The sequence below is a fragment of the Lycium barbarum genome, chromosome 4 (genome assembly GCF_019175385.1).
Source record: "Lycium barbarum isolate Lr01 chromosome 4, ASM1917538v2, whole genome shotgun sequence".
NCBI lineage: Eukaryota > Viridiplantae > Streptophyta > Magnoliopsida > Solanales > Solanaceae > Lycium > Lycium barbarum.
The window spans coordinates 148,705,972-148,766,919 of NC_083340.1; the positions used below are offsets into that span (position 1 = coordinate 148,705,972).

Here is a 60,948-nt window from a genome sequence, read left to right on the forward strand (position 1 = left end):
AGGATCACTCGGATCTCATCTTCAAGGGACGAAGCGCAATCTACATCACTTCTCGAGAGCTTACCCTGAATCACATCCCAAAGAGTAGAGATAAACTTCTTTCGATGGTTTAGGACAACCTTCTTTCCATCGAACACGGACACCGAAAGTGCTGGACGCTTGTGTATATCAGAACTCAATCTTTCTCTAACTTCATCACGAGGAAGGGAGGTTGAATCTTTTCCTACTCTGGCTGTAAAAGGTGGTTGCATCAAGTCCGGACCAGATACAGACTCAGTACTATCTTGTGACCCTTCTCTTTGCAATACTCTGAGACCACTTGGCTGCGCAAGAAAGACGAGAAATTAGTAAAGGTCACTGAGGTATACCTGGTAAACTAAAAGTTTATCTTATCATACCTCTTTAATGGGAGTTGTTATAGTCTTCGAAGGGCTACCAATGTTGTCAGAGATTTCAACCACAGGAGTTTTAGTATCTTCCAAGCTGCTTGGACGTGCTTTCACTCTCTTAAAGTTACGATCTCCATTGCTACTCTCGCTCCTTTCTTGGGATAGTCTTTTGGAAGAATAGACGACTTGAACAGGACACTCTTCTCCTAAAACATTTGAAGGCAATTGAGCTTCCTTTCCTTGGTGCTGCTCAGACAACTTAGCATTTGAAGCACAAGGGATGTCAGTATTGGGGACTTCATTTGCACATACTTCATCTGATTCTTCCAAGAGTGCAGCAGCAATTGGCCCAACAACATTCATTAAAGTCTGCAGGTGTTTGTCAAGGAAATCCCCATGCGTCTTCTTCCACCAGGTCTGGTAGTCAGTTGAAGAGAGTTTCTTTACATTGGAAGTGATTGAAGGAAAAACTGCTCGTGACATAGATCGATCCATCGTGAAAATCCTCCAAAACATGAGCCCTTCATCTAAAGATACATAGCGGACATCATTCCCCAAAATACCAGGCTTGTTTTGATAAAACCCAAATTGACAACTGAAGCGATGTGGACTATATGGCTCAACGATGAATGAATTATCGCACTGCAGAGGGAGATAGTTAAAACGGATATTCATAAAATAACTTGACTCCAGCTCTGGCGCTCTACCACCATCTACATAATAGTAAGGGTGAGAATTATTTAGCATGGTTGGTGTCCAAATCGCGCTTTCCCCAATATGAATGCGTCTTCTCGCGTCACTTTTGTCAAAATACTTGGCACCACCTTCCCCTGAGTAGGCCACCATCTTGGGAATAGATGCTCCACGGGTAAGTGGATAATGAGTTTTAAAATAATGGGCAAGCCAGCCATAAACATAATGAATAGGAAAGCAAACTTTAATTTGATCAAGTTGTGAGGAAGATGAAATCTTATTCAAGCCATTGTAGATACTTGCCAAAACTGGAATAGCAAGGCCGACCTTCCGTCCACTCGCCATCATGCTTGCCATCTTGAAAGTCCCTGGACGAATGAAATCACCTTTCTTATTTGGGAAGACGAAAGCGCATAACCAACAGGACAAGAAAGCTGCCAAATATGTATCGTCTCTTTTGTCATAAGTCACCCCAAGCTTGGAAAATACCGCGTCTTCTGTGTTTGACTATGTTGTCGTATCGGGTAAAGTCCCAGAAGGATTATGTGTCGATTTGAGACGAGCAGATTTCTTTTCCTTCCTTGGTGGAGCAGGTTCATACCTTAAAGGTTTCTTGCACCAAAATTTTATCCACTTGCTCAATGAGACTTCTTGGTCGACACCCCGGAGATGATGGAAGGCTACGAATAGATATTCACAAGCTCGAGAAACATATCTTGTTCTTCTCTGGTCTAATCCTGTAAGTTCCTTGGCCTCAGGAACCACTTCTTCATAAAGAGAACCCCCGATAGGTAAGCCTCCAAGAACATGTAAGTCCCAAAGGGAAATGGATAATTCGCCAACAGATGTAAGGAGTGTATTCGTCTTGGGGCACCAAGCTTCACAAAATTCTTGCAGAATATCTGAATTACGATCGTAAGTGAAAAGTGAAGCGTAAACCGCGTCATAAATCTGAGCCATGCCCAAGATTTCTTGACTCCTCCCAAGTTTATCTTCAGCCCATTCCCAATACCCTGGAATGTGACGATACTCTCCCTCAATCGTTACGGTGCCTCCCCAGCATACCTCTCCTTGAATTATACGACGAGCTAAGCATGGTAGTGCAGACGCAATGTTGGCATGATGATGGTTTGGTGCTTGGAGTGACCACATCTTGGATGATCGATTAGAATTTTGGGTTTTCTCCGACGTCCAATTTGCCATATGAAGCGGATTCCTCAAAGAAGCGGATTCCTCAAAGAAGGCCATGGACTAGCATATCGCCCAGCTAGTATGGTATGAGTCAAGAATCTAGTTTGGTTTGTGCCATCTTCCGTCTCAACTACGAGATACCTTAGTTTGGTGGATGGGGAAGTGTAGTGTCTGAAGTAAACCATATCTTCAAGCTGCAAAGGACAAGAGAAGTTATTAGTAGCAGACTTGGACGTATATCCATAGGTACAAAGACCTTGACAAATGAACTCCCTAAATTCTTAAGGCGGGGACGAGTGTCCATCCCTTTGCGCCGTAAGATTACCTTACCGTTCTTAGGGCGGGGACGAGTAACCATCCCTTTGCGCCGTAAGATTACCTTACCGTTCTTAGGGCGGGGACGAGAAACCATCCCTTTGCGCCGTAAGATTACCTTACCGTTCTTAGGGCGGAGACGAGTGTCCATCCCTTTGCGCCGTAAGATTACCTTACCGTTCTTAGGGCGGGGACGAGTAACCATCCCTTTGCGCCGTAAGATTACCCTACCGTTCTTAGGGCGGGGACGAGAAACCATCCCTTTGCGCCGTAAGATTACCTTACCGTTCTTAGGGCGGGGACGAGTAACCATCCCTTTGCGCCGTAAGATTACCTTACCGTTCTTAGGGCGGGGACGAGTAACCATCCCTTTGCGCCGTAAGATTACCTTACCGTTCTTAAGGCGGGGACGAGAATCCATCCCTTTGCGCCTCAAAATTATCTTCTTCATGCATGGGTCATTCTCTTGAACAAGAACTCATCATTGTTGTTTGGACAAAAAAAAAGGGAGGGAAGAAAAAAAAAAGATGACAAAAGGAAAATGCAAAACGAACGAAGAAAAAAAATTACCTCGATTTGATGCCTTGCAAGTCCGGCTCCAAGCGTGTTCTGGAAGAGCTTACAAGCTGGTGCTATAGGAATGAAAATTACGCAGATATTTATAGATGCTACAAGGCGGCGGTGGGTGTTCCGTCTCCTAGGCGGAGTACAATTGTTTTTCCTGTTATGACTCTTAAGTGGAATAAGGCTTCAACCTTTTCTCTAATTTAATTGGCCACTCCTAGCGGAAGTTTTGGCATACTAAAGGCCCCACGTGAATCTTTTAAGATGGATAAATTGAAAGCTTTACTTAGCAGAATCATGTTACTCCATGAAGTAGTACATCAATATATCCATGGTGCACTTTAAGATATATACTGGACAATCATTATTTTGTTATACTTCAAGCCTAGTCTCTAAAATTGACAAGCAAACCTGACAAGTCTCGAAGTAGGGGGCATTTGTAGACAACGAAATTTTATTGAATTTAAACTCGTAAGAAATTCGGATTATATTAAATTCAAGATATATTAGTCCGAATAAATAAATTGTGGGCTAATATAATTGGGTTAATTATTTAAGTCAATAAATATGGATTTAAGTAATGATCCAATTTCATTGGGCTAGTCCATTTAATTGGGCTACATATGATGAACCCACTTTGTCAAGCCCAAGATGTCATCTTATTCAAGAGGCCCAAAGTGGTGTCACATGTCAAATGACGTGGCATGCCAAGTCAAACAAAGAGAGGCAATAGGATCATTCCACGTGTCAAAATGATGCAGCATGCCTAGTTAAATCAAAGGCTAATGAAGATACGCCACGTGTACAAATGACATGTTCCGGCCAATCGAATATCGGCTTGTCAGCTTAATTCTGATTGGTCGAAAGAAGTCTGCCCTTATCACAACTCCTCCATCCTACAACTATAAATAGGGGTCTCATAATTCAGAAAAGGGGACAGAAATTCTAACAAGAAGCAAGAGAGAGCTCGCGGATCAAACGCTGTAGATTTCTCTACAAGCTAAAAGCATTCAAGCATTCAAGTATTTCTCTAGAAGTTCTAGAGATCCAGACGAAGATTCAAGATCAAGCTTCAAGCCCTTGAATCCAAGTACAAGCTCAAGATCAAGACCACCAGATTCAAGATCAAGCTCAAAAGCCCTTGAATTCAAGTACAAGTCAAGATCAAATCCATCAAGTTCAAGAATAAGCTCAAAAGCCCTTGAAATTATTGTTGAAAAGACGAATCAGAGGAATAATAGAGATTGTAACACTCATATTCTGAAATCAAATACAAAGATTGTTGCGATATTTTCCTGTCTTGATTATTATTTTCTCGACGCGAATTTTATTGTCTGCACTTGTAATTCTGAATCATCTCGTTAATGTTGAAATTAAGAAATTTAAATTAAATTATTTATAAAGATAGAAAAGTGACAATTTTTTTTTTTTGGACAAACAAAAAAAATAAAAGTGTGCCGCACAAATTGGTTCGGAGGGAGTAATTCTTGTTGGCATCATAATCTGACGGACTCCACTCTAGTTTATAGTTGACAGCTCTACCTTTTTTTAGCCACAACTTTATCATGGAACATAAGAAATGTGGTTTCTAGTTATGTAACTTGTATGTTTAAGATATATTTTAAAATTAATGAACAAATAGTAAAAAAAATTAGAGTGTCTGCATATGCATTAAGTCGAAAATATTTGTGGAATAAGTAGTTAATGATATGGGTAGTTGTTGACAGCTGCTATCTATAAAATTGCATTTCAAAAACTGCAAGTTATTTGTGTGCATATTTCGACAAATGTGGCCCATAAATCACGCTTGATATCTACTTTTTAAACTTGTGATCGAAAATATAATTTAAATACTTGAAATTATGAATCATCTCGTTAATGTTGAAAATAAGAAATTTAAATTAAATTATTTATAAATATAGAAAAGTGACAATTTTTTTAAAAAAAATATGTGTGCCGCACAAATTGGTTCAGAGGGAGTAATTCTTTTTAGCTTCATAATCAGACGGACTCCACAACAGCTTATAGTTGACAGCTCTCTCTTTTTTCAGCCACAGCTTTATCATGGAACATAAGAAATGTGGTTTCTGGTGATGTTAACTTGTATTTTTTTTAAATATTTAGAAATTAATGAGCAAATAATGACAAAATTTAGAGTGTCTGCATATGCATTAAACCAAAAATATTTGTGGAATGAGTAGTTAATGACATAGGTAGCAGTTGACAACTGCTATCTATAAAATTGCATTTCAAAAACTGCAAGTTATTTGTGTGCATCTTTCGACAAATGTGACCCATAAATTACACTTGATATCTACTTTTTAAACTTGTGATCGAAAATAAACTTTGTATACTTGTAAATGACATAGATAGCAGCGGGCAGTATTATACTAATTTTAAAAAATATATACATAAAAACCACTATACCTCTCTTTTCTCTCTCCCTAATTTTTTTTTTTTTTTTTTTTTTGAGTTTTTTCTTTTATTGTGATTTTTGGTTCAAATGTATTTATATCTTAAATACATGTGAGTTTTTCTCTCTAGGACTTGAGCAACAAATTATGTAGCTAAACAAAAAAATCCCTCGCTAATCCTATTTAGCGACAAAATATTCGAAAATTTTGTTACTACTAATAATTTAGCAACGGATTAGACCGAACATTATAAAATTCTGTTAGCTATGCATAATTTAGCGACTGATTAGACCGAATATTTGGAAAATTTTAATAATTTAGCAACTGATTAGACAGAATATTAGAAAATTGTGTTAACTACGAATAATTTAGAGACGGATTACACCGAAAATTGGAAGATTTTGTTACAACGATCAATTTAGCGACTGATTAGATGGAAAATTAGAAAGTTCTGTTACTACTAATCACTTAGCGATGAACTAGACCGAATATTCTGTTACTACTAATAATTTAGCGACTAGATCGAATATTAGAAGATTCTGTTACTACGAATAATTTAGAGACAGATTACACCGAAAATTAGAAAGTTCTGTTACTACGAATAATTTAGCGACAGATTAGACGAAACATTAGAAAATTCTATTACTACTAATAATTTAGAGACGGATTATACTGAAAATTAGAGAGCTCTGTTACTACGAATAATTTAGCGGATTATACCGAAAAAATTAGAAAGTTCTGTTACTACTAAAAATTTAGCGATGAACCAGACCGAATATTCTATTACTACTACTAATTTAGCGCCGTTACTCCTAATAATTTAGAGACAGATTAGGCCGAATGTTAGAAAATTCCGTTAGCTAATTCAGCGATGGATTAGCGATGAAGTTTGTAGTTAAGTTCAATTTTTTTTTGTAGTGTTTGATGATATTCTGTTGTTTCTTGTTAGGGATATCCTGATTGGCCCTCCGGCTTGCTACTGCAAAGCTGAACTGAGCAAAGAAGAGTATGAAGAAGAACGCAGAAAACTAATTGCATGGAAGACTCCAAGATGGTTCTGTTAACTAATGCAGTACCAGTACTACTCTTTGATTATTCCTAACTATCATCTATTAGGACTGATGTTAATCCTAGTTAAGAAGCTTTTGTTTATTACTATGTACGTAAAGTTCCTGTGGATGTTTTAAGTAACTTGGTATCTAATATGCTATGCTTATCTACCTTTTGTTTATGTACTTGTCGCGTTTTCTCTAACTTTATTTCAACACTTATTATCTCCTTTTGTTTATGTACTTGTCCCAATTGTTATATCTTCTACAGGAGATTTCACCTCAATTTTTATTTTATTTTCCTTTTGCTGTCTCAATTAACCATCTAAATATTATTTTGTCTTGGTGTTACTTCTGTAATCATCTCGCGCTAACACTAATTTTGTTTTCTATGTAAGTTTACGCAATTGGATAACGCAATTTTGGATCAAATTAATCAAGTCTATCAAGGCTTAGTTTCTACCGAACTTGTTATTATCACCCACTACAAGAAATAATATTTTCAGTGACAACTTCCTTCATCAAAGGTGAAGTAGCATTTGTGGCGACTATGCTCGTCACGAAAAGTATTGATTTAAGGTAGGTTGCTTCTCACACCTGCTATATAAACACTTAGTCTTTGGAAAGTAACCCCCAATGAGGATCGTTACTGTAAACCTTTTTTTTTTTTTTGCTTAACTACAACTGTAAGCCTTATTTTCTGTAGTGACCGTTATTATATGCACTCCCGATAAAAGGAGCAACATAATGGAACGGACATAATGATATTCTTTAAAATAAATTTTCAATTGAAATTATAACAAATGAAATTTGTATTATATTCTTTTATGTATTTTTCTTCCATTTATTTCTTCTTTTCAGTTTCTTCTCCTTTTCCCTATTCCTTCTTTGTTTCCTTCTCTTTTAGTTTTTGCTTAATTTTTATTTGAGAAAAATGAGAAACTGTCAACTTCATGTAACATGTGAGTGAACCATTAATAGTAAGAAATAAAATATTAGTAACAAAATGGCCTTTGAGAAAGAAAAGAAAGCAAGCCACACATACAGGGTACATTTCAAGATTTTTACATTGTCGTTTTTTTTCTTTTTCATTAATTTTTTTTTTCTTATTTTATATTTTACCAACTCAATTTCACATATATTGATCTAAATGAGTTGTTTCATATTAACCTGAATAATTCTTATAAATTATTTCCATCAAAAAGTTTTATATAGAATTTAATTAAAAAGAATCATAGAAAGATTTCATTATCAAAAAATTTATGTAATTAAGGTTTGAAATGAAACATGAAAATATGGCCGTATCATGTCAAAACATGTATGATTAGCAAATATATTTGTATTTAGAAATTATAACATAACTATTTCATTATTTTTTATTTTTTTTATAACCGCGTGAAGCACGGACAAATACACTAATTTATTAATAATTAAAGGACCGATATTGCTACTATTCCTTTAATTAATTAAATCAAAAAATAGTTACTAAGTAATATTAAAACGAGACATGTCACTGTTGTTGATGTGCTGGAGCCCTTATTTATTTTTGGGTCATCCTCGATTTCCGATCATATTATATTTACTGAGTTTAACTGACGACGTAAACTTATTTACACAGTTATTACAGTATTACTTGAAATATGATAAAATACTCTTTTATTAACTGTAGTTAAAAAAATCAAAAATTAAAAACTATATAAATGGAAACTACGTAAAAACTCTCACGTGTGAGATTACTATTATTGTTGTTGGAAACTACATAATATAATCATAATAATTAACAACTTAAAAATATTTTAAAAACATAGTATTAAAAAATGGGTATTAAGGGAGGAAAAGGTAAATGAAGATGAAATCCAACGGTTGAGGTTTATTTGGTAGGTATATATATAAAGGAAGCGATACATGCATTGACATGAAACATTATTTTAACCCTAATATCATCAACGAAAAAAGGGGTGCAATGGAGATGGAGAAGCAAAAGGAAGATGATCATCAGCACATTGATAAGAAGCAGAAAACAACTGACAATCAACAACAACAACAGGTTTCTTTACTTTCTCTATTTATTTATTTACATCTTTGTTTTTTTATTTATTACTATTATTTTTTCAACTGCTAATTAGGATGTGGAGGCTACCAAAGCTGTGAAAGTAGCTCACAAAAAGAAACTGAAGCTGAAAAAGGTAATAACACTCATTATTATTATTCTATAGTAATATATTTTTTTTGCTATAGTAATTCATTTGTGTTTAAATATTTCAGGACGACGCGTCGGGCTCCTTTTTCGGTTTAAAACCACTGTACCTCTCTTTTCTCTCTCATTTTTTTTTTTTAATTGTTATTTTCGGTTCTAATGTGAGTTTTTCTCTCTAGCGACCTATTAGACCGAATATTAGAAATTTTTAATAATTTAGTGATTGAATATTAGAAAATTATGTTAGCTACGAATAATTTAGGGACGGATTACACCGAAGATTCTGTAGTTTTAGCGACTGATTAGACGGAAAATCAGAAACTTCTGTTACTACGAATAATTTAGTGACAGATTAGATGGAACAGTAGAAAATTTTGTTAGCTACGAATAATTCAGCGATGAAGTTCGTAGTTAAGTTGAAACCTTTTTTTTTTTTGGTAGTGTTTTGATGATATTCTGTTGTTTCTTCTTAGGGATATCCTGATTGACCCTCCAGCTTGCTACTGCAAAGCTGGACTGAGCAAAGAAGAGTATGAAGAAGAACACAGAAGACTAATTGAACGGCAGAGATCAAAAAACTGGTTGTTTAATTAGTGCAGTACCAGTACTACTCTTTGATTATTCCTAACTATCATCTATTAGGACTGATGTTAATCCTAGTTAAGAAGCTTTTGTTTATTACGTAAAGTTCCTGTGGATGTTTTAAGTAACTTGGTATCTAATATGCTATGCTTATCTACCTTTTGTTTATGTACTTGTCGCCTTTTCTCTAACTTTAGTTAAACACTTATTATCTCCTTTCGTTCTGTTACAACTTCTTTTCTCCTGAGAGTGCGAGAAATGGTGCAATTCAAAGGACATATTGAGTTCCTTCGACTTTATTTTGGCTTATTCATTTGACCTGCTTGTTTTATCTTTGTTTTATGGATCAACTTGTGTTCTTCCTCCCATTTTTTATATCTTTGCTTGTCCATTCATTTGGGCCATTGGTTTTTGTAATTGGTTGTGTAAACTTTGTGTATGTTCCTACATCCTCTGTATTCGCAAGTTCAAGCCCCCTTCTGTCCCGGGAGTGCAAGAGATGGTAAAATTTAAAGGATTCCTTCAGCTTAATTTTGGCTTATTTGTTTAACATGGTTGTTATATCTTTGTTTCAGGGTCTTGGTTAACAAGTTTTATGGATAGACTTATTTTCTTCCGCCTAACTGTATATGTGTTTGTCGTGTTTTCTCTAACTTTACTTCAACATTACTTATCTCCTTTGTGTCCCAAGAATGCAAGAAATAGTAAAATTTGAAGGACTGATTGATTCATTCCACTTTACTCATGGCGTATTCGATTAACAAAGTTGTTATATGATTATATCCTTGTTTCATGGTCTTGGTTAAGGAGTTCGATGGAGGATTAACTTATATATTCCTCCCATTTGTTTATGTGCTTGTCGCGTTATCTCTAACTTTACTTCATCATTATTTACCTTCCTTTTTGTCGTTGATTTTGGTAATTGGTTATGTAAACTTTGTGTCTGTTCCTACATTTTGCTCTATAGTCGCAAGTTCAAGCAATTATGAACCAAGAATGCAAGAGATAGTAAAATTTAAAGGACATATCGGGCTCCTTCAACTTTATTTTGGCTTTTTCGTTTAACAAGGATGTTACATCTTTGTTTCAGAGTCTTGGTTAACAAGTTTTATGGATTAACCTATTTTCTTCCTCCCAAATGTATGTGTTTGTCGCGTTTTCTCTAACTTTACTTCAACATTGTGTATGTTCCTATATTTTTTTTTCTCTGTATCCACAAGGTCAAGCTAGCCCTTTGTCCTTAGGGTGCAAGAAATAGTAAAATTTAAAAGACATATTGGGCTTCTTCGACATTATTTTGACCTTCCGCTTAGCATGGTTGTGTTTTATCTTTGTTTCATGATCTTTGGTTAACAAGTTTTATGGATTAAACTTATTTTTTTCCTCTTAATTGTTTATGTGCTTGTCGCGTTTTCCTAAACTTTACTTCAGCATTAGTTATCTCCTTTCATGTTGTTATGTTCAGACCATTGATTTTGGTAATTGGTTGTGTAAATTATGTGTGCTCCTAGTCGATGAGTTCAACATGAGTGTTGTACATTTCAGAACAATTCGCATATATTCGGAGTTAGAGACAGTAATTAGCATTTCAAGTGTTTTCTACGATCGATAACAATGTTCCCGAATTTGAAAAAGAACAACGAAAAAGAAGGCATTGTAGGCATATTGTTAGACTCCTAAATGAGCAAATAAAACTTTGCCATGTCCCTAGATACTCTCTTCCTAACAGGCTAGTTACAAAACATCATAAACCTGAACCAGGAGAATAAGCATCAAATCCGAATTCTCCCCCTTGTAACAAGGCTCCATCTTGCTCCTGCATTTGTAAAATAAAATTATTTAGTACGTTAACACGCTAAAGAAATACCATCATGTCATGCAGTATTAGACGGCTATGTTGCTTGAACTTTTCGAAAATGTCGATAGACGCCTGTCGGATCCTCCAAAAGTAGTGTATTTTTGTAGAGTTTGAGCAACATAGTTAGACAGATAAAAACTGACGTTATAATGACCGGTGATATGGTATCTTTGTAAAGAAATAACCGAGAGCATCCTAAATCTGTGCTTGTAAAAGAAAAGGGGACTACAAAGCTGAACCTAACAACAATAACAACAACATACCCAGTGTATTCCCACAAGTGGGGTCTGGGGAGGGTAGAATGTACGCAGACCTTACCCCTACCTTTGTGGGGTAAGAAGGTTCTTTCCGGTAGACCCTCGGCTTGAGAGAACGAAGCAAGATACAAGGAAAAAGAAGCATGATAACAAGAAAAATATGACAACAACATAGCAAGATAAAAGTAAATGAAGAGACATATAGTAGTACACCTAAAAATAGCATGTTTCAACTGAAAAGAGATGTACCAAATAATGAGGTTAAAAGTTGAAGGCATCAGTAGATGCATTAGGAATTAGGAACGGATGTTTTTTTTTTTGATTAAGCACCGGGTGTCCGGGTCTCTTTGAGCCCCGACTAATCCCGGGGGTGCACAGGCCCTCGGCAAGGAGTTTCCCGCAAGTGCACCACGGGTAATTCAGGGTTTTACCCCAGTCCGATGGCCCTCAGAAATTGTTTGCACCCAATGGGTTTCGAACTTGAGACCTTGAAAGGGAGCACCCCAAGGCTCAAGCCAATTACCACCAGGCCAACCCCTGAGGGACGGATGTTGATCGATTTCAACACACTAATCCCCATTTGATGTCAATATTTAAGGGAACACAAGATTACAAGGAACTTTTTGCATTAAATAAGAAACATTAGGATCATATCTTCCTAGTACGCATTTTCATGTCCTTGGTTAGTCCACGTATTTCATCAGTATACCATATATAACCAAGAAAAGTAGGTGCATCAAGTCGATGAGCTGACTGTCGGTCAAAATTATTTCTCAGACAGGAATAATGAGATTTGAAAACATAATCCTATTGAATGGAAAAGCTTCTGCCTTCCTTCCTTCTAAGTTACCATTCAGGCATCAGAATCTATGACTACTTAACTTCAGAATAAAACATTTGAAAGCTTCAAAAATAAGAAAGACAAGGTTCACTTACCCATTTCATTGCACTCATTAGATCATCAAGGGAGCCATAGCCCTGAGGAAGAAAACCAGCATGTTGCTTTGTCGTCTGGAAGAGGTAGCCTTCGTTCGTGCTCGACCTCGAGTCAGGAGTTAGATTTTCACTCTCACTATGTTGTATGAGCATTGAAGAACAACCCGCATTTGATCTGCCAGTCAAAGACGTCTCTACCCTTCTGCAGAACATATCATTATTTTGGTCCATTGGATTGGTTAAAGAGGCCCTTCCACTATTGGCAAAAATATTGTTTGAGCTGTGGGAATAATGTTGGTTCTGATCCGGCCACCGTTGAAAAGCACCCCCTAAAGTTTCACGGCATTGTGTTTCTCCTCTTGAAGCTTCGAAAGGTAGCGAAACTATGGAGGAGGAAGAGAAATCAACAGGGTTGTTCTGCAAATGAGGGACAGCTGAAGTACCATTGTATCGCACCCCGTCCAGAGGCAAATGGCTGTTGCCGAAAGGCTGACCAGTCAACGGAGAGGAGCTTGACTGGAACTTCAGAGGCTTTATAGAGTTTTTCCAATTCTCGTTATATCTTTCATGGTCCAGAAAATTGGACGAACCACTTACACCAGTATTAAAGGCCTCTGAACCAAAAGAAGCTATGTTGAAAGAAGGCTGGGAGTTCACTTGAAGCAAAATAGGATTATTTGGGACATTGGACAAAGAGCTGTTTGAGCTACCAACCAAAGGATTCAATTCTCCGCTGCGTGTGGTACACGTACTCTGCTGCAATTGACCAAGCTCGAATGATGCAGGAATCCCTTGGAATAAATTAGCGTTCTGACTAGCAGGTGGAACATTGGGATTCAATTTCGTCAGGGCATTGATGGGGTTGTTGCTCGAATTTTGACAATGCAGATTGCGAAGGCTTACACCAGAAGGGCTATTTAGTCTGCCAAGCATGCCACCTCCTGATGCATATGATGATGATAAGCTAGCCTGACCGAACCTTCCTGATCCAGCCAATGTTCGAAGATCACCAAGCCCATCCAGTGAACCCATTCGCATATACGCAGAATCTTTACCCCCTAGTGCGGCGGCAACCATGTTTGCTTGCTGGGCTTCTTGCGTGCTGATCCTTTTCAAGAAGAGCCTATACTTCTGTGGCACAGAAAGAAAAACTTATTAAAACTTTTCAAACTTTATACCTTTGTGCTTCTCTTAATAAAATAAAGGAAATTAAGAACAGACAACTCTTAGAACACCTCTGTGATCGTTAAGATAACATTGAAGGAAATAATCTAGCGTTAGATCTGTATTTCCAAATGCTTATTCAAATAAACCGCAGGCATTAGCTGATTAACATTTGTGAAATGTAGAAAGAAGGTTTTTTTCCCAAAAGATGTAGTAAGGGTATATGATTCATCCCATTCTTGGTTCAAGAATGGGCTAAATTCATAAACAAGGTACACGGACTTCTCCAAGATTTTATTTGTCTCATCTACAAAGGTAAGCACCATGGAACATAATTTATGCTGTCACATTCAAACCTCTCTATAACGGCGTCCTTTGTGGCTGTTATAGTGCAATGTTTTTATAGAGGCTGACTGTTATAGAGAAGTCAGACTGTAATTTCAATAGCATGAAATCTCAATGATCCATGATTTAAACATTCACCTCATTTATTTTCACATCCCAAAAGAAGTCTAGCCAGAAACCCCTAATTCTGGAAAATATAAAGAAACGGGACTCAAATACAAACATAGAAAATTATAATGAACAAAGAGAGATGAATGCCTGGAGATGGCTAGCCACATTCTCTCTTGTAAGTCCTTCAACATTCATCAGATCAAGAATCCTCTTAGGGACAGCTTCTGCATCAGAAACAATATGAATATAAGAATTTTTGTTTAATAAATATAGACGAAGATTATCACATTAAAGCTAAAGAACTCACTTTCAAGGCCTAACTGATGAACTGCTGTAACAAACTTCTTGTGAAGATCTATAGACCAAACAACACGAGGTTTCTTCTGAGTTGTTGCATCTTCTTCATCGTCATTTCCATTTTCATCACTTTCGTATTCTTCATCCTTCCTTTTCTTGTTAACCTTCCCGTTTTGATCTGCACGCTGGGATCCTTTTTCACCTACTCCGCCTTCCTGGTGAGCCTTGTCTTGATCATCCGTTTTGTTGTGGTTCTTAGGCTCAACTATCTTTTTCCTTATTACATGTTGCCATATATTCTTCAGCTCCTCAAGCCGGATAGGTTTCAGCAAATAGTCACAAGCACCGTGAGTTATTCCTTTCCTTACAAGTCTGTAATCACTGTTTGCTGACAACACTGGAAATAAAAAGTTCAATGATTAATGAATGAAACAAACCTTATAACAGCTTAGTGCAAACATTACCACTATGATAATTTAATATAACCAAATTAAGGGCCCGTTTGGACATTAAAAAAATTGCTTTTTTCAATTTTTGTTTTCAAAGACCTGTTTGGTTATATATTGTGTCAGTTCTTCGCTCCAAACTTGAAAAAAAGTTTCCAGACCAAAAGAGTTCCCTCACGAAACTTCAACAAATTTTCATGTCCAAACACAACTTCAACTTTCAAAAACCTTTTTTCAACTTAACTTCATATACTACTTTTTTTTCAAATATCAGTCCAAACGCCTACAAAAAGATATTCAATTCTTGATGCAAGAATATTTTAGCTAACGGCAGTCAAGGGAAAAGAACAACAAGGATAAATCTACAATTAAAGATAAATGAAGGTATCTATACTTATGACGGGAAGATCCATCTCGAGACCAACAAGCTCCAGAAGTTTAAAGCCGTCCATATCAGGCATGTGGACATCACTGATTACCAGGTCAAATCTATCTCTGTTTTCCCTCAACATCTTCAACGCCGTTCTTGCCTGATTTGTCGTAGTTACTGTGAAATAACAGATCATATTCAGAAAATGAAATTTAAATTTTGATGGGGGAAACAAAAAACATTTCAGTCAGCTGGAAAGAACCCAAAAACAAATGAAGAAAATCAGCTTAGGAAGCTCCTAGCAATTGCATGGTTCCGAATTGGACTGGGGGAGCCTCCTTGGGTTGTGCTTCTCCTTAACCATAGCATTTAGGCTTTCAAGCTTGGGAATTCTTTTATAGTGATCGTGCCGTAAGACCTTTTCCTTTCTACTTGACGTTCTTTATTTTCCTCGTTTTTTACCCCACGAAGCAGCTTCACCAAGCCCAAGCTGGAGGCTAAGGGGAACAGAATAAGGTGAAGGTGGATACCGCTCATCAAGAGCTTGGTTAAGTGTCCAAGACCGTATGCCTTGCTGGTTCGATCTGAATCTGCTTAAGGCATCCTCAGAGTCAAATAGGTCGGGAAGAAAGCCTTGAGGTCGGACCGGACGACATAGATTTTAATGTGCCCATAGATTTATAGGTGACAAATTTTAACCCATTCTGTTAGTTGGACCAAAGGTGCTCCATTTTAAGCAAACTTAAGGACTAAAGATGCTCAAAGATATATTTAAAGGACAACAATAGACCTACTCCCATAGATAAGGGACAATTTTGGCTAAAACTCGTACATGAGCTATGTTTGAGTCAGAAGCAGTGACGGAGGCACACTTGTGCAACCCTTTTGCTGAAAAATTACACTGTGTGGATAAGTAAAGACAATTTTTTATGTATATATACTACATGTTGAATCTTTTTGGTTTTTTCGTGTGTTTACTTCTTTATATTCTAACTCCACTTGGTGAAACTTCCGGCTCCGCCAATGGTCAATAGCTTAGTTGAACCCTGAAGCTGTGATGAAAATCTCAGAGAAAAACTAGGCTTCAAACAGAATATCCAAAGAAAAAAAAATGGAGAATTTGGATTAGATTATTACTCCACAGTTAAGTTGTACCCAAAAAAAACAAAAAAGTGAAAATCCATTTTCAATACAAAAGAACTCCAAGGTTACATTTTTTTTCCTTATGACTTCCATTATTGAAAAGTCACAGTTCAACTTAAAAGAAACATGACCAAAAAGATAAAGTACTGACTAACAGCAATTGAAAAACACAACAAAATCTTGAAACTATGAAAAACAAATTGAAAAACCTTTTCTAGAAGTTGAGATCTAAACTGCTCATTTTGGAAGTTTGAACCAGAACAAAGTTATGATTTTTCAGAATGGAACAGAAAACAACTTCCCAAACAGCAAAAATTGCAAATAGCATCAAATTGAAAATCAATTCAGAAAACTTACCAACTACAAATTGATAAACCAAAACTGAAATCTTTAAGAAACCAACAAAGAAATAAGCAAAAACATAGAAAAGCAGCAATACACCAAATTGGTAAACCAAAACTGAAATCTTTAATAAACAAAAAAGAATTAAGCAAAAACATAGAAAAGCAGCAATAAAAAAATGATTTTTTTTTTTAAGAAACCAAAAAATAATTAAGCAAAAAAGAAAAAACATAGAAAAACAGCAATAATACCTTGATATTGACATTTCCTAAGCAATTGATCCAAAAGCTTCAAACAAATAGGGTCATCATCAACAGCAAGAACTCTCATACCAACTGGAAAATTATCATACTTCTCCATATTTCCTCTTATTTCATCCACAGTCATTTCAAGAACCGCAAATTAAACACACGCACAAGAGAAAAAAGATTAATTTGAACAAAAAGATTACAACTTTAGCATAAAAACAACAAAATAAACGCATCCACAAGGAAAAAAAGATCAATCTGAACCAAAAGATTACAACTTCAGCATCAAAACCACAAATTAAACACACCCACAAGAGGAAAAAGATTAATTTGAACAAAAAGATTACAACTTTAGCATAAAATCCACCAAATAAACACATCCACAAGAAAAAAAAACAGAACAATTTGAACAAAAAGATTACAACTTTACCATAAAAACAAAAAATTTAAGACACCAATAAGAGAGAAAAGATTAATTTCAGGGAAAAAATTACAACTTTAGCATAAAAACCACAAATTAAACAAAGCCCACAATTGAAAAAAAGATTAATATGAGCAAAAAGATTAGAACTTTACCATAAAAACCACAAATTAAACAAAGCCCACAATTGAAAAAAGATTAATATGAGCAAAAAGATTAGAACTTTAGCATAAAAACCACAAATTAAACACACCCCAAAAGAGAAAAAATATTATTTTGAGCAAAAAGATTACAACTTTAGCATAAAAACCACAAGTTAAACACACACCAAAAGAGAAAAAAAAATATTATTTTGAGCAAAAAGATTACAACTTTAGCATAAAAACCACAAACTAAACACACCGACAAGAGAAAAAAAGATTAATCTGAGGAAAAAGATTACAACTTTAGCATAAAAACACGAAATTACAAAAAGGGTCACTTTTCAAGAATCTTTCTGATAACCCCAGAAAATAAAAACAGTGAATAATTGAAATAACTGAATAAAAATAAGAGACATCCTTAAAGAGAGAAAAAAAGGAGACACGATTGGAACTTGGAGTTGTAGTAAGTAAAGCTGTACGTATGGAAAAAATACTGTTGAAGTTTGCACTGTGTTTGTCTTTTGCTTTTTCTCTTATCACAAAAAGACATTGGTAGTAATAAAAAATTGGTTTTTATGGTATTGGACTATGTTATAAATGGACATAAAGCTATAATTTTTTATGCAGCTGCCAGTTAATTGAACATATATATATGCAGGCTCTTCTGTGATTTGTGAAGCTTTTTTTCAACTTTAGTCTCTCTTTTAAGTACTAAACTAAAATATGGAACCAGAAGGAAGCATGCTTATTTGGAACTGAGCTTTTTGTAGACCTTTTAGAAATGATCACGTGTGGCTCGTCTCCAAAATGTACATTATTCACACTTCAAATAATCTTGGACTTTCAATTTGGATATTTAAGTGTTAATAAAAGTCCAAGATTTGGAGATTTAAGTGTTAAAACTCATCTTTGAATCTTGGCCTTCATACTTAACAAACACAAGTCTTGGTTCGAGTTCTAAATAATAAGTATGAACTCGCCTTTTTTAGAGATAATACGTGTGGACTCATTTTTTTTAGTGGTAATAAGTGCGAACTCGCCTTTTTTATTGATAATAACTTAATAAGTATGGACTCGCCTTTTTTAGGAACAATAAGTATTGACTCACATTTTTTAGGGATAATAAGGATGGACTCTTTTTTGGGAATAATACCTATGGACTCACCCTTTTTAGCAATAATAAGTCTGGTATTGCCTTTTTTAGAGATAATAAGTATGTACTCGCCTTTTTTAGCATTAATAAGTTTTGACTCGCCTTTTTTAGGAACCATTTTAATTCCATTTTGGATATTTAAGTATTCAAACTCATCTTGAATCTTGGTCATCACGCTTAACCAGAGTCTCAGGTTCAATTTTTGGATATAAGTATGGACTTCCCTTTTTTAGGGATAATAAATATGCATTCGCCTTTTTTAAGGGTCGTTTTAATCTCAATGTATAAAATTTTGACGCAAATCAGCATTTAGTTGTGTCTCAATGCAAAGTATCGGACGTCAAGTGAAAAAAAGACCCTTACTTAACTAATCATATGTTCAAGTTTTTCTTACTTGATCTAGAACTTGGTCAACCAATGGAAATTTATAAAATTAATTCTTTTTACATCACTAATAAAGGAAAAATGAAACTCCTTAAACAATAGAACCTACAGTATTGAGGTTAGCACACACTAAAAATTCATATAGTATGATTTATTGAAGGTTATAATCGATGATACAAAATTTTAAATTAAATATATGAAAACAATTTATGGTTTTATTCGAACACATCGATTTGTTTGATCGAATATGAAATAATACAAATGACTTATTTTCTGAAAAATATTAATATTAGTTAGAAGAAAGGGAGATGGTTGACTAGAAAATTCATGATGTAGCACTCTAGTAGTATGATTTGCACAATAAAGTGTTTTTCAAGTACTTTGCTTATTAAAAAAGGGTAAACTTGAAATTCATGAAGAATCTTGTCTAACTAATAATGATTCACTACTTAAATGCTAATGATATTGCATAGAAGTGCTTGACAACTTCAATTTCAGCCACTACTTTGTTTCATTTGCGTGATTTAAGGTTTTATTTTTCAAAAGAAATTGACTTCCCATTAATTAATTTGAAACGACTTGTCACCCCATTTGTGAGGCATTTTAATTAGAAAAAAAGGGGTCTCTCTCTATATATATATAGTTGGCTATTTTTCCTTTTCTGAAAAAAAAATATACATAAATTTCTATAGAAGCGAACTCGAATTATATTGTTTGTTTGTTCGATTGACTAATTCGAATTGATTGCGGTTCATTTCAGAGTACTGTTTAGATTTCTTCCTTCAATGATTTTTGGTTGTGTTATTCAATTTTTTACAAATTCGATCTACATAATATTTTTAAATACTTTTTAGATTACTAACTCAATAGTAGAGTACTTGATTTTTGAGGGTTATTTCGTAACTTTATCCAATCGTAAATTTATCCAAACATGCACCTAGTATATACTCAAAGATAAAACTTTTAATGAGTTAACTCAGAATCTTTTTCGTTAGTTACAAAAAATAATATCACGTAAAAGAGGATGATAAGTCTTCTATAGAATCATCTCATTAATTTGTTTCCACAAATTTCAAGGCATAAAATCATTCACTTGTTGAGAACAAAAACTCTACTTTACATACATAAGATGCAATGAATCTATCTGAATCGACTATTTTTTGTTTTTCTTTGTTGTCAAGAACAAAGTTAATACATAATGCACACTTAAAAAAAATAGAAATAAGTTACAAATTTTGTCGTTAATATTTTGCTAAAAATAGTGTGTAGGCAGCTATTAGAAATTTTTTATAATCCATCATTTTTTTGGTTGAATAGTTCATTGTTAAATAAGATTAGTGATGAATTCAGAAGTTATCGATTGCTAATTCACATATTTTTTTTAAGTGATGATATAATTAATTAAAGGAATACTTATCTAAATATTGAGGTCATTTCATATCGCTTTGATGCTCTTAGCCTTATTTGACTTTTTTTTATGCTTTTATTGAGCCGAGGGTCTTTCGGAAACAGTTATCCTACCTTGGTAGGAATAAGGTCTGCGTACACTCTACCCTCCCCAGACCCCACGATGTGGGATTTCACTGGGTTGTTGTTGTTGTGATCATCTAAATATTCCACCACAAGTAAAAGTTGCAGTAAAAGGTTAAGCACTAGATGTAGTAATTGCTTTTTTTGACTATATAATATAATATGGTACCATGAACTTTTATTTAATTAATTTAATAATATTCTATTGGTCAACCATGTGCACCAATTTTAAGAATCGTATTCATTATCACCACTAACTTGATCCATCCTCATTGTGTCATTATGAAAAAGATTCAAATCTCAGCTAATGTTTTATAGTGACATAATTTGGTATGTTGTGGATGACACTGTGAAGGCAATTGTCAAAATTTGTACTTATCAATATTTAGCATCAAGATTAATCTATAATTATCATACATATACACTTGTAAACTGCATTTTAGAAACCCGACTTGTAAATCACATTTTAAGACTATGACTTGTAAATTGCTTTAAGAAACGTGAGTTATAAGTTGCATTCTCGAAATTCAATTTGCAAGTAGCGTTCTGAAGTCACGTTTCTAAAATGCAATTTACACGTCGCTCTATTGATTTTATTAAATTTCAATTTTTAAAGTGCGATTTAAGCTAACATCATCATCCATCGTCTGTTATCTCAATTAACTTAGAACACATGTAAACCCCTTTCCACATATTTTTGAAACTCTGGCAAAAATTACATACCAGTGATATTTTTGGGAAAAAGTTCTACAAGAGGTCTTTTCAAATTTCAATGTCTTATAGTCGCTTTCATCTTCTAACACTCATTTTATATAAATTTTCATATACTAATCCGACAATAATAATATATTGTTATGAATAAACAAGTAGATGCCCATGTGGGGTCATTTCCACTGTAGGAAACTTCTTCCTCCAAGTAACAACAGATCTCTCTTGTTCATAGATCTTGAAACCAGATCAATATCCATTTCTCAATAGATCTATTTATCGATAGAAAGATATAGACATCGGAATGTCCATAATAATAACCACGCCGAATGAAGCGTTCTTGGTTTCGAGTTTGTATATGGATGGGCCAACTCTTTGGGTCGTAATAGTGCATACGAAAGATTGATAGAGCTAGCGATGAGCTCAGTTGATTCTTGAAGCAGTAGCTCTGGATCGAGAGCACCATGTAAAGGGCTTATAAATAGCCCTATGTAATAGATGAGAAATACACCTAAAAAGAATGAAAGATGACTTAGTATTTTCTGTTTCCCCTCGCTCTCTTTCTGTGTTCTTGCTCCTTTATTTTATTATCATGCTCTTATTTTATAACACGTTATCAACACGAGATTCTATCATTTTGAGCACTTACTTTGATTTAATTTCAGGTTTAGGAAGTAATTTAAAGAGAAGGTAAGAATGAATCTCTTTGATCAATTTTTAATTGTTTAGTATAATTACAAAGCTACGGAAAAAGAAAGAGATGGCAGGTATACATCTTTCTGTTATGAAGAAAGTACAAGATATCAGTAAAGGAGCTTTTTCACCAAGCTATATAAGGGCTCTTGGTGTGAAGAACAATAATCTTTTTCCTATAGCGGGTATACGTTTTTATGGGTTAATATTAAGAAACAGGTAAGTATTGAATTTGGTTTGTTTGAAAATCAGTTTTGCAGTATTAGAGGCAGTTTGACCAAATATCTGCTACGAGCTGACACAAAGTATTATTGTTAACCTTATTCATTGTCCGAAAGTATGTTCACACTTCTAGCTTTATACATGCAAGTTGGCTTTCTCTGCACTCTTCATCGTTTTACTATGTATACATATAGAGTGTATTTTTTCATAAAAGATACAATTAAACTCCCATAGAGTTTGCAGAAGGAAATATATGACCACTGTACGTGGTAGTATTTTCTAAGCCTAGTTATTACTAAATTTAATTATGCTTGTAACTACCAGAAGTGGTAATATTTCTATAGGTCTGTGGTGGCTACAATTGAAGATATGTATATGAGAAATATTATTTATAGCATGTCACAAAATTGCTCCCGAAGAGCAATATGAAAAATTCGAGAGATATTATGACTTGACTTTATGGTCCACTTTGAACTGTAATACAGGTTACAAGAAATGTTCGACCACAAGAATTGGTATATTTCATGTCTTGGTAAAACTTAATTTGGTTATGCGTAAAAGCATAAAGTGGTACTTTATTTAAAAGAGTCGAGTTTGAGTCCCGGTGCACTATGATGATAATAGAAAAAGTTGGGTTCAAGTCCCATCGCATTATGGCTTAAAACGCCTTTATACGAATAAGACATTGGGTTTAAGTCTCAGTGCACGATATTGATGATATGATGAGGACTGAGCAAATTAATATGCTCTTGATAAAATTGTGAAACCTGTCCCACTGACTTTGCTTCATTCCCTGAAGTGAATGTGGTAGTAGTATATGATAAGTCTGAAAGATGACAAAATATTTGTTGTGGCTATATGAATGAACGTGGGCGTGATAAAGGACAAAATAGTAATAGTCATCATTATGATAATTATAAAAGGGAAGAACATTGTGGGTTCTCAAAATGGTCCTTCAAAAGGTGAAGATAATTTTATCATCAATGTGATATGAAAGGTCATTGAGCATGCAGTTGTTGTGCGACCTAATTTAATAGATTTTATAAATCCTCCATCAAAATAAAGGAATACAAAGTAGAGACGTACTTGACCTTTCAAAATGATGTTGAGGTGGATCATATAAATATAATAAATTCCAAGGCATGACAAGGAACTTATAATGAACATTTATGAAGCACATACAAAGGATTATAGTTCATTCCTTGAAAAAAAATATAACTTGTGATAAGCACCTTGATTGCTGGCCCATTCTTTAAAGTGAATGTGGCAAGATGTGATAATATATATGCATAAAATCATGCTTATGTATGGTTATACTATACCACATCACCTCATGGAGAGGTTTAAGAGAAATCGATATTGTGATATAAGTGGTCATTGATCACCTTGCCGATGATGATTATTTAAGGAAAAAGGTTAAAGCAAGAAACGGTTCTTGCCTAAAATAATTTTTGATCATGATCCAAATGATATAATTTTCTCTTTTAAAGGGATGTTCATCATACGGATGATGTTATGAAATGTGTGGTAGTACACAATTAATTGGCAGCTCCGAAAGAGCTAATTTATTACTGCATTGGAGGAATTAAATTGATTGTCAAGAAAGCATTATATTGTAGTAAGTCTCAAAGAAACTTCTTGAGTTTCAAAGGTATTCGCCAAAGTGGGCATTCATAATGAGACTATAAATTAATGAAAGATTTAATATCTTCGTATTACTACAGTCATAGCGGGTAAGAAATATTTATATGAAATACCCTGCTTCCCTCCTGCTTGTACTACACATAATATGAGTATGATGACGGAATCACATACGATAGTAAACTAGAAGTTTGTTGAAATAAACATCAGTTGGCATGACCGGTTGACCATCCCGGTTTAAATATAATGCAAAAATAATTGAGAATTCACGTGGTTCTATATAGAAGAAATAAAAGATTCTTCAAGAAATTCTCTTGTGCTGCTTATGATCATAAATCTATTATTAGATCAGCTAAGGTTGGGATCAGGATCCCTATAGATTTGGAACGTATAAAAGGCGATATATATACATGAGCTCAATCACCTGCCATGTGGATCATTTACTATTATATTATTTTAATAGATGCATCTATGATTTGGTCACATGTGCGTTTGGTATCTACTTTCCATTTGATTTTTACAAGGTAGTTTGGTCAAATTGATAAATTAAGGGCAGGGTTCCAAACAATACAATTATGTTAATAATGCTGGTTTATATCCATAGGTGGTTTAGTAGAAATTGTATGCCTCCAATGATAGCTGAACCATTGAGTATGAGAATAAAACTCCCAATTTGGTATGGGATATGCTATTTAGCATGTAGCAGCGCTTGTATGCATCAAGTCAAACAAGTAATAATAAGTCCCCCATCACGATTGGTTCAGGGTCAGGAACCAAATAATATCCATCTAGAAACATTTAAATGTGCGGTAATAAATTCAATTGCACCACCACAACGCACAAAGATGGATTCCCAAAGAAGGTTGGGGATATATGTTAGTCTTACTAGAATCGGGGGGGGGGGGGGGGGGGGGGATGATAAGTAGTTGGAAAATATATTATGTGGATTAAATTATCATTAGAATAATCCTCATTCAAAAGGATAATTCCAGTCAAATGTCAGACGCATTTAACTGACTCAAAAGAATATTATATGCAAGCTACAAATGCTCCAATTAGAATTAAAGTCCCTGAAGGACAGAGTCTACGGCATGCCTGAAGCGTGGTAGACCGATCGGTTCCAAAGATAAAAATCCTTGAAAGGAGAGGAGCAATGTCACACCCCACCTTTAGTAAGGCGTGATTGGCACCCGGCACCGTACAGGGACCGAGCGAACCGACTTATAACTTACATCCTTCATTTATTAAATGGAAACAATAAGATCAAGAGGCTAAATATGAACATAATATCATGCATAAGTAAATGTACCATAGACCCATGATGCCGACATTACTATTGTCACACTATGACTGAGCTGTACACAGGAACTGTCTGCAAAAGCCTCTATGAACATAACTGAAGTACACAAGTCGGGACAGGGCCCCGACATACCCTTAACCCAAAACACATATACAATCCAGACGCGGTAGTGCTCCTGGAAGAAGTGGAGCCCACCAACCAAAACTAGTACCTGGAAACAGCCTACTGCAGAAGATCCTCGTCCCGTCTGTCTACACCTGCGGGCATGAACGCAGCGTCCACAAGAAAGGACTTCAGTACGAATATTGTACCGAGTATGTAAGGCGGAAAGTGCAACAAAATAGCCATATATTAAAGGTGAGAAGAATAAGAATCAACCTGGCATTTCTGAACTACCGATGGAAATTTAGCATGTGTATACCTACCTCTTCATCTTCTTATGATCTTTACTAGGTCTGTATACCCTACCATAGTCCTGGTTACCTTATCGTCGAACGTTATCTGAATATGTGTTGCGGCGTGCAACCTGATCCATATACGATACATGTCTCTCTCTATACTCTCGCATGCTTAACCATATCTATGTGCAGTACTGTGTCATTATCTTACTAATCATCCTAACTAACTGCCCAACTGATCAGTGGTAACTGCCCGACCGGCTGCAGTCCGGTGGTAATAACTGCCCGTCCGATTATCGCCCGACGGTAGAGCGCAACTGCCCGACTGATCAGCGGTAACTGCCCGACCGGCCGTAGCACGGTGGTAACTGCCCGACTGGCTGCAGTCCAGTGGTAAATATATACATCTGCCCAACTGGTCGTAGACCAGTGGTAATAATAATCAACATCATAACTAAACTTCTACAAGTAATCTCTATGCACTTCCCGTGGTCATCACTGAACCCGTAGGGTCTACATAATCACATAAGACTTATAAGCACAACTCAGGCCATTAGTACTTCTTCCAACTTGACTAGACTATAACTAAATCCTAAGATACAACATGTACCTCTCTTCGAGCATTAAATACCTCATTAAAGATCCTCTACTAGCACTATATTCATGTCCCGCAAAACATTCCTTAAGACACCTTCCTAACCTCGTTAGATCATTGGTATTATGGAACTATCGTCGTCGCTATATCTCACCTTGAAAGAATAAGTATCATAAGGTGAGATCAATCACAATGAATAATTCCAAGGGTCATGAATAAGCTCAATAATATCATAAGGATCATGAGATTCATAGGCTTCTAGCATTTGTGGAAGCAAGGATATTATGGATATGGCACAAAGGTTTATAACAAAAGAATCATGCCTTTAGAAAGAAAGGGTTTAGCCTTAACATACCTGGAATCTTGCTCCTTGACCTTCCCACTTATCTCCTGACTTGTAATCTACATATAGAATCGTTCATACTATTATTAGGCTCACCATCATACACTTGTCTTAAGCCTTTAATTAAAATCCCTTTAGAATCTACCGAAATTCTGGCAGCATTTTCCCTGTTTATATGCCTAACCCGAAACCATATTCCAGCAACCACAACAATAACAACAATACCAACATATTCCATAAAATATCCCACACGACATTTGTCCAAATTTTTCCACCAACAAATCCACTATATGATTATTCTACAACTCTACTTCCGTAAATAAACCTATGTCCATATCAATAGGGAGAGATTCATACCTTATTCTCGCTAGTACCGCGATATCTCCAATATTTGCCTTAAATTCCAACCAAGATTCACCGCAATACGACAGTATAATCGCAACTACGCGCTGTCCAAACTTGAATCCGGAGATTATACTTAATTCGCGTTAAAAATTTGGAGGATAGAAGTTAGGAGAATTTTGTAGAAGCTTTGGGAAATATTTGGAGCATTCTTGGCTGAAAAAATGAGGTTTTGGATCAGATTTGGTCCTTAAATAGCGGGTCAAATTCGGGTCGAGTACTGTAGCAATTTACTGTAGCAGTACTGTAGCAGGTCGGTACTGTAGCGGTACTGTAGCACGCGTTCCTGCTCTGTCAGCTGGGATTTTAATGTCCATAATTCTCTACTCCGAAGTCCAATCGACGAGCAGTTGGTTGCGTTGGAAACTAGACTTGACGAACTTCATTTTAGGATTTTGTTTCACCTTAAAACACTTCATATGCTAAGAGATATTTGTCCCTCAATTTGGACCAAAGTTTTCACACGAAACTTTACCCATCCTTTCTCCAAAGTCGTACTACTCCATTCCTTCCACTCATTTCCTCATAAAATCTTCCGGTATACCTTATATACGTCCTTCACTCGTTAAATGTACTTAATACTGCTTGCTCTTTATTTTCCAAAGTGGTTTTACTTAACCATAGCTCAACGTACTTATGTTCAAATTTAATAAGTGCTTCTTTGAAAGTACGGGGTGTAACAAGCAAATTATTATGATGGTCATAATAAGAAGGCAAGTGCTCTCGAAGAGCCCCAAGACATAATACTTCATCAAACCTTGAAAAAGGTTCAGGTACTTGAAATTTATGAATATAAAGAGATCTCGATAAATTATGTCTATGGAACTGATCCAAAAGATCGTCGCTGACATATATGATATAGCGCTCGATATTATGATGATATTCTTGAAGTTTAAATCTATCATGATACAGATGAAGAAATGATTGGCCAAAATCAAAGGTGCAATCGAGTATTAGTGACTTCACATAAAAATAAAAATGTGAAGCTTGTGGACTTGTAGTCCAAACACATGAAAGTGGAAAGCCAGTGGGGTACATTATATATATTACGGAAATGAGACGAAGAAAATAAAGTCGTTAGATATAAATCACGACTTATGACATTAAGGTTTTCTTTTCGCAAAGGCCTGACATTGATTATATGGAGACATATTCTCCTGTGGTGGATGCAATCACTTTCAGAGATCTTATTAGTCTGATAATACATGAAAACTCGATATGCATATAACGAATTGTTGTCACTATTAATATTGTTAGCTAGACAACAAAATCTTTATGAAAATTCCTGAAGGATTCAAAGTGCATGAAGCATAAAATAGTTCTCAGGAAACTGGTTCGATAAAGTTTCGTAAGTCCTTATAAGGATTGAAAAATAAATCAGCACGCATATAGTATAATTGCCTCGTGTTTCTATAAAGAGGTATGGATCTAAAGTTGTTATGATTATTGTGTATGACTGAGATATTATTGGAATTTTTAAGAGTTTCCAAAAGCAGTAGATTTTCTACTGAAGGATTTAAGATGAATGACTTTGAAAAGACAATTTCTTTTTAGCCTACAAATCAATCATTTGACAAATAGAATATTTGTTTATCAGTCAAGTTACACATAGAAAAGGTGATTCCATTGAATACCCCAATGGTTGTGAACCCACTTGTATAAATAAAGATCCATTTAGACCTCATGAAAATGATGGAATATTCTTTAGTGCAATAGGTGCACTTATATATCTTGCTAATACTATAATTATGAAATAACATATTCTATTAATGCGCAGGCAAAATATAACTCCTGCGCAAATATATGTAAAGGAAATCAAATATTGATATGATTTTGGTTATTCTAACAAATATTGTCAAGGTCTTTTTATTTATACAAATGCAGGATATTTGTATGATCTACATGAGGTTTGTGCGATATCAGACAATTACTCATTTGCACGTGGGTGTCTCCCATGTTATGTTATTCTATAAGGCAATTAATGATTGCTAATTGGGCAAGTCACTCAAAAATTCTAGTGACTCTGATGGAAGCGGAGAATGTGTATGGTTGATGCCAATAACTCAACACATTTAGGAAGGAACTGTGGTCTCTGCTTGAAGACAAAGATTCCAGCAATATTGAAAGCTAAGATTGATGGAGACAGAATAAACACATTTCACCAAATTCTTTTTCACACATAATCTTCAACAGAATGGTGAAATTGTTGCTCAACAAATTCGGTCAAAGTGATAATTTGGCGGATTTATTTACTAAGGGGTTGCCAACATTAATATTCAAGAAATTGATCTGCATGATTGAAATATGCTCTCACCGAGATACAAAATGATGCTCTTCTCAGGGGGAGCAAGATACGCACTGCACTCTTTTTTCCTTAACCAAGGTTTTGTCCCACTGGGTTTTCCTGGTAAGGTTTTTAATGAGGCAGCAAGCAATGTATATTGTAAATAATTGTGAATACCTTTCGCTCACTAGAATTTTTATTTTACATAAACATCCAAGGGAGAGTGTTATGAATAAACAAGTGGATGCCCATGTGGGATCATTTCCACTGTAGGAAACTTCTTCCTCCAAGTAACAACACCATGTAAAGGGCTTATAAATAGCCCTATATAATAGATGTGAAATACACCTAAAAAAAATGAAAGATGACTTAGTATTTTCTATTCCCCTCTCTCTCTATCTGTGTTCTTGCTCCTTTATTTTATTATCATGCTCTTATTTTATAACATACTAGTATACGTACCCGCGCGATGCGCGGTCAGTTGATAAACGTAATCATAAATATATAGGTTTATTGAACAATTCAAGATTTAGTTTGTTGTAAAATGATATTGTAAAGTTTACATGAGAGAATGTTAGCATATTTAGCACCTTGACAGGTTATAATAGTTAATACTTATAAAAAACAAACCAATATTTTAGATACTATGTCATGTAAAGACCATACTGGTCTATTATTGATATGGTGGCTTATAATCTACAATGATTAAGGAATCACCTTCAGAATATAGTCTGCAATACATAGTATCAATGAACCATCCCGAATAGCGTAACACATTCACTCATTTTTAAAATCTAAAATCATGTTTTATTTAGTTGGCTATCTACTCAAACCAAGAAATACTCTAGGTAATTTTTTTTTCGAAAGAATATTTACATTCTTAAGAGGCCATTTACTTAAAGCAAAGTGTAGTTCAAGATCGCCTTTGCAGTTTTTATGTCAATGCTCTGCACAATCTTTGAAATATTTCACAGCTTTATAATAAAATGTCCTTCAAAAGACCCAAGATATTCTTGAATTGGAAATAAAGAATCTTTTTTACACCAAGAGCAAAAGTATGTATGAGTACTTCTTGAATACAGATGCACAACTATGAGTACTTCTTTATGCAGATGCTATTTGGGCATGCTTAACACTGTTCTATGAATGACTAATATGCCAAGAACCAACTTTTCCAAAATCACTATGGACAATTGGCTTGACGATTAAGTAGCAAGGGCACAAGCAATGAGTTGTATTAGAATTCCATAAGCAATTCCTCTGGTACAAATCAATAAAATAAGACTGATATAAATTAAAGGAATAATATATTTTGGAACAAAAGTTGCATGCTAGCACAACTGACTTGTCCATCCTCTGTGCCGAATTCATTTATAGTTAGTAACTGAGGATTTTTCAATTCTTCTGAGCGATGGAACATGATAAAATAACCATATGCAATTAGCAAGAAATAAATAAACATCTGCATTCCAAACCTGCTGCCATATTTTTCACGGACTCAATCTCTATAAATTCTAACAGCAACTACGTTCCAACATAATTAGTCCGTGAAAATGATTTACTGCGTAAATTTTTTGATATGCAATAAAGAGCATTTTTAGATAAAGAATAATGTCCAAATATAAGAAGCCTTAATATTTACATGTAGTCCATAAAAGATAAGCACTGGAACCTAAGTAACTGGTCTATATGAAAACATCTCGTTAAAAATAAATTAGTTGCTTGAAATAAAACAGAAAAGCTGATATTTGACTTAATATATCTTCTTCAAGTCATCAGAAACACAAGTCATATTCGAGATACAGATGCAAAATCATCTAAGCTACAATTAAAATTAAGTGGTGAAATAACATATTTGGTACTTGAAATTTTGAACAACTAAGTGATGTTCAAACAATGACACAAAGATTAAAAAATCATAAAGGTAAATAGCAGAAATATTTACCCAAATAAAGCTGAAGCCATTCTAGAAATTAGAAAAATGTATTGCAAATATGTGATGATTCCACCATCTCTTGTAGCAATTATAGCAACATAGCCCTTTATTATGGCCTATCTGCGGATATCTGTAGTAAAGATTTTACATCTAGGTGAGATCTGCCAAGTCAATCAGTTGTCACCATGCTCCTCAAAAGTTAGTTGAGCCAGTAGGAAATGAAAGATATAAACAAATATAAATGAACAATCTTTGCCGTGGCTTTATGCTTTGATGCTCCATAGAATGTCTATCCTGCAAAAATAGATCAAAAGTACGGTAGAACGACATATCTTGTATATATTATTAAGAAGAAGAAAGTCAGCCATGAGATTTTTTGCCAAGCATTTGGCAATGTAGGTTAAAATATCAAATTGGCTGTTAAATAGAGGTAAAACTTTCTAGATAACCTCTTTCCTTCCTTTAAATTCCTCTTCCTTGATCTAGCAAAGTTATTGTGGCATACAACTCTACTATCAGTTGACACCCTTTTACCTGCTTAACACCTTTCGCACACTTGGCCAGAAAATACCAAACCAATCGGAACAGACGTTTAACTGGGAAAACTTCTGATGAGTCAATTTTCACAAAAAGCTTGTTGTATTCTCTAGAAAATTGTTGTCATCTCCACGCACTAACCTATAAGGATTATAGCTATTGCTGCACCTTTTGTTACCATGCCACGAAAACATAAATTTAGCACTAATATAAATACAAAATTGAGCTCCAATACCATAAATAAGAAATAAGATAAATCTAATAAAAGAATACTCACTCGATGTAAGATGTAGAAAATTGCGAAATTTGGGCAAACAAAACAAAATGTATGCTTTCGAAGAAACATTAGTATCTTGTCTTGACAATTGAAGCGCACAAATTCTTAGTGAAATGCAAATAGAACAAAAACATAATACAAATACTCAACTGAAGAGTTAAGAGTTTATTGAAAGAAAGAAGGAAACCTAAAAGACTACTCAGTCCATTGTAATAGGTTGTTGTAAAAACATGTAAGTTTTTACTGGAGCTAAAAGTACTATAACCTTTTCAAACAGAGATGAATATATTGAATTAACATTTGGTTCGTACTAAATGGATACAAATAACACTGAATTACAAAAATTATAATTGCACTTAACAATTGCCAAGTGATGAATGACCAAGAAAACAATACCCGAACTGGAGCGTATATAATATAGTCAATAGCTAGAGATACTGATATGTATCCCTAAATTGAAATTTGAACGAATCACCATCTTTGAATTCAAGTAAAGGCTACATTATCGTTTCCAAAGGAAGGAGGGCAAGATAATTCCCAAAGTAAATGAGCTTAACTTTCTTGTCAACTTTAGGATTTGCTTTCAAGAAAGCTTCCTAAAAATTCTCAAAGACATAGAGCAATCCTAGTTAAATGAAAACTAAACATGAGATCCAACAGATTACAATTTCATGTAGAGTAAGCGCAAGAAAAGTCCAGAAGAGAAAACTAACCATTTCTTGCTTTCTTGATCCTCCGTTGGCCGTTGCTACCAAAAGCGCCATCTACTTTTCAAAAGAGTATTACTCACTTCTAATACAGCACTGCCAATATTTGTTGTTATAACTTTCCATATGAATCTGCCCTACAATCCGTTGCCATCAAGTTATAGCCTTTGGGGCTCATCACCCATTCCTTCCGCATATTACTACTACTTCACCAAATGTACTTCTTGTCGTGCTGTCTCCACTATCTGGGCAATCTAATCCTGGACAACCTGCTAGAATGCTTTTTAATGTCAATTCAATTTTGACTCAAGTAAGTAAAGAAGCAAGTTCCATTATAGAACTTCGAATTATTTTCAGACAACTGTCTCTTATACTATACATGCAAAGATGCATATCTCAACAATCTATCAAGACTATCTCTATTGACGCTGAGTAGGTGTCTTATTCAAATATGTTTCCTAGAAAATTACTAAGACAAAAAGCCAAAGAATTTAATGCCTCAAGCGTAGATGAACCAACAATAGCGTCAAGAGCGCACATCTTAGTTAATCTCATTATATTATGCGTTGTTATTTGAGTTGTCACTATGTCACTATAAACAAAAAAAAAAAAAAAAAAATGACAATTCCAAAATCAAGATCAGAGGATAACATAGGACAGTTATCCTCTTCATTTATTCAAACAAAAGAAATCAATTATGTGATAAGTCAATTGTATCCACAAGGAAGAACTCATGATATATATATTTAACAAAGTCATCATGAAATAATACTTTGACCCTAAGTGGTCGTTTGGTTTGAGGTCAAAATAGTCCCGGGATTACAATCCCGGGACTAATTTATACCATATGTTGGTATTATTTTATACCATCTGAAAGATGGTATAAAATAATCCCAGTATAAGTGGGTTAAGAAGGTATAAGTTGAGTTATTCCAGCACTAATTTTTATACCACGTTTGGTACAAGGTATAAAATAATCCCGGGATAAATCTATACCTTATACCAAACGTGGTATAAAAATTAGTACCGGCATAACCCATGTTATACCTTAAACCAAACGACCCTATAAGAACTGCTTACACTTTATGTAGGACCTAAATTTTCAAGAAGGCAGTCACATTTCAACGAATGAACTGTAAAAAGATTGCACTATAGTTAGCAAATATGAAACAGACCACATGATCAGGCCTTGGTACTTGTGACAGAGAATCTGAAGCCGCTATTCTCAAGCTCGAATTCTGAATTCACAGACATTGTCAAGCTTGAGAGCGCAGAGTCTGAACATATGAGCCATCTTCTGTATACGAAATAAACGGAAAGAAAAACTCTTGAACTTTGAGTAAGAATTCAGAAATCTGAGCGGTTTTTCTCTCTATGTATTTTGTTTATGTGTGTCGTGTATATATCTTTTTGTGCAGGCGATGACTTATGTTTATTTGTGTGAGCATGGTGCAGATTAAGGGGTAAATGGGGAAGTGGGAGTTGAACGTGGGATTCATGGTGGGTTAGGATTAGTTGTCTTTTTTTTTTTTTTTTTTTTTTCTGACTTCCTAAAGTAACTGTCAAGTTGAATTTAAAAAAAAAAAAAAAAAACGGCAAACAGTAACTAATAATCCTGATTGGAACCAAATCATCGCTAAACTGTTCAGTTTTGTTAAAAATTGTGTACAACCACTACTTAAAAAAAAGATATTTTATTATTTTTAATTTTAAAAAATAACTAATAACTAAAATTAGTCGATTTTGCAACCTGTTAGGATTTTAATTATAATTCAAACTCATTCTAATTTATTAGAACAAAAAGAAATTCAAAGTTGGAAGAATATGCAAAACGTGGCCTTCAAGACCACTACTCATATAAAAACTAACTGTTCAGTTTTGTGAAAAATTGTGTACAACCACTACTTAAAAAAAGATATGTTATTATTTTTAATTTAAAACAATAACTAAAATTACCTAATTAATTAATTTTGTCCTAAAACTAACACATGACATTCTGTTACGCTGCCACTTGTCACAATGCTATTGCAAACTATTCTCTTTTTAATTATATATAGATATGAAAATATGACTCCTATTAATTTCCTACTCTTAGTTATATGACAGAAAATTTTCTTATATTAACTATGCCACTCTATCTCAAAAGTGCTTTTTTAACAGAACGCAATTAATACAGCATCATGGATAACTTTGTTTACAAAATTTAATGGATGTCCATGTGAAAAACTATGAACTCCTTGCTGGAATAAATTGTTTAATATTTCCTTAAATCTGATACTAGCTGTAACGGACTAGTTGTAAATTATATTATATTGTATAATAATAACATAACAGTTGCAGTGGATTTTGTTTGATCCTTCCAGAAGTACCTTTTATTTTATTTCTTATTTTATTGTTGACATGTGACAACTGATAAATTTAAAACAAATCCCATTGAATCTGGAAACTCAAAAAATCTGGGAAAACAACATAAAATACTCTTAAAATGTAAATATTTACCCGTTCATGTCCTCTTCTATATTAATTTCGCTTCTTATTTAACTGACCGAAAATATTTACCCGAGTACCCCCTCGCCCAAAACCTTTTCTCCATGATTCCATCACAATATATTTATATATCATGATGATATCATGGAGGATCAAGAGAAGGACTGAAACAGTCGTCCATGATACCATCTCAGTTTATTTATGTACCACAATGGTATCACGGAAGACTGAGAAGTGTCTCATTGAATAACTGAAGAGACCTCCATGATACCTTCACAATATATGTATATAAGATTGTAACACCCCGCATTTTGCGACTGAGTTTAAGCTCATATCATTAGAGTTCTACTGGAAACATGGAAGGTTTGAACGTTTTGCGAAAATGGTTGATAGGCCTATTTCGGGCAACGATAACTCCTTGATCGGTTTGGAATTTTGGAAGGTACTATCAATGAAGTTGTAGTATGTAGAAATACCTTCTAACGATATAAGGATCAAGCCAATCAGAGATCGGAGCAAGGAGATATGATCGTCTCAATATGGCTAATAGTAAGGCACTTGAAATCCTATAGAATCGGCTAAGTTTTTGATACGTCTGCCTTCCAGTCAACTTTCATGAACATCCGTTAGGAATTTGAGAACACTTCCTTGATGAAAGTTGTATCCCTTTGAAATAGCTTTCCAACGGTATCTTACGGGGGTCAAACGGACATATGTGCAAAGAGTTATGCCCATTTTACTGAAGCTTGTTCGCTGGAAACTCTGCCAGCGTAACGGTGACGTTACGGGCCGTATTTCGTGTTACGGTCCGTAACAGTGGACCGTAACGTCCCGAAAATTTCCAGAACCTCACTGGAAATTTTCACCAAGGTACGGTACCAAGTTACGGTCCGTACCTCGTGTTACGGGACCGTAACAGTGACCGTATCTTGGTCCGTATATACGTTTCGGGTCACCTGACTTCGGGAGGCCATAACCCTATCATAACTTGGGAATTTGGGAAAACTCAAAGAACTAAAGTTGTAGATAATTGAAAAACCTATCCAACCATAGGTTGTGGGTTCATAGGAGACGTCGGGATAAGGAGATATGGACGTTTTAAGACAGCAAGGTCTCAACCCGTTTTCAAGTTGGGTCAAACCCATTTTCCCTTGGTATAAAAGGGAAATATAACCCTAGCAGCCCATTTCTTTCTCCAAATTCAGATTTTAGAGAGAGGAAGTGAGAGAGAAGGGAAATTAGAGAGAGAAAGTAGAAAATCAACCAAGTTTAAGGCCCCGAATCCCAAAGCTCGTGAAGGAAAAAGTGTAGTACAAGTCGTTGTCGTCATTTTAAGCCCAAGATCGGACTTGGGGGTGTTGATTTCGTGATTACTACTCTTGAAAGGTAATATTTCTACTCCCTAATCCTTTATGGTTTTGAATTGATGAATTCTTGGGAGAATAATAATTGGGTTGTTGAAGAGAATTATATGAACTATGCTAGGATTGTTGGATTGTTGATGTGGGATTGTTAGATTCATATGTGTGATGAAGAATGATGTTAATTACACCTAATTGAAATTGTAGATTTGGCTAGAAGTAAAAGAATGGGGATTTGGTGAAGAAAACACCATTAATGAGGGTCATAGAGCTTCATGCCCACTAAGTGTTTGATAAAATGCTTAGATGAACAAAACATGGATATTGTTGCTAATATAGAATCCCTATGACTTGTATTGCTATAGATTGAAGTTGAAGGGATTGAAGAACATTGTGATACGCTCAAAAGCGGGAAGTTAAGGTATGTAGAACTTCCATCCACATGTGGGAATCTCTACGTTCTTCCCCATGATCCGTTTCGTAAAAATCTATGAAGTTCAAATCCTAGGGCATTAAATCCAACATATTGGTAGCCCGTAATTATGTATGTATGTACACGAATTTCGTATCTATGTTCGTTATTGTATTCCTAATCTTCCATTATTGATATTAGGAATCCCAGCTTAATCCATGAATCATGAATTCCTCCTCATGTGTTCTCATTATGTTCATATGAAACTTTATGATTTTATCTAGCAAGTTACAAGCATGTTTTCAAGTCAATTATATATATGATTTCAAAATATTCTTATTACTCATGAATCAAGAACATGTTTGCAAGATTATGACAAGTTATCTTATGAAACTATTTTACAAGATTATTTCATGAAACCATGTTTACAAAATTATTGCATGAAACCATGTTTACAAGTTATTTCGTGAAATCATGATTACAAGACAAGTACAAGTTAATTCACGAAACCATGTTACAAGTTATTTCGTGGAATCATGATTACAAGTTAATTCACGAAAATCATGGGCTTCTTAGCCAATTATATTATGTTCATGTTTTTGGGAGTTGCACGAATTACCGAGAAGGCTCAGATAGCCTGAAACTATGTAGCCACCATAGGACAAGGATCGCTCCGCCCAGTTAGGACGATACCTTAATTTCACACTGAATGGTTCCATCAGGTACGTTATTACCTTATACCCTGGCAAGGTATAGGGGCTCTGCTGGTCCGGCGAGGTACCAGACTCCACGTATCCACGTGGTGATATCATGTTGTCGGTTTATGAAATGCTCTCCCCACTTATCATGTTTTACTCATGTTATATATATATATATATATGTACTCATGCTCATGCTCATGCTCATGTTCATGTCCAAGTTTTCAGTTTCAGTTCTTATCATGTTATTCCATGTCCCATGTTGTTTCTTCCGGTTGCTTTACATACCAGTACATTCAATGTGCTGACGTCCCCTTTTTATTGCCCGGGGGCCTGTATTTCACGATGCAGGTACGGATTTACAGGACGACGCTTCTGATCATTAGGATTTGCTCGTATCAGCTTATTGGTGAGCCCCATCTCATTCGGGGTTTAGTCAACTTTTACTTTATGATTAATTATGCATCTAAAGGTATGCTGGGGGCCTTGTCCCAGTAAGTATGTTTTCCAGTCAGACTTATGATAGAGGTTTCATAGACTAGACAAGTCAGTTATGCTATGTCAGACATTCGGAGTCGTATAGCCATTTTTGGCTCATTCATGTTATTTCCGCACTCATGTTTAAACAAGTGTTTTTATTAAGTATTATGACTTACTACATTTTATAAAGGCTCATCATGTATTCACGTTATATTTCCGCTCATGTATGCCTCATGATAGTTCAGCAGGCCATGTGGTTCGCTCGGTCACATGCAGTCAGGCACCGAGTGCCGTGTTACGTCCAGGCCATGGTTCGGGGCGTGACAAAGCTTGGTATCAGAGTCTAGGTTCAAGTGTCTTAGGGAGTCTATGAAATCGTGTCCAGTGGGGTCACTTTTATATGTGTGTGCGCGCCACACATATAAACAGTTGACCACCAAGACATTCAGGATTGTCTCATTTCTTTCTACTCTAGATCGTGCCATGAAGCTTAGAGCAATAAGAAACTTCTCTTCCTCTTGAATTACGTACGTTTCGAATGCGCAGGAGATGAACAGAAAATTCAAGGTCCAAGTAAGGATGTTTACCCATAGGGGGTACAATTGTGCAGTACTTACTGGTAACGAATAAGACTTCAAGTGCTATTGAAAGTGGAATACAATGTAAGTTGCCCGAGAAGGGATGTAGTGGAATGAATGGTATGTTGAATGATAATGATGTTCTTGAGAAAGGTACATCATGGAGGATCTCAAGGGAGTGGTGGTAGACAGTTTTCTACCGGAGCTCATCAGGACCCACTCTATCTGCAGTTAAAGATTGAAAGGGAAAATAAACAGGAAAGTGTAACAGGTACAGTTTGAGTTGGACATATGAGGTAAGTTCATCATTTTTTTTTTATACTGTTGTCGAAATTGGGAGCCCTGTGTGGCTACGATATGATATGATATATGTATATATGCTGGCCTTGTGAGGCATTGTTGGTATTTTCTGCGTGCAGGTTTTGGGATAGTAAGAAATACAGAGGAAACTCTGCCAAATTTTTCCTAGAAATAGAAGGAGAATAAGATATAAGTTCGTAATATGTCTGGAAAAGTCATGTCAACAGTAATGATAAGATTTGACTAAGTTACGAGTACGGCTGACCTTGAGAAATATAATTTGATTTCCTATTCAGATGAACACCTTGAGTGGGTGACAGTTCGGATACATTCGAATGTGTGTTAGAAACCAAAGGCTTAAGTTAAGTTCAGAGTAGAGTGATTAATGGAAGAAGAAATCAGCTAAAGCCGTAAGAGAGAAAACTACAAAAGAATAGCCTTTAAGAGTTGTCAAAAGGGGTTGTCCTAAGATTTACAAGTGTGAGCAGAGTTAAGTCGTTAAGATGGAGTATGGCAGTTATGAATACAGTAGCAACCCGTTCATGTAAGTAAATTTAGTTTTTCCCCATGAGAAATTGCTCAGATGTGAGTCAAAAAAAAATCGTCAGTGTTGTGGAGTACAAAGGAATTACAAAAGATAAGGAACGTTAATTAGATCCCATCAAAAGAGAAGAAATTGTAAGTATAACATGCTAGCCTTGGTCTAAGGGGGAGATGCATAAATCGCCAGTAAGTCCGGTGAGATAATTGAAGACCCGAAGGGTTAGTATGAGATATGAAGAACCTTAATTCAGTTAGGTTGGCATAATGCGATAATCTCCCTAGGGAATATGCCTAACCCGAAATGAGTAGAATGATCGTCGAACGAATCGTGTCAAGTTCAATTACTATCAATTAGACGATCACAGAAAAGCTATAAGATCATGCCCAGTTATGTGTCACAAAGGTAGTGCCATTGCACAAGACTCTAATCTTTAAGGTGCTAGTGAAAGACGTAGCGTACAGCAGTACTATGAGTATTTTAGGAAGTATCTAAAATCAAGTATGGGAAGTATGGCTCATGATTTAGACAGACAAGAGGAATATGGTGAAAGAAGTTCACCGCTTATCCAAGCTAGGAATTCGACTTTCAGGCTCCGAAGTGGGTGGAGTTTTTGCCCAGAACATGGGTTATTCCTCCTTAGTCATTTAAGTTAGAGAGAAGCAGTTTGGTGATTCCTACTTACTGCAGATGAAAGAGGGGATTCACGAATAGAAATCCTTAGCTTTTGAACAGGAGGGAGATAATGGTACCTTGAGATATCGAGGCAGATTATGCGTTCCAGATGTTGATGGGCTCAGAGAGCGAATTATGTCAGAAGCTCACAATTCCAGGTATTCCATTTACCCAGGTTCCACTAAGATGTATCATGATCTCAAGGAGATTTACTGGTGGAACAATATAAAGACGAATGTGGCAGATTTTTTAGCTAAGTGCCCGAATTGTCAGCAGGTGAAAGTCGAACACCATAGGCCTGGTGGCTTGGCTCAGAATGTTGATATTCCTGTCTGGAAATGGGAAATGATCAATATGGTTTTTGTATCAGGTCTACCTCATTCAGCTAGGAGGCATGATTTAATTTCGGTGATTGTGGACAGACTTACGAAGTCAGCGCACTTCTTGCCAGTTAAGACCACAGATTGAACAAGAAGATTATGCCAAGTCATATGTTAATGAAATTTCTGGATTGTATGGGACCCTAGTGTCCATTATTTAAGATTTTGGTGCTCAGTTCACAGCGAACTTCTGAAAATCCTTTCAGAAAGGATTTGGGTACGGAGGTGAACCTTAACACAGCTTTTCATCCTCAGACAAATGGTCAGACAGATACGCTATTCAGATCTCATGTTATGATACTCATGTTAGTTCAATACTCAGATATTTATGTCAGCTTAATACTCAGGTATCAGTCCAGTACTCACGTATTCATGCCAGCTCAGTATTCAGCTAATCCAGTATTCAGTTAGCTCAGTATTCAGTCAGCCAGTCTTCAGTCAGTTCAATAGACATTCAATTTAGTATCTCAACAGTTTAGTAGTCATGTATTCATTTAGTTCAGTAACCATGTGTCCTTGATTTCAATGGTAATTGGGATGATCACCTGTCTCTCATTGAGTTTTCGTATAATAATAATTATCAAGCTAGTATTGGGATGGCTCCATTTGAAGCTCTGTATGGGCGAAGGTGTAGATCACCAATTGGTTGGTTAGAAATTGGTGAAGCAGAGTTGCTAGGACCAGGTTTGGTTTATCAAGCTATGGAGAAAGTCAAGTTGATACAGAAGCGTTTGAAAATGACGCAGAATTTCCAGAAATTTTACACAAATGTGAGACAGAAGAGATTTATGATGAAGCACCAAGATTTTGAGGTATGTAAGCTTTCTTTTCATGCTTTTGGTCGTGTGTGGCCAATGTATAGTGCTATTGTGATGTAGCCCTGTGAGGCAATGATATTATGGACTGTTGTGACAGGTTGGTAGTGCCATATTACAGGGGAAACTCTGGCGAAATTTTTGTAGAATCTTGAATGTTATCATTAGAGGACGTATGTTCCAACAGAGGGGGGAGAATGTTACACCTAGGAAATTTCTCCGTTAGCATACCGCGAATAGACCCACGAAGGGTATGACGTATACGACATGTTGATGAGTAAGGAGTAATATTTAATGATTCTAAATGAGATTACAAAGACATTTGAGGTAGGAGACGAAAGTTGTTAAGGAAAGCAAGGTATATGTTGTGTGTCGGGCAAGAATTACGAGTATCGACATAATGATGGCTTAATGACATTTTGGAGAAGAGTTATAATGTCCCTTATGTATTCATGCCTCACGTTTCACGCTCAAGTTCATGTATTCGCTATTCATGTCCATGTTTAGGCACTGATGCTTTCATGAAACTATGTCATGTCAGTTTCCATGCCCCATGTCATGTTATGTCTCATGTTCCACGCTCATGTCAGCTATCCAGTTCCCATGTTCAGGTCTCAGTATTCACGTTTCCATGTAACCATGTCATGTTAATTCAGTCTCCATGTTTCATGTCATGTTTCCTTCACGTTCATGTAATCAAGCCATGTCTAGCCATATTCTTAACCATGAACCATCATTCGAGGACGAATGATCCCAAGGTGGAGATATTGTAACACCCCGCATTTTGGGACTGAGTTTAAGCTCATATCATTAGAGTTCTACTGGAAACATGGAAGGTTTGAACGTTTTGCGAAAATGGTTGATAGGCCTATTTCGGGCAGCGATAACTCCTTGATCGGTTTGGAATTTTGGAAGGTACTATCAATGAAGTTGTAGTATGTAGAAATACCTTCTAACGATATAAGGATCAAGCCAATCAGAGATCGGAGCAAGGAGATATGATCGTCTCAATATGGCTAATAGTAAGGCACTTGAAATCCTATAGAATCGGCTAAGTTTTTGATACGTCTGCCTTCCAGTCAACTTTCATGAACATCCGTTAGGAATTTGAGAACACTTACTTGATGAAAGTTGTAGCCCTTTGAAATAGCTTTCCAACGGTATCTTACAGGGGTCAAACGGACATCTGTGCAAAGAGTTATGCCCATTTTACTGAAGCTTGTTCGCTGGAAACTCTGCCAGCGTAACGGTGACGTTACGGGCCGTATTTCGTGTTACGGTCCGTAACAGTGGACCGTAACGTCCCGAAAATTTCCAGAACCTCACTGGAAATTTTCACCAAGGTACGGTACCAAGTTACGGTCCGTACCTCGTGTTACGGGACCGTAACAGTGACCGTATCTTGGTCCGTATATACGTTTCGGGTCACCTGACTTCGGGAGGCCATAACCCTATCATAACTTGGGAATTTGGGAAAACTCAAAGAACGAAAGTTGTAGATAATTGAAAAACCTATCCAACCATAGGTTGTGGGTTCATAGGAGACGTCGGGATAAGGAGATATGGACGTTTTAAGACAGCAAGGTCTCAACCCGCTTTCAAGTTGGGTCAAACCCATTTTCCCTTGGTATAAAAGGGAAATATAACCCTAGCAGCCCATTTCTTTCTCCAAATTCAGATTTTAGAGAGAGGAAGTGAGAGAGAAGGGAAATTAGAGAGAGAAAGTAGAAAATCAACCAAGTTTAAGGCCCCGAATCCCAAAGCTCGTGAAGGAAAAAGTGTAGTACAAGTCGTTGTCGTCATTTTAAGCCCAAGATCGGACTTGGGGGTGTTGATTTCGTGATTACTACTCTTGAAAGGTAATATTTCTACTCCCTAATCCTTTATGGTTTTGAATTGATGAATTCTTGGGAGAATAATAATTGGGTTGTTGAAGAGAATTATATGAACTATGCTAGGATTGTTGGATTGTTGATGTGGGATTGTTAGATTCATATGTGTGATGAAGAATGATGTTAATTACACCTAATTGAGATTGTAGATTTGGCTAGAAGTAAAAGAATGGGGATTTGGTGAAGAAAACACCATTAATGAGGGTCATAGAGCTTCATGCCCACTAAGTGTTTGATAAAATGCTTAGATGAACAAAACATGGATATTGTTGCTAATATAGAATCCCTATGACTTGTATTGCTATAGATTGAAGTTGAAGGGATTGAAGAACATTGTGATACGCTCAAAAGCGGGAAGTTAAGGTATGTAGAACTTCCATCCACATGTGGGAATCTCTACGTTCTTCCCCATGATCCGTTTCGTAAAAATCTATGAAGTTCAAATCCTAGGGCATTAAATCCAACATATTGGTAGCCCGTAATTATGTATGTATGTACACGAATTTCGTATCTATGTTCGTTATTGTATTCCTAATCTTCCATTATTGATATTAGGAATCCCAGCTTAATCCATGAATCATGAATTCCTCCTCATGTGTTCTCATTATGTTCATATGAAACTTTATGATTTTATCTAGCAAGTTACAAGCATGTTTTCAAGTCAATTATATATATGATTTCAAAATATTCTTATTACTCATGAATCAAGAACATGTTTGCAAGATTATGACAAGTTATCTTATGAAACTATTTTACAAGATTATTTCATGAAACCATGTTTACAAAATTATTGCATGAAACCATGTTTACAAGTTATTTCGTGAAATCATGATTACAAGACAAGTACAAGTTAATTCACGAAACCATGTTACAAGTTATTTCGTGGAATCATGATTACAAGTTAATTCACGAAAATCATGGGCTTCTTAGCCAATTATATTATGTTCATGTTTTTGGGAGTTGCACGAATTACCGAGAAGGCTCAGATAGCCTGAAACTATGTAGCCACCATAGGACAAGGATCGCTCCGCCCAGTTAGGACGATACCTTAATTTCACACTGAATGGTTCCATCAGGTACGTTATTACCTTATACCCTGGCAAGGTATAGGGGCTCTGCTGGTCCGGGTAGGTACCAGACTCCACGTATCCACGTGGTGATATCATGTTGTCGGTTTATGAAATGCTCTCCCCACTTATCATGTTTTACTCATGTTATATATATATATATGTACTCATGCTCATGCTCATGCTCATGTTCATGTCCAAGTTTTCAGTTTCAGTTCTTCTCATGTTATTCCATGTCCCATGTTGTTTCTTCCGGTTGCTTTACATACCAGTACATTCAATGTGCTGACGTCCCCTTTTTATTGCCCGGGGGCCTGTATTTCACGATGCAGGTACGGATTTACAGGACGACGCTTCTGATCATTAGGATTTGCTCGTATCAGCTTATTGGTGAGCCCCATCTCATTCGGGGTTTAGTCAACTTTTACTTTATGATTAATTATGCATCTAAAGGTATGCTGGGGGCCTTGTCCCAGTAAGTATGTTTTCCAGTCAGACTTATGATAGAGGTTTCATAGACTAGACAAGTCAGTTATGCTATGTCAGACATTCGGAGTCGTATAGCCATTTTTGGCTCATTCATGTTATTTCCGCACTCATGTTTAAACAAGTGTTTTTATTAAGTATTATGACTTACTACATTTTATAAAGGCTCATCATGTATTCACGTTATATTTCCGCTCATGTATGCCTCATGATAGTTCAGCAGGCCATGTGGTTCGCTCGGCCACATGCAGTCAGGCACCGAGTGCCGTGTTACGTCCAGGCCATGGTTCGGGGCGTGACAAAGCTTGGTATCAGAGTCTAGGTTCAAGTGTCTTAGGGAGTCTATGAAACCGTGTCCAGTGGGGTCACTTTTATATGTGTGTGCGCGCCACACATATAAACAGTTGACCACCAAGACATTCAGGATTGTCTCATTTCTTTCTACTCTAGATCGTGCCATGAAGCTTAGAGCAATAAGAAACTTCTCTTCCTCTTGAATTACGTACGTTTCGAATGCGCAGGAGATGAACAGAAAATTCAAGGTCCAAGTAAGGATGTTTACCCATAGGGGGTACAATTGTGCAGTACTTACTGGTAACGAATAAGACTTCAAGTGCTATTGAAAGTGGAATACAATGTAAGTTGCCCGAGAAAGGATGTAGTGGAATGAATGGTATGTTGAATGATAATGATGTTCTTGAGAAAGGTACATCATGGAGGATCTCAAGGGAGTGGTGGTAGACAGTTTTCTACCGGAGCTCATCAGGACCCACTCTATCTGCAGTTAAAGATTGAAAGGGAAAATAAACAGGAAAGTGTAACAGGTACAGTTTGAGTTGGACATATGAGGTAAGTTCATCATTTTTTTTTATACTGTTGTCGAAATTGGGAGCCCTGTGTGGCTACGATATGATATGATATATGTATATATGCTGGCCTTGTGAGGCATTGTTGGTATTTTCTGCGTGCAGGTTTTGGGATAGTAAGAAATACAGAGGAAACTCTGCCAAATTTTTCCTAGAAATAGAAGGAGAATAAGATATAAGTTCGTAATATGTCTGGAAAAGTCATGTCAACAGTAATGATAAGATTTGACTAAGTTACGAGTACGGCTGACCTTGAGAAATATAATTTGATTTCCTATTCAGATGAACACCTTGAGTGGGTGACAGTTCGGATACATTCGAATGTGTGTTAGAAACCAAAGGCTTAAGTTAAGTTCAGAGTAGAGTGATTAATGGAAGAAGAAATCAGCTAAAGCCGTAAGAGAGAAAACTACAAAAGAATAGCCTTTAAGAGTTGTCAAAAGGGGTTGTCCTAAGATTTACAAGTGTGAGCAGAGTTAAGTCGTTAAGATGGAGTATGCCAGTTATGAATACAGTAGCAACCCGTTCATGTAAGTAAATTTAGTTTTTCCCCATGAGAAATTGCTCAGATGTGAGTCAAAAAAAAATCGTCAGTGTTGTGGAGTACAAAGGAATTACAAAAGATAAGGAACGTTAATTAGATCCCATCAAAAGAGAAGAAATTGTAAGTATAACATGCTAGCCTTGGTCTAAGGGGGAGATGCATAAATCGCCAGTAAGTCCGGTGAGATAATTGAAGACCCGAAGGGTTAGTATGAGATATGAAGAACCTTAATTCAGTTAGGTTGGCATAATGCGATAATCTCCCTAGGGAATATGCCTAACCCGAAATGAGTAGAATGATCGTCGAACGAATCGTGTCAAGTTCAATTACTATCAATTAGACGATCACAGAAAAGCTATAAGATCATGCCCAGTTATGTGTCACAAAGGTAGTGCCATTGCACAAGACTCTAATCTTTAAGGTGCTAGTGAAAGACGTAGCGTACAGCAGTACTATGAGTATTTTAGGAAGTATCTAAAATCAAGTATGGGAAGTATGGCTCATGATTTAGACAGACAAGAGGAATATGGTGAAAGAAGTTCACCGCTTATCCAAGCTAGGAATTCGACTTTCAGGCTCCGAAGTGGGTGGAGTTTTTGCCCAGAACATGGGTTATTCCTCCTTAGTCATTTAAGTTAGAGAGAAGCAGTTTGGTGATTCCTACTTACTGCAGATGAAAGAGGGGATTCACGAATAGAAATCCTTAGCTTTTGAACAGGAGGGAGATAATGGTACCTTGAGATATCGAGGCAGATTATGCGTTCCAGATGTTGATGGGCTCAGAGAGCGAATTATGTCAGAAGCTCACAATTCCAGGTATTCCATTTACCCAGGTTCCACTAAGATGTATCATGATCTCAAGGAGATTTACTGGTGGAACAATATAAAGACGAATGTGGCAGATTTTTTAGCTAAGTGCCCGAATTGTCAGCAGGTGAAAGTCGAACACCATAGGCCTGGTGGCTTGGCTCAGAATGTTGATATTCCTGTCTGGAAATGGGAAATGATCAATATGGTTTTTGTATCAGGTCTACCTCATTCAGCTAGGAGGCATGATTTAATTTCGGTGATTGTGGACAGACTTACAAAGTCAGCGCACTTCTTGCCAGTTAAGACCACAGATTGAACAAGAAGATTATGCCAAGTCATATGTTAATGAAATTTCTGGATTGTATGGGACCCTAGTGTCCATTATTTAAGATTTTGGTGCTCAGTTCACAGCGAACTTCTGAAAATCCTTTCAGAAAGGATTTGGGTACGGAGGTGAACCTTAACACAGCTTTTCATCCTCAGACAAATGGTCAGATAGATACGCTATTCAGATCTCATGTTATGATACTCATGTTAGTTCAATACTCAGATATTTATGTCATCTTAATACTCAGGTATCAGTCCAGTACTCACGTATTCATGCCAGCTCAGTATTCAGCTAATCCAGTATTCAGTTAGCTCAGTATTCAGTCAGCCAGTCTTCAGTCAGTTCAATAGACATTCAATTTAGTATCTCAACAGTTTAGTAGTCATGTATTCATTTAGTTCAGTAACCATGTGTCCTTGATTTCAATGGTAATTGGGATGATCACCTGTCTCTCATTGAGTTTTCGTATAATAATAATTATCAAGCTAGTATTGGGATGGCTCCATTTGAAGCTCTGTATGGGCGAAGGTGTAGATCACCAATTGGTTGGTTAGAAATTGGTGAAGCAGAGTTGCTAGGACCAGGTTTGGTTTATCAAGCTATGGAGAAAGTCAAGTTGATACAGAAGCGTTTGAAAATGACGCAGAATTTCCAGAAATTTTACACAAATGTGAGACAGAAGAGATTTATGATGAAGCACCAAGATTTTGAGGTATGTAAGCTTTCTTTTCATGCTTTTGGTCGTGTGTGGCCAATGTATAGTGCTATTGTGATGTAGCCCTGTGAGGCAATGATATTATGGACTGTTGTGACAGGTTGGTAGTGCCATATTACAGGGGAAACTCTGGCGAAATTTTTGTAGAATCTTGAATGTTATCATTAGAGGACGTATGTTCCAACAGAGGGGGGAGAATGTTACACCTAGGAAATTTCTCCGTTAGCATACCGCGAATAGACCCACGAAGGGTATGACGTATACGACATGTTGATGAGTAAGGAGTAATATTTAATGATTCTAAATGAGATTACAAAGACATTTGAGGTAGGAGACGAAAGTTGTTAAGGAAAGCAAGGTATATGTTGTGTGTCGGGCAAGAATTACGAGTATCGACATAATGATGGCTTAATGACATTTTGGAGAAGAGTTATAATGTCCCTTATGTATTCATGCCTCACGTTTCACGCTCAAGTTCATGTATTCGCTATTCATGTCCATGTTTAGGCACTGATGCTTTCATGAAACTATGTCATGTCAGTTTCCATGCCCCATGTCATGTTATGTCTCATGTTCCACGCTCATGTCAGCTATCCAGTTCCCATGTTCAGGTCTCAGTATTCACGTTTCCATGTAACCATGTCATGTTAATTCAGTCTCCATGTTTCATGTCATGTTTCCTTCACGTTCATGTAATCAAGCCATGTCTAGCCATATTCTTAACCATGAACCATCATTCGAGGACGAATGATCCCAAGGGGGAGATATTGTAACACCCCGCATTTTGGGACTGAGTTTAAGCTCATATCATTAGAGTTCTACTGGAAACATGGAAGGTTTGAACGTTTTGCGAAAATGGTTGATAGGCCTATTTCGGGCAGCGATAACTCCTTGATCGGTTTGGAATTTTGGAAGGTACTATCAATGAAGTTGTAGTATGTAGAAATACCTTCTAACGATATAAGGATCAAGCCAATCAGAGATCGGAGCAAGGAGATATGATCGTCTCAATATGGCTAATAGTAAGGCACTTGAAATCCTATAGAATCGGCTAAGTTTTTGATACGTCTGCCTTCCAGTCAACTTTCATGAACATCCGTTAGGAATTTGAGAACACTTACTTGATGAAAGTTGTAGCCCTTTGAAATAGCTTTCCAACGGTATCTTACAGGGGTCAAACGGACATCTGTGCAAAGAGTTATGCCCATTTTACTGAAGCTTGTTCGCTGGAAACTCTGCCAGCGTAACGGTGACGTTACGGGCCGTATTTCGTGTTACGGTCCGTAACAGTGGACCGTAACGTCCCGAAAATTTCCAGAACCTCACTGGAAATTTTCACCAAGGTACGGTACCAAGTTACGGTCCGTACCTCGTGTTACGGGACCGTAACAGTGACCGTATCTTGGTCCGTATATACGTTTCGGGTCACCTGACTTCGGGAGGCCATAACCCTATCATAACTTGGGAATTTGGGAAAACTCAAAGAACGAAAGTTGTAGATAATTGAAAAACCTATCCAACCATAGGTTGTGGGTTCATAGGAGACGTCGGGATAAGGAGATATGGACGTTTTAAGACAGCAAGGTCTCAACCCGCTTTCAAGTTGGGTCAAACCCATTTTCCCTTGGTATAAAAGGGAAATATAACCCTAGCAGCCCATTTCTTTCTCCAAATTCAGATTTTAGAGAGAGGAAGTGAGAGAGAAGGGAAATTAGAGAGAGAAAGTAGAAAATCAACCAAGTTTAAGGCCCCGAATCCCAAAGCTCGTGAAGGAAAAAGTGTAGTACAAGTCGTTGTCGTCATTTTAAGCCCAAGATCGGACTTGGGGGTGTTGATTTCGTGATTACTACTCTTGAAAGGTAATATTTCTACTCCCTAATCCTTTATGGTTTTGAATTGATGAATTCTTGGGAGAATAATAATTGGGTTGTTGAAGAGAATTATATGAACTATGCTAGGATTGTTGGATTGTTGATGTGGGATTGTTAGATTCATATGTGTGATGAAGAATGATGTTAATTACACCTAATTGAGATTGTAGATTTGGCTAGAAGTAAAAGAATGGGGATTTGGTGAAGAAAACACCATTAATGAGGGTCATAGAGCTTCATGCCCACTAAGTGTTTGATAAAATGCTTAGATGAACAAAACATGGATATTGTTGCTAATATAGAATCCCTATGACTTGTATTGCTATAGATTGAAGTTGAAGGGATTGAAGAACATTGTGATACGCTCAAAAGCGGGAAGTTAAGGTATGTAGAACTTCCATCCACATGTGGGAATCTCTACGTTCTTCCCCATGATCCGTTTCGTAAAAATCTATGAAGTTCAAATCCTAGGGCATTAAATCCAACATATTGGTAGCCCGTAATTATGTATGTATGTACACGAATTTCGTATCTATGTTCGTTATTGTATTCCTAATCTTCCATTATTGATATTAGGAATCCCAGCTTAATCCATGAATCATGAATTCCTCCTCATGTGTTCTCATTATGTTCATATGAAACTTTATGATTTTATCTAGCAAGTTACAAGCATGTTTTCAAGTCAATTATATATATGATTTCAAAATATTCTTATTACTCATGAATCAAGAACATGTTTGCAAGATTATGACAAGTTATCTTATGAAACTATTTTACAAGATTATTTCATGAAACCATGTTTACAAAATTATTGCATGAAACCATGTTTACAAGTTATTTCGTGAAATCATGATTACAAGACAAGTACAAGTTAATTCACGAAACCATGTTACAAGTTATTTCGTGGAATCATGATTACAAGTTAATTCACGAAAATCATGGGCTTCTTAGCCAATTATATTATGTTCATGTTTTTGGGAGTTGCACGAATTACCGAGAAGGCTCAGATAGCCTGAAACTATGTAGCCACCATAGGACAAGGATCGCTCCGCCCAATTAGGACGATACCTTAATTTCACACTGAATGGTTCCATCAGGTACGTTATTACCTTATACCCTGGCAAGGTATAGGGGCTCTGCTGGTCCGGCGAGGTACCAGACTCCACGTATCCACGTGGTGATATCATGTTGTCGGTTTATGAAATGCTCTCCCCACTTATCATGTTTTACTCATGTTATATATATATATATATATATATATATATATGTACTCATGCTCATGCTCATGCTCATGTTCATGTCCAAGTTTTCAGTTTCAGTTCTTATCATGTTATTCCATGTCCCATGTTGTTTCTTCCGGTTGCTTTACATACCAGTACATTCAATGTGCTGACGTCCCCTTTTTATTGCCCGGGGGCCTGTATTTCACGATGCAGGTACGGATTTACAGGACGACGCTTCTGATCATTAGGATTTGCTCGTATCAGCTTATTGGTGAGCCCCATCTCATTCGGGGTTTAGTCAACTTTTACTTTATGATTAATTATGCATCTAAAGGTATGCTGGGGGCCTTGTCCCAGTAAGTATGTTTTCCAGTCAGACTTATGATAGAGGTTTCATAGACTAGACAAGTCAGTTATGCTATGTCAGACATTCGGAGTCGTATAGCCATTTTTGGCTCATTCATGTTATTTCCGCACTCATGTTTAAACAAGTGTTTTTATTAAGTATTATGACTTACTACATTTTATAAAGGCTCATCATGTATTCACGTTATATTTCCGCTCATGTATGCCTCATGATAGTTCAGCAGGCCATGTGGTTCGCTCGGTCACATGCAGTCAGGCACCGAGTGCCGTGTTACGTCCAGGCCATGGTTCGGGGCGTGACAAAGCTTGGTATCAGAGTCTAGGTTCAAGAGTCTTAGGGAGTCTATGAAACCGTGTCCAGTGGGGTCACTTTTATATGTGTGTGCGCGCCACACATATAAACAGTTGACCACCAAGACATTCAGGATTGTCTCATTTCTTTCTACTCTAGATCGTGCCATGAAGCTTAGAGCAATAAGAAACTTCTCTTCCTCTTGAATTACGTACGTTTCGAATGCGCAGGAGATGAACAGAAAATTCAAGGTCCAAGTAAGGATGTTTACCCATAGGGGGTACAATTGTGCAGTACTTACTGGTAACGAATAAGACTTCAAGTGCTATTGAAAGTGGAATACAATGTAAGTTGCCCGAGAAGGGATGTAGTGGAATGAATGGTATGTTGAATGATAATGATGTTCTTGAGAAAGGTACATCATGGAGGATCTCAAGGGAGTGGTGGTAGACAGTTTTCTACCGGAGCTCATCAGGACCCACTCTATCTGCAGTTAAAGATTGAAAGGGAAAATAAACAGGAAAGTGTAACAGGTACAGTTTGAGTTGGACATATGAGGTAAGTTCATCATTTTTTTTTTATACTGTTGTCGAAATTGGGAGCCCTGTGTGGCTACGATATGATATGATATATGTATATATGCTGGCCTTGTGAGGCATTGTTGGTATTTTCTGCGTGCAGGTTTTGGGATAGTAAGAAATACAGAGGAAACTCTGCCAAATTTTTCCTAGAAATAGAAGGAGAATAAGATATAAGTTCGTAATATGTCTGGAAAAGTCATGTCAACAGTAATGATAAGATTTGACTAAGTTACGAGTACGGCTGACCTTGAGAAATATAATTTGATTTCCTATTCAGATGAACACCTTGAGTGGGTGACAGTTCGGATACATTCGAATGTGTGTTAGAAACCAAAGGCTTAAGTTAAGTTCAGAGTAGAGTGATTAATGGAAGAAGAAATCAGCTAAAGCCGTAAGAGAGAAAACTACAAAAGAATAGCCTTTAAGAGTTGTCAAAAGGGGTTGTCCTAAGATTTACAAGTGTGAGCAGAGTTAAGTCGTTAAGATGGAGTATGCCAGTTATGAATACAGTAGCAACCCGTTCATGTAAGTAAATTTAGTTTTTCCCCATGAGAAATTGCTCAGATGTGAGTCAAAAAAAAATCGTCAGTGTTGTGGAGTACAAAGGAATTACAAAAGATAAGGAACGTTAATTAGATCCCATCAAAAGAGAAGAAATTGTAAGTATAACATGCTAGCCTTGGTCTAAGGGGGAGATGCATAAATCGCCAGTAAGTCCGGTGAGATAATTGAAGACCCGAAGGGTTAGTATGAGATATGAAGAACCTTAATTCAGTTAGGTTGGCATAATGCGATAATCTCCCTAGGGAATATGCCTAACCCGAAATGAGTAGAATGATCGTCGAACGAATCGTGTCAAGTTCAATTACTATCAATTAGACGATCACAGAAAAGCTATAAGATCATGCCCAGTTATGTGTCACAAAGGTAGTGCCATTGCACAAGACTCTAATCTTTAAGGTGCTAGTGAAAGACGTAGCGTACAGCAGTACTATGAGTATTTTAGGAAGTATCTAAAATCAAGTATGGGAAGTATGGCTCATGATTTAGACAGACAAGAGGAATATGGTGAAAGAAGTTCACCGCTTATCCAAGCTAGGAATTCGACTTTCAGGCTCCGAAGTGGGTGGAGTTTTTGCCCAGAACATGGGTTATTCCTCCTTAGTCATTTAAGTTAGAGAGAAGCAGTTTGGTGATTCCTACTTACTGCAGATGAAAGAGGGGATTCACGAATAGAAATCCTTAGCTTTTGAACAGGAGGGAGATAATGGTACCTTGAGATATCGAGGCAGATTATGCGTTCCAGATGTTGATGGGCTCAGAGAGCGAATTATGTCAGAAGCTCACAATTCCAGGTATTCCATTTACCCAGGTTCCACTAAGATGTATCATGATCTCAAGGAGATTTACTGGTGGAACAATATAAAGACGAATGTGGCAGATTTTTTAGCTAAGTGCCCGAATTGTCAGCAGGTGAAAGTCGAACACCATAGGCCTGGTGGCTTGGCTCAGAATGTTGATATTCCTGTCTGGAAATGGGAAATGATCAATATGGTTTTTGTATCAGGTCTACCTCATTCAGCTAGGAGGCATGATTTAATTTCGGTGATTGTGGACAGACTTACGAAGTCAGCGCACTTCTTGCCAGTTAAGACCACAGATTGAACAAGAAGATTATGCCAAGTCATATGTTAATGAAATTTCTGGATTGTATGGGACCCTAGTGTCCATTATTTAAGATTTTGGTGCTCAGTTCACAGCGAACTTCTGAAAATCCTTTCAGAAAGGATTTGGGTACGGAGGTGAACCTTAACACAGCTTTTCATCCTCAGACAAATGGTCAGACAGATACGCTATTCAGATCTCATGTTATGATACTCATGTTAGTTCAATACTCAGATATTTATGTCATCTTAATACTCAGGTATCAGTCCAGTACTCACGTATTCATGCCAGCTCAGTATTCAGCTAATCCAGTATTCAGTTAGCTCAGTATTCAGTCAGCCAGTCTTCAGTCAGTTCAATAGACATTCAATTTAGTATCTCAACAGTTTAGTAGTCATGTATTCATTTAGTTCAGTAACCATGTGTCCTTGATTTCAATGGTAATTGGGATGATCACCTGTCTCTCATTGAGTTTTCGTATAATAATAATTATCAAGCTAGTATTGGGATGGCTCCATTTGAAGCTCTGTATGGGCGAAGGTGTAGATCACCAATTGGTTGGTTAGAAATTGGTGAAGCAGAGTTGCTAGGACCAGGTTTGGTTTATCAAGCTATGGAGAAAGTCAAGTTGATACAGAAGCGTTTGAAAATGACGCAGAATTTCCAGAAATTTTACACAAATGTGAGACAGAAGAGATTTATGATGAAGCACCAAGATTTTGAGGTATGTAAGCTTTCTTTTCATGCTTTTGGTCGTGTGTGGCCAATGTATAGTGCTATTGTGATGTAGCCCTGTGAGGCAATGATATTATGGACTGTTGTGACAGGTTGGTAGTGCCATATTACAGGGGAAACTCTGGCGAAATTTTTGTAGAATCTTGAATGTTATCATTAGAGGACGTATGTTCCAACAGAGGGGGGAGAATGTTACACCTAGGAAATTTCTCCGTTAGCATACCGCGAATAGACCCACGAAGGGTATGACGTATACGACATGTTGATGAGTAAGGAGTAATATTTAATGATTCTAAATGAGATTACAAAGACATTTGAGGTAGGAGACGAAAGTTGTTAAGGAAAGCAAGGTATATGTTGTGTGTCGGGCAAGAATTACGAGTATCGACATAATGATGGCTTAATGACATTTTGGAGAAGAGTTATAATGTCCCTTATGTATTCATGCCTCACGTTTCACGCTCAAGTTCATGTATTCGCTATTCATGTCCATGTTTAGGCACTGATGCTTTCATGAAACTATGTCATGTCAGTTTCCATGCCCCATGTCATGTTATGTCTCATGTTCCACGCTCATGTCAGCTATCCAGTTCCCATGTTCAGGTCTCAGTATTCACGTTTCCATGTAACCATGTCATGTTAATTCAGTCTCCATGTTTCATGTCATGTTTCCTTCACGTTCATGTAATCAAGCCATGTCTAGCCATATTCTTAACCATGAACCATCATTCGAGGACGAATGATCCCAAGGGGGAGATATTGTAACACCCCGCATTTTGGGACTGAGTTTAAGCTCATATCATTAGAGTTCTACTGGAAACATGGAAGGTTTGAACGTTTTGCGAAAATGGTTGATAGGCCTATTTCGGGCAGCGATAACTCCTTGATCGGTTTGGAATTTTGGAAGGTACTATCAATGAAGTTGTAGTATGTAGAAATACCTTCTAACGATATAAGGATCAAGCCAATCAGAGATCGGAGCAAGGAGATATGATCGTCTCAATATGGCTAATAGTAAGGCACTTGAAATCCTATAGAATCGGCTAAGTTTTTGATACGTCTGCCTTACAGTCAACTTTCATGAACATCCGTCAGGAATTTGAGAACACTTCCTTGATGAAAGTTGTAGCCCTTTGAAATAGCTTTCCAACGGTATCTTACGGGGGTCAAACGGACATCTGTGCAAAGAGTTATGCCCATTTTACTGAAGCTTGTTCGCTGGAAACTCTGCCAGCGTAACGGTGACGTTACGGGCCGTATTTCGTGTTACGGTCCGTAACAGTGGACCGTAACGTCCCGAAAATTTCCAGAACCTCACTGGAAATTTTCACCAAGGTACGGTACCAAGTTACGGTCCGTACCTCGTGTTACGGGACCGTAACAGTGACCGTATCTTGGTCCGTATATACGTTTCGGGTCACCTGACTTCGGGAGGCCATAACCCTATCATAACTTGGGAATTTGGGAAAACTCAAAGAACGAAAGTTGTAGATAATTGAAAAACCTATCCAACCATAGGTTGTGGGTTCATAGGAGACGTCGGGATAAGGAGATATGGACGTTTTAAGACAGCAAGGTCTCAACCCGTTTTCAAGTTGGGTCAAACCCATTTTCCCTTGGTATAAAAGGGAAATATAACCCTAGCAGCCCATTTCTTTCTCCAAATTCATATTTTAGAGAGAGGAAGTGAGAGAGAAGGGAAATTAGAGAGAGAAAGTAGAAAATCAACCAAGTTTAAGGCCCCGAATCCCAAAGCTCGTGAAGGAAAAAGTGTAGTACAAGTCGTTGTCGTCATTTTAAGCCCAAGATCGGACTTGGGGGTGTTGATTTCGTGATTACTACTCTTGAAAGGTAATATTTCTACTCCCTAATCCTTTATGGTTTTGAATTGATGAATTCTTGGGAGAATAATAATTGGGTTGTTGAAGAGAATTATATGAACTATGCTAGGATTGTTGGATTGTTGATGTGGGATTGTTAGATTCATATGTGTGATGAAGAATGATGTTAATTACACCTAATTGAGATTGTATATTTGGCTAGAAGTAAAAGAATGGGGATTTGGTGAAGAAAACACCATTAATGAGGGTCATAGAGCTTCATGCCCACTAAGTGTTTGATAAAATGCTTAGATGAACAAAACATGGATATTGTTGCTAATATAGAATCCCTATGACTTGTATTGCTATAGATTGAAGTTGAAGGGATTGAAGAACATTGTGATACGCTCAAAAGCGGGAAGTTAAGGTATGTAGAACTTCCATCCACATGTGGGAATCTCTACGTTCTTCCCCATGATCCGTTTCGTAAAAATCTATGAAGTTCAAATCCTAGGGCATTAAATCCAACATATTGGTAGCCCGTAATTATGTATGTATGTACACGAATTTCGTATCTATGTTCGTTATTGTATTCCTAATCTTCCATTATTGATATTAGGAATCCCAGCTTAATCCATGAATCATGAATTCCTCCTCATGTGTTCTCATTATGTTCATATGAAACTTTATGATTTTATCTAGCAAGTTACAAGCATGTTTTCAAGTCAATTATATATATGATTTCAAAATATTCTTATTACTCATGAATCAAGAACATGTTTGCAAGATTATGACAAGTTATCTTATGAAACTATTTTACAAGATTATTTCATGAAACCATGTTTACAAAATTATTGCATGAAACCATGTTTACAAGTTATTTCGTGAAATCATGATTACAAGACAAGTACAAGTTAATTCACGAAACCATGTTACAAGTTATTTCGTGGAATCATGATTACAAGTTAATTCACGAAAATCATGGGCTTCTTAGCCAATTATATTATGTTCATGTTTTTGGGAGTTGCACGAATTACCGAGAAGGCTCAGATAGCCTGAAACTATGTAGCCACCATAGGACAAGGATCGCTCCGCCCAGTTAGGACGATACCTTAATTTCACACTGAATGGTTCCATCAGGTACGTTATTACCTTATACCCTGGCAAGGTATAGGGGCTCTGCTGGTCCGGCGAGGTACCAGACTCCACGTATCCACGTGGTGATATCATGTTGTCGGTTTATGAAATGCTCTCCCCACTTATCATGTTTTACTCATGTTATATATATATATATATATGTACTCATGCTCATGCTCATGCTCATGTTCATGTCCAAGTTTTCAGTTTCAGTTCTTATCATGTTATTCCATGTCCCATGTTGTTTCTTCCGGTTGCTTTACATACCAGTACATTCAATGTGCTGACGTCCCCTTTTTATTGCCCGGGGGCCTGTATTTCACGATGCAGGTACGGATTTACAGGACGACGCTTCTGATCATTAGGATTTGCTCGTATCAGCTTATTGGTGAGCCCCATCTCATTCGGGGTTTAGTCAACTTTTACTTTATGATTAATTATGCATCTAAAGGTATGCTGGGGGCCTTGTCCCAGTAAGTATGTTTTCCAGTCAGACTTATGATAGAGGTTTCATAGACTAGACAAGTCAGTTATGCTATGTCAGACATTCGGAGTCGTATAGCCATTTTTGGCTCATTCATGTTATTTCCGCACTCATGTTTAAACAAGTGTTTTTATTAAGTATTATGACTTACTACATTTTATAAAGGCTCATCATGTATTCACGTTATATTTCCGCTCATGTATGCCTCATGATAGTTCAGCAGGCCATGTGGTTCGCTCGGTCACATGCAGTCAGGCACCGAGTGCCGTGTTACGTCCAGGCCATGGTTCGGGGCGTGACAAAGATGATGGTATCACAAAGTTTTTTTTTTTTTTTTTAAATGTGTCTTTTGAATAAATGGGCATTATACCATCTCAGTATATTTATATATCATGTTGGTACTATAATTTTGAAGCCATTTCGGATAAATAGTTTTAGGGGCATGAAAAGTAAAAAAAGGTATGAACGGATAATTATTTTATTTTCAAGGGAAATTTTTGAATTTGAACTAGTTCTACGATTTAAGTTCAAAAATCTTGAGCTGTCACACGTAATTTTTCTTTTGGGTCATGATAATCCAAATCCTTGTCAATAAAGGAACATACTGTCCTTAGTTGTTACACGCCTACATAAATATCCTTCAGCCCGGAGATGTCTGGGTTTTTGATGTTGCAGGGCCTAGTGTTACTCAACAAATTGTTAAGCCATACTTGCTTGTTAGGCTTAAAGATGATATTTTTTGTCAATCCTTAGTTAAGTTCTATCTGGTTGAGTTATACGGTGAGCTATTACTTGTTACCCGATTTGCCAACCCTAATGATGAAGGAGATGGTTATGATACTTTTAAATTTAAGGTATTTGAACTGAATGTAATAAAACGTGAATTGAAGGAGATTAACAGTCTGGGAAATTCAACAATTTTTGTGGGCCATAATGGAGCAAGTCCCATTGACTCTTCTAAGTTTATAGGAGTCTAGCCTAATCACATATATTTGACGGATGATTGGGTTGAGGAATTTAACTTCGTTAAAGGTGGCGGTGGACGAGATATGGGAGGCTTACAATTTTGAAGATGAAAAAATTAAATTTTTCTATCATGGATTATTATTAAGTCGTATTGGCCCGCCTACTTGGGTCACACCTTGATTCTCATAATTTGATTTCACTCATGTCCATTCATGAATTGTAGTTTGGTTGTTTACTACTTCCAAACAGTGGTAGAGCCACATGGAGCCGAGGGTGTTCATCCGAACTCCTTGGCGGAAAAAAAATACTATATTTACCAGGTTAAAATTATTTTTTATGTATGTATAATAGATGTTGAACCCCCTTAGGCTTCTTCGTATGTTTACTTTTTTTATATTTTAAACCACCTTGATGGAAATCCCGACTCCGCCACTACTTCCAAATTATTATTCTAAAGTTAAGTTATCTATTTATTTTCCTTGAATGTACCCTTGTAATCGTTATGATCGATGTAATCTTATAATCGTGGCTGTGAATGATGTATGGATGTTATCCTATTTAATAAATTTTAATTGTGCCTTATGAAAAAAAAAAAAAAGGATTTTACAGTGAAAAGAATTTTTATTATTAATATATTTTAACATGTTATCTTACTTTTTGCTGATACATATATCTAATGACTTTCTAGGTGTCTTGATTTGTAATTTTTTTTTAATTGTTTGTGTGTAAAAGTTAATTAAACTAATAAATTTTAATAAAAATTGGTGTAGAAAGTTATAGTATCACGTTACTCTGTCATTACTATTTACTAGACGATCACTAAATAAGTTCATTTTTTTTTTAACGACACATAATGGTGGATTCAAGATTTAGACTTAGGATTTAGAATAATTAAGCCATTTGTTGTCACGACCCAACCCCGTGGGCCGCGACTGGTGTCCTAACTGGACACCCATACGTACCTACCGGACGGAGTTAGCGTACTAACCAACTAATCAAATTAGACATACACAGATTCATACGGATATAGAATATATCGCACAAAATATATATATACATAGACTTAGACATAAGCCGTTAAGGCTATCACAGCAAGCAGGGTCCCTTATGTCGCAATCTCACACATACCCGTCAGAACAGTGACAACCCACAACCCACAAACATGTCTACAGGCCTCTAACAGATATAACAGAATCAGATGACGGGACAGGGCCCCGTCGTACCCCAAATAAGCACATGTACAGAATATACAACAGCAAAAAGTGTATACCAAAAGTATGAGCTCCGGATCAAGAGGGAGCACTCCAAATCGCAGAACAGAGATCCTATACTGGTGGCGTATCACGCTGTGCGTCTGTACCTGCGGGCATGTAGCGCAGCCCCCGAAGAACAGGGGTCAGTACGGAAAATGTACCGAGTATGTAAAGCGGAAATGTAACAACAATAATCATAATCTAGATCAGGGGTACAAAGTGTGGCTGACAAAATCGTAATCTGAGTCAGAGGTACAAAAATATGTCAGACCGACCCATAATTCAAATCAGACGTACAGAAGTGCAACAGACAGAGTCATGATCCAGATCAGATTTCCAGAAGTGTGACAGACAGAATCATATTCCAGATCAGACATACAGAGCTGTAACAGACAGAATCATGCATGCAGAGTCATAAGCATATACAGATGCAGATAGCATACACATACATATCAGATCCCGGCCCTTTAGTAAGGGACGCGGTAACAGATCCCGGCCCTCTTAGTACGGGACGCGGTGGACAGACAGATCAGAT

General features: G+C 36.6%; 2 protein-coding genes and 4 long non-coding RNA genes across 6 annotated transcripts; 5 read left to right on the top strand and 1 right to left on the bottom strand.

Annotated features, from left to right (window-relative positions):
• Positions 1-8,543: 8,543 nt before the first annotated feature.
• On the top strand, positions 8,544-9,623 carry LOC132638831 (uncharacterized). Its single transcript, XM_060355590.1, has 4 exons — positions 8,544-8,662; positions 8,742-8,801; positions 8,881-8,918; positions 9,286-9,623. Exons 1-4 carry the CDS (start codon positions 8,579-8,581, stop codon positions 9,404-9,406), a joined length of 303 nt encoding a protein of 100 aa, XP_060211573.1. The 5' UTR covers positions 8,544-8,578; the 3' UTR covers positions 9,407-9,623.
• A 1,351-nt stretch (positions 9,624-10,974) lies between these two features.
• Positions 10,975-18,195, bottom strand: LOC132637028 (two-component response regulator ARR12-like). The gene is made up of 6 exons (XM_060354178.1): positions 16,915-18,195; positions 15,203-15,355; positions 14,373-14,759; positions 14,213-14,289; positions 12,446-13,576; positions 10,975-11,210 (listed from the first exon to the last, which is right to left on the bottom strand). Exons 1-6 carry the CDS (start codon positions 17,048-17,050, stop codon positions 11,139-11,141), a joined length of 1,956 nt encoding a protein of 651 aa, XP_060210161.1. The 5' UTR covers positions 17,051-18,195; the 3' UTR covers positions 10,975-11,138.
• Positions 18,196-36,280: 18,085 nt separating this feature from the next.
• Positions 36,281-38,212, top strand: LOC132638832 (uncharacterized). The gene is made up of 3 exons (XR_009581909.1): positions 36,281-36,458; positions 36,799-36,854; positions 37,895-38,212. It is a non-coding gene; the product is annotated as an uncharacterized LOC132638832 (long non-coding RNA).
• A 4,782-nt stretch (positions 38,213-42,994) lies between these two features.
• LOC132638833 (uncharacterized) lies at positions 42,995-44,921 on the top strand. Its single transcript, XR_009581910.1, has 3 exons — positions 42,995-43,171; positions 43,512-43,567; positions 44,604-44,921. It is a non-coding gene; the product is annotated as an uncharacterized LOC132638833 (long non-coding RNA).
• A 4,781-nt stretch (positions 44,922-49,702) lies between these two features.
• Positions 49,703-51,645, top strand: LOC132638834 (uncharacterized). The gene is made up of 3 exons (XR_009581911.1): positions 49,703-49,879; positions 50,220-50,275; positions 51,328-51,645. It is a non-coding gene; the product is annotated as an uncharacterized LOC132638834 (long non-coding RNA).
• Positions 51,646-56,125: 4,480 nt separating this feature from the next.
• On the top strand, positions 56,126-58,358 carry LOC132638835 (uncharacterized). Its single transcript, XR_009581912.1, has 3 exons — positions 56,126-56,604; positions 56,945-57,000; positions 58,041-58,358. It is a non-coding gene; the product is annotated as an uncharacterized LOC132638835 (long non-coding RNA).
• Positions 58,359-60,948: the final 2,590 nt, after the last annotated feature.

Bases quoted from the DNA above. Each gene is read 5' to 3' on its own strand.
- LOC132638831 (XM_060355590.1), top strand. From the start codon at position 8,579: ATGGAGATGGAGAAGCAAAAGGAAGATGATCATCAGCACATTGATAAG. The intron at 8,663-8,741 runs GTTTCTTTACTT...ACTGCTAATTAG, and splicing joins ACAATCAACAACAACAACAG to GATGTGGAGGCTACCAAAGC. The intron at 8,802-8,880 runs GTAATAACACTC...TAAATATTTCAG, and splicing joins AGAAACTGAAGCTGAAAAAG to GACGACGCGTCGGGCTCCTT.
- LOC132637028 (XM_060354178.1), bottom strand. From the start codon at position 17,050: ATGACTGTGGATGAAATAAGAGGAAATATGGAGAAGTATGATAATTTT. The intron at 14,290-14,372 runs GTGAGTTCTTTA...TTTCTGATGCAG, and splicing joins TCATCAGTTAGGCCTTGAAA to AAGCTGTCCCTAAGAGGATT. The intron at 13,577-14,212 runs GCATTCATCTCT...TCTGTGCCACAG, and splicing joins ATGTGGCTAGCCATCTCCAG to AAGTATAGGCTCTTCTTGAA.